The 72,089-nt window shown below is 41.5% G+C and overlaps 1 protein-coding gene across 1 annotated transcript; it reads left to right on the forward strand.

The window, feature by feature from the left end:
- The first annotated feature begins 20,907 nt into the window (after window positions 1-20,907).
- On the forward strand, window positions 20,908-57,600 carry LOC143295308 (uncharacterized). The gene is made up of 19 exons (XM_076606939.1): window positions 20,908-21,004; window positions 26,261-26,438; window positions 27,702-27,766; window positions 28,669-28,781; window positions 31,794-31,862; window positions 32,765-32,905; window positions 33,784-33,910; window positions 35,651-35,768; window positions 37,495-37,658; window positions 39,814-39,943; window positions 41,926-42,073; window positions 43,920-44,006; window positions 46,460-46,624; window positions 47,599-47,779; window positions 50,616-50,869; window positions 51,488-51,625; window positions 52,329-52,407; window positions 53,145-53,253; window positions 54,397-57,600. The coding sequence occupies exons 2-19, from the start codon at window positions 26,362-26,364 to the stop codon at window positions 54,482-54,484; spliced, it is 2,253 nt and encodes a 750-aa protein (XP_076463054.1). The 5' UTR covers window positions 20,908-21,004; window positions 26,261-26,361; the 3' UTR covers window positions 54,485-57,600.
- The last annotated feature ends 14,489 nt before the right edge of the window (window positions 57,601-72,089 follow it).

The raw sequence follows: 72,089 nt of genomic DNA on the forward strand, positions 1-72,089 counted from the left end.
AAAAATAAAATAAATAAATGAATAAATAAAAATTTAAAAAAATAAAATAATAAAACAAAATAAAATAAAATAAAATAACAAAACAAACAGACAAACAAACAACAGCAACAAATAATAATAATCTAAAATAAATAAATAAAAAATATAAAAAATGTAAAATTAACTCTTCCAGAGAGTTCATTCGAATTTTTTTTTTTACACAGGGAGGAGAGTGCATTTGGAACTGAGAGGAATCCTCAAACTGGAAAGATTACAAGATGATATAATCGTTGTTTGTCTGTTTTTATCACCGACGTCATAGTTTTCTTCTACTTCTTTCTGTCACATGACCAACATCGACTTGCCGATGACTCCGTCGTGGTTCATGCATGCTGGGTATTTTCGTGTCTCTATAACCCACCGAACACTGACATGGGTTACAGGATCTTTAACGTGCGTATTTGATCTCCTGCGTGCGTATACACACGAAGGGGGTTCAGGCACTAGCAGGTCTGCACATAAGTTGACCTGGGAGATCGGAAAAATCTCCACCCTTTACCCACCCACCAGGCGCCGTTACCGTGATTTGAACCTGGGACCCTCAGATTAAAAAGTCCAACGTTTAAACCACTCGACTATTGCGCCCGTCAATAATCGCTGTTTACGTTTTAATTTTTGGTGAATGATACCAGTGATGTTACTTTATATCCTCCATGCCTCATCAGCGGTCAACACTCTTGAGTCTTGTAGGTGTGCGTGGTATGTGTGTTCTTGATCGGCAGCTATGGAGAAAATCGTTATGCCTCTCAGTTGAGTTTTATGTGATCGTGTGTGTGTGTGTGTGTGTGTGTGTGTGTGTGTGTGTGTGTGTGTGTGTGTGTGTGTTCGTTCTTTAGTTAAGCGTCTTTTCACTATCAGTGATATTAGACGATTTTTTTTTTAAAAAGGGGGGTGGGGTGGGGGGGGGGGGGGCTGGGGCGGGAGAGGCGAGAGGGAAGAGGAAAACAGAAAGGGTAGAAAACTACCCCAAAATGCACAACTAACATGCAGTTACATTTAACAGTGTCAATTCAATAATGATAATGATAATCAGAAGCCATTTACACAATTCTGAAGTACATCAAAGGAATGTAGAAATAGGTCTATGAACTAATGCGTGTGTGTGTGTCCGTGTGTGTGTGTGTGTGTGTGTGTGTGTGTGTGTGTGTGGTGTGTGTGTGTGTGTGTGTGTGTGTGTGTGTGTGTGTGTGTGTGTTTCTCTTTCATTGCGTTCTTTTAAGTCAATTTTTTTGAGGGATGGATGTAAAATTAAACATTGATATTCAGCTGAGCATATCAAATCCGTGTAGTAATAACGAATTTTGTTCTCTCTCTCTCTCTCTCTCTCTCTCTCTCTCTCTCTCTCTCTCTCTCTCACACACACACACACACACACACACACACACTCTCTCCCTCTCTCTCTCTGTCTCTCTCTCATTGAGTGCTCCTTGAGTGTTAATACTACCATTTTCCGAGGACGAATCACTGTCGTATCATAGAACTCGTGGAGCGGCTGTTGAAGTCTCTGCTTCTGTTAGTGCCAGTCACCTCTTAGTGGTGCTAATCCACCAGAGCTACACCCCCTACCCTCTCCACGCCACTGTCTCCTACCTCCCAAATCCCCCGTCGACCCTCCACCCCCCTAACACCCTCCCCCCCCCACCCCCACCCCCCCACACACACACACTCCCAATCCACCTCCTTGCCAGCCCCTTGACCACAACTTAAAAAAAAAAAAAAAAAAAAAAAAACATGAGAGAGGATTAAGTCTCACGCGACTGTCCCCGTAGAACGTTGCAACCGTCACGGACCCAAGACCCCCGCTGTCAACAACTTGACTTTGAGGTGTTTTTTCTTCTTTTTTTTTTATCAACAAGTCATTAAACTTCCATTTCAAGGACGAAGTCTTTTGTTGACACACGTGTGTAAACGACCTTTGTCCATGTAATGACCATGATTCGTTTGTGTGTTCGTGTCTGTGTCTGTGTCTCTGTGTGTACGTGTCCATTCGTGAATTTTGACAAAATTCACGTACTTTGTCTGGGACTGCTTTGTCTGTCAACACCAAATTGGGCTTAAAACTGAAAAGAAAGAAAGTCCTTACATACCAGCAAAAGGAGTGTAATTCTCTATGGTTAAACCTGATTTCCAGATCATGATCTACTTTAATTTTCGTTTAGATTCATGATTTACCGTCAGTAAAACATTTGTCATAGTCATTGTTTTTGTAATTCCTCTCTCTCTCTCTCTCTCTCTCTCTCTCTCTCTCTCTCTCTCTCTCTCTCTCTCCACACACACACACACACACACACACACACACATATATATATATATATATATACAATAAGAATAATAATGATAATAATACTGTACATTTATACAGCACCCTTTCTCACTAAGACCTCAGGGCGCTTTACATGCAAGAAAAATATTACAAGTAACATAAAACATTCATGGCCACTCTTTCTCAAAAAACCCTCCCCCTACTCACACTCTCCCTTTTCCACTCTGCATACATCCAAAGTGAGCTGACATGGGTGGTGTTGGAGAAAAGGAAGCTGAGAGTACTTATAGATAAGTTTTTAAAAGATGAGTCTTTAGTGATGAGTGAAAAGCAGAAATAGAATCAGATGCACGGATATGATAAGGAAGGTTGTTCCAGATGTGAGGAGCAGCAAAGAAGAAAGAACGTTCACCATAGGTTCTTGTATTGACGCGAGGAAGTTTCAGAGGAAGAGCGGAGATTTCTTGTGGGAGTGTAAACACTGATAAGGTCAGAAAGATAAGTAGGTCCTGCGGAGTGGAAAGCAGAATAGCAGAGACATGCAACTTTCTATTTAATTCTCGCTTCAATGGGGAGCCACTGTAGAGTGCGGAGGTGAGGAGAAATGTGATCAGTACGTGGGACTCTAAGAGTCAGACGGGCGGCATCGTTTTGAAGTTTTTGAATTCGCTGAAGAATATTATGCGGACAGCCTATGAGAAGAGAATTACAGTAGTCAATTCGTGACAGCACAAAAGCAGAAATAAGAGTTTTAGTAGTTTCAACAGAAAAGTACTGACGGATAGAGCTGATGCGACGAAGTTCACAATTGACTATGCGTATCAGATTTACTACCTGAGCATGCATGCTGAGGTTTGAGTCAAGAATGACTCCAAGGTTCCTTGCTGATTTAGAAAACTGAACTGTGGCATCACCAACCACAATAGAGGCAGGAAAAGAAGTAGATTTGGACATTCTTGCAGAGGAAATAATCATAGCTTCAGTTTTGTCATCATTCAACTTTAGTTTGTTGAATGTCATTCAGGATTTAACATCGAGAATACAATCATGCATTGACAGAATCAGACTATGTACTTGATTTTGTTCTGCATACTTTTGTAGCTGAGTATCATCAGCAAAAGAGTGGTGAAGAACAGAATGGCCAGAAATAACATCAGAAAGAGGAGCAGTGTATAGAACGAACAGAACGGGGCCCAGGACAGAGCCTTGTGGGACACCATAGGAGATCAGGGCTGGATCAGACTTAAAGTTACTAACAGAGACAATCTGGAAGCGGTTGGATAGGTATGAAGAAAACCAACTCAGAACTGTTGAGTGAATCCCCAAAACATGTTCAAATCTGGAAAGGAGTATGCTGTGGTCTATTGTGTCAAACGCAGCCGACAGATCGAGCAAAGTTAACACAGATATTTTACCTTCATCAACAGACAGTAACAGGTCATTAACTACTTTCAACAAAGCAGTTTCAGTGCTATGGGCAGATCTATATGCTGACTGAAAAGAAGAGAACAGGTTGTTTAATGCTAAATGGTCTGAAAGTTGGGAGAGAACAATTTTTCAATAATTTTGGACACAAAAGCAAGGCTGGATACAGGGCGAAAACTTTTGAGGTCGTTGTGATCTAGAGAGGCTTTCTTTAGCAGGAGCTTAACAAGTGCAGTTTTGTATACATCTGGGAAGACACCAGAAATTAAAGAATCATTTATAATTTTTGTAAGTGCAGGCAAAACAACATCCAAACACTCATACAGTAGTGGTGTGGGAAGGGGGTCCAGGTCACATGTTTTTGGAGCAGACATTTTCAACACACTCAGTACACTGTCTCTGAAACAGGTGTGAAAACAACAAAAGGAACACCTTGAAATTCTTTTCCCAAGGGATGTGACACAAGTGACTGTGATCCAGTTCTTTCCTGAGGTTAACAATTTTTTAGCAGAAAAAATCTGAAAAGACACTGGGCAGTAATGAAAATGGACAGAAGGAAGCAAAGAAGATTTTGTTCTGCCACAAAGCTTATCTGTAATGTAATATAGTTTTTTGCTTGATTTAGCTTCAGAGATCTTGGTGTTGAAAAACAGTCTTCGCTTTGTGCACAAGAAAGGTAACAAAGTTCTTGGCTTTCTGGTAGATTTGTTTGTAGACAGTTAAACCAGATACCTTCCACTGTGCTTCCGCATGTCGTCTCTCTCTCTTCGCTGCTAGCAGTTCCTCACCAAGAAGCCCAAACCATGCACACGACACCTTCCTGGACGACACCCTGCAACGAGATGCAGGGGCGTGCTTGTCCAGTGTTGTACTGGTCAGCTGAACAGTCCACAAAGCACTCAAGTCCTGATTTCAGGTCGTCACGAAAAGCTGCCCTGTCTATAGTACAAATGTGCATGCTGCGACACACTGTCACAGAGGAGGGGATGTCATTGTCGAGAACACTAACTACACACAAATGGTCAGACTCTAATTCATGATTCACATCAGACAATCGATGAACTCCATCACTGGGCCTCTCAATCACCAAATCAAGAGTATGATCATGCTTGTGGGTAGGTCCACCCACAGTCTGAGAAAGGTTGTATATATTTAGAAGTTCCAAGAATTTTACAGCACTACGATCAGTGGAGCTGTCAACATCAAAGTTAAAATCCCCTAAAAGACACGGATTTCCATGAAGACAGTTACAGTAGTCCAAAAGATTAGGAAACTGTTCAAAGAACATAGTCTCCGTTAACTTATTAACAGAGGTGGGCCAGGGGCGATACACACACATGGAGTGCAGCACGCTATGCTGAGAAGTGAGGGACACTTGAAGCAATTCGAAGGATGAGTGGATGAAGGAAAATGTGGAGGTGAAGGTAAGGTGGGGAGTGAGAGTGTCTCAGTAAATGACTGCAATACCGCCGCTACGACCAGAGGCACGAGGGAGTGACTTGATGGCATAACCACTTGGGGCAAGATCAGCTCATACTGCTTCGTCTCCACGGGGCTGGAGCCACGTCTCCACAGTAGATCAATGTTGTTGTCAACAATAAAGGAAGAAATAGCGGTTTTTTTCTCTCTGCAGTTGGGACCAACGGACTGCGTTTTAACTCTTTCCATACAAACGGCGAAAGAGATGACGTTAACAGCGTTTCACCCCAGTTACCATCATCAAAATATTGCAAGCGGAAGGCTCTTATACTGAAGAGGTGAATGTTGACAAAGAATACCACAATTCTGACGACGGAAGCTAAAGGTTGGGTCATTCAGACACCCACTGGACATCCGAGGGGTCTGTGTAGAGGAGAAGAGAGGACTTGCCGTACTGAGTGAGTTAATACCAGAGAGCTTACGATTGTTGGACGAGTGGAGGGGAATGGAAATCAGGTCGCTGAAGTTCACAGAAGGAAGAAGTTTGATCGGCGATCGGTCTTCAGCTGGACAGGGGGAGCGGAGAACTCGATGACTTGTACGCACAAGCACTAGGATAGGCCGACTGTGTAGAAATCTCCGGCGCCCACCTCAAAACGGCCGTCGCTTTCTCTTCTTCGATGAGCATGAAGCCCACTGATCTGACTGCAGATTTGAGCATGGAACCGGACTGTGGATACCAAGATGACAAAGTTTGTCACACACGGACAGAGTAATGTTAGACTGCGTACACTGAAGCGACAGTAACTCAGTTCTACCGTAAAAGACTTGAGTGGTCGGCGACGACACTGGACAACTCTGCTCTGCAGTTTCTTCCGCACGTTCAGGTTGCTTGTTCAATGGCCGACAGCCGAGCAGCTCAGCGTAATGAATGAAGAAGAAGAAGAAAGTGAGGTTGACAAATCGAACAATAAGTCCCTTGTCCCTTGTCAAAAAGCGACAGAAAATACACCAAAATGACCAGCGTTCCATCAGTAGAAAGAATGTCACACTCACAATCACGAAAACACTGTAACTCACACTCAGACATATATTCAACACCAGAGCTATTCCCTCAAGCACATAAGGCAACAACAATATTTAGACTCGGTATAACTGATTTCGCTGTTCATTGTTTAATGTATAAAATATTTAAGGAATCTGATTTGTTGTGTCGATTATGCAAGAAACCACATGAAAATGAAGCATACCTACATTTTGCTCTTTGTTCTGAAGCACCGAGTTAGGTTTAAGGAAAGACTCATTCGACTTGAATATTATAAAAAGCCCTATGTGTTTGTGTTTATTATTGTCGAGTACTGATACTACTCTTGTTCGTAATTTATCTCTGTACTTGTGCAAGGCTTTTGAGTTCATAGAGATATTCCCTTCATAGATTATGTTACTTCCATCTAATGGTTCAATTTATTTTCGCTCTGATTATCATAATTGTGTTCTTCGCACTTTATGTTGCATATGTCACGAACTGTTCGCACACCCCTTCATTGGAAGCCTTGGTCTGTAGTGAACAAATCGTCCGTATCCATCTGTGTGTGTGTGTGTGTGTGTGTGTGTGTGTGTGTGTGTGTGTGTTTCTTGATCGTGTAATCCACAGTTATCGAAGCATATCACTGTCATGATGTGGTGACTGTTTCACTTTCAGTCTCAAAGGCAAAGGCAAAAAACAAAAAAAATGTATTTCTTGTTCCCCCTGGGGTCATTGAAACGTTACACACATACATCGTTTTACATATACCATACAAACAATAAGAGTGACGTCAAAAGAACAAAGTGGAAAAACAAAAAGCCAATTCGCGCAGGTAATTATACACATTAATAATTTATCTTCATCCATCAACAACAGACATAACTTTACCCAAAGGAACTACAAATAGAAAGAAACATGTGCTTTAAGTTTTAATGATATTCTTTTGGGGGGGGGGGGGTTTGTTTTTTTTCCCCTAGAAAACAGTAAGTGAAATTCTCTGTCTCAGTCTAAGTCTCAGTTAAGCTACCGTGTTTTGCCGGTCAGCTCTTACGAAAAGGTGATGTTCATCCAATCCATCAAAAGTGCCTCCGTCTCTTCCCCCTCCCCCTCCCCCTTTCCCACCCCCCTCTGTCCCCCTCAACTTCTCTCTCGTTTCCCCCACCCCCACTCAACCCCCCCAGCCTCCCACCACCGCCTCCTTATTCCCTCCCGACCAGGGGCTACAATTATGCGGGTCAATGCTCCTGACCCCACTCCCCTCCCGGCCACGACTCGGAGGGGCTGAAGTGGGGATTATGTCAGGGTGTTACATCGTGGTGTTTACGGCTGTCTTTTCTCTTGGTTGGCTTGTGCGTTGTTTTGTTGTTATTGTTGTTGCTGTAGAGATAATAATAATAATACTGCTGAGCCTACACACACACACATACACACACACACATACACACACACACACGCACACACACACACACACACACACACACACACACACACACACACACACACACACACACACACACACACGAACACGCACACTAACTAACTAACTAACTAACTAACTAATATCACTTGATATGGATAGACATTAAATGAAATTGAATACACACACACACACACACACACACACACACACACACACACACACAAACAAACTAACTAACTAAGTAACTGACTAACTATCACTTGATATGGATAGACATTAAATGAAATTGAATACACACACACACACACACACACACACACACACACACACACCAAAAAAAAAAAAAAAAAAAGATCGGTTGAGAATTACAAGTGTTTAGTTGATCAGAGTATTTCTACACAACATACTTATTTTTTACTCGTCTCCGAGTGTGGAGAGAGACAGACAGACAGACAGAGAGAAAGTGCGTGTATGTGTTTGAGGGAGATAGAGATAGAGATATAATCAGGGAAAGACGATGGGAGGGAGAAAGAGACAGACAGACAGAAAGTGTGTGTGTTTTTGAGAGAGAGAGAGACAGAGACAAACAGAGACAGACAGAGACAAACAGAGAGAGAGAGAGAATGTGTTAGAGAGAGAGAGAGAGAGAGAGAGAATGTGTCTGAGAGAGAGACAGAGAGAATAGGCGATTTGGGAATGGTGGGTACCGGGCGAAACGAGACAAAAGAACCGAACTGTCCAGAGGCTGTTGCGGGCTGTGGCGTGATCAAACAGTATACAAGCGAAACGGGGACAGGCGAATCGGACCTGCACCTACTGATCGGCACACTCCACGCCGCATCTATTTAATTAAAGAAATAATGTGAGGAGCTGTTGAGTCAGACCTCGAGAGCCTACCGAATGCTGCAGTGGGGGTAAATAAAAGAAGGGGAAAAAAAAAAAAAGAGTGCTCGCGAAAGAGTGGAAATGCACTCAAAGCGCCCAACAGAGGTTAAAAAAAAAAAAAAAAAAAATTATATATATATATATATATTTTTTTTTTTTTTTTTTTTTTTTTTACCCAGATCAGTGCAACCATGCAAGCCGTGACGCAGCAAAATGAACGGAATTGTAAAGCCCTTTTATACCTGGGGAGAACTGGGAACAGGATTTGAATTCCCCTTCACTGAAGGTGCTCCCTATTTCGCAATGCGTGACGAGATTTGATATGGCTGATTATACAGCGCCTATCTTCGGTCCGCGGAGACCCAGTAAACTCTAAGCGCTCTACAAACACGGGGCATTTGCATAACAGGCTGTCTACCTGGGTAGAGCCGACTGATGGCTGCCATTGGGCGCTCATCACTCGTTTCCTGTGTCATTCAATCATATTTCAGGCACGCACACATATACACTCAGGATTAGGATCAGGATAGATACGTCAATACGGCGGCCATCGTCGCAACGGACTTGGGAGAGCGCAAGCAACCCCCCCGCCTCCTCTCCCCCACGACCCCCACCAAAAAAACTGTTAATGATGGAAAACAGTAGCTGGCAGGGAACTATTGATGGCCCCCTTGAGTGCTGCGGTCGTCCCTGCACTCACAACTCCTTCCTCCAGCTGATTCCATTCTGCTATTGTTTTTACAACAACAACAGTAAAAGAGTTCTTTAGCTGGTCTGCCCTTCAGAATGGGATGATAAAGCTATTGCTGTTATTGAGAGTTCTTCTTCCTACAATATTGTCTGTGTCATTATCTATATATGATGTGGGCTTGGATCTTCGGTTGGTCTTGCTTGCTGCGGGTGTCAAGAACGTTCCTGGTGGTGAGGCTGGTATTTAATTGTCAACAATCCAAAACATTGTAGTGAGTCGGATGATTTTACGACGTTCCTCTAAAGGTGGTAATTTTTTTTAATTTTTTTTTATTATAGCATTTGCGTCACGCAGCCTGGATCCCTTGATCTATAATCCCTGGTAATGAATCTGATGGCCTGGCGTTGGACCCTCTCAAGCCTTTCGGTATCCTTTTTGAGGTGGGGGTCCCATACTGCTGCACCGTACTCCAGCACTGAGCGGACAAGTGAAATATATACCATTCGGCGGCTTTCTGGGGAGCAATTCCTCAGGTTTCGTCTGAGAAAGTTGAGTGAGCAGTTGGCCCTTTTGTATATGTTTGTTATGTGACCAGTCCATTTCAGGTTGTATGAGATCTGAACTCCCGAGTAGGGGTTTTACTGTATGTGTTTTAATACTACTCCATTCAGTCTAAAGAAATAGGCTTACTTACCTTTGCTGGATAGCATGTAGCATTTCTGCGTATCGGATCGCATTCCCCAGTCTTTCGCACATACTTCTAGACTACACAGGTCTTTCTGTAGAGTGAATTGGAAGGAGGCAGTCATCTGCAAAAAGGCATACTCTTGAGTTTGCGGATTGTGGCAGGTTGTTGATATAGCACAGGAAGCGTAAAGGACCTAGGAGTGTACCTTGGGGGACACCTGATGGCACCTGTTTCTTCAAATTGCTCTCCCTCCAGGATCACTCTCATTTTACGCTGGGTCAGGAAGTTCTTGATCCATTTGTGAACGGGTCCTCTGATCCAGTAGTGGTTCAGCTTATGTAGTAATTTCTCGTGTAGTACAGTGTCGAAGGCCTTACTGAAATCCAATATTACCAAGTCTGTTTGGATGGTCGCATCATGTGATTTGAAGAGGTCATGCATGGTGGTAAGCAACTGAGTTTTGCACAAGTAGTCTCTCCAAAACCCGTGGTTTCTGTCTGTCAGGATGTTGTATTTTTCGAGGTGTCTATGGAGGTGGCAGCAGATAATGTGTTTTAGCAGTTTGCAAGCTACCGAGGTTAAGAACTCTGGTCGGTAGTTTTCTGCCCTATTCCTGTCGCCTTTCTTGTACACACCTGAAATGTTTGCTGACAGACAAACAATTAGCATTTTACGTGTATGACCGTTTTGTTTACGTACCCCGCCATACTCCGTTTTCGGGGTGGTGCATGCTTGTGGGCATGTTCTTGGATTACAGGACCTTTAACGTACGTATTTGATCTTCTGCATACGTATACACACAAAGGGGTTCAGGCACCAGCAGATCTGCACATATATTTACCTGGGAGATGCGAACCCGGAACCCTCAGATTGAAAGTCCAATGCTTCAACCACTCGGCAATTGCGCCCGTCAAACGGACCTAATTTCAATTCGATAGTTTTGCATCTGTCTTTCGGGTGACTGACTTGCAACAGTCCTAAAGCCTGTATTTATTCACATGGCAAAAGCTCAAATGGATCGTGACTGGGCACTCTGTCCAGCCAACGTCATTGTGAACGTTTCAAGTGGGCGTGTGGACTGATCTACACACGCTACACTGCCTCTGCTATAAAAAGATTTGTTCTAAAAAGTGAGGAGCAAATGGCTGACATGCAGACCCAAAAATGCTGTTGAGTCAGACCTTGAGAGGCTGGCGAGTGCTGCAGTGTTAATAAAAAAAAATTTTAAAAAAATTTAAAAAGGAGTGTGGTAGAGTATATGATTATAGTATGTTTTGTTGTTGTTGCTGTTGTTTGTTTGTTTCGAAATTCATTTGCCTTCAGGCAAGTTATCTTTGACATGGTTGGGATCTGCGGGTACAGTTTACCTGAAGGATAAGTATCTTGTATTCAAGACACACGAGGTTTGCTCAGACAGCTGACCAAACATCTTTTTTTTTAAATTTTTAAATCCCAAACCCCCTGCCTGGGCATGCTCTCAGTTTCACTTCTCATTGCACCACAGCTGGAACATTGTCGAGAGAGTTCGCAAAACACGTGCTATCCATAAAGCACGCCTGTTTTCCCTTTAAAAAAGAAAGCATATTTACTTCTGCTTCGTGGGCAGTCACCCTATTCAGGTAGTGAGGGTAAATTGCCTTCCGGTTTGTAGACACGCGGGTGGACTCTTGTGTTCATGAATACTGGATATGCTTACCCTCGGGCAGTTTGCCTTGCTTCAGGCAGATTACCCGCAGGTACACATTTACCCTCAGGCACGATGTTCTCTTGACTACGGCCCGTCAGTACAACCTCGCAACCCGTGACGCAGCAAAATGAACTGAATCGATAAGGCCACGGATACCCAGCAGAACTGTAGGAACAGGATATGAACTTGAACCCGTTAACTGATCGATATGAAGGTGCTCACTGTTCACAATGCATGACGTGCGCTGGTCGCGCACCACAGTTCAATTCCGGGTCGATTTGCGTCTTTCTTTCGGGTGACTGACTTGTAACAGCCCTAGTACCTGTACTTATTCGTGTGGCAGGAGCTCAAACAGACCGTGACTCAGCAGTCTGTCCTTGTGAAGGTTTCAAGGAGGCGACAAAAAAGCGTGCAAAGTGAACTGGTCGCTACACCGCGTGGAGCGAAGTGTTGGCCGAGTGGGTTAACACGTCCGTCGGCCTAAGAAGCGAGAGAATCTGAGCGCACTGGTTTGAATCCCACAGTCGCTAGTATTTCCTCCCCCTCCACTATATAGACCTTGAGTGGTGGTCTGGACGCGATATTAGTCGTTCGGATTTGACAATATACCGAGGTTCCGTGTGCAGCATGCACTTGGCGGCGCACGTTAAGGAACCCACAGCAACAAAAGGGTTGTCCCTGGCAAAGTTATGTAAAAAAAAAAAATATATATATATATATAAATAAAAATCAACAACTCCACTTCGATAGGAAAACAAATAAAACTGCAGGCAGGAGAATTTTTTTTTTTAAAGATAAAAAAAAAAGAAAGAAAAAGGGTGGCGCCATCACTGTAGTATCAGTGTAGCGACGCGCTCTCCCTGGGGAGAGCAGCCTGAATTTCACACAAAGAAATATGTTGTGACAAAAGGAGTAATACAATACAGTACAATACAATACAATACAATACAATATGTCCACTAAAAAAAAAAAAAAAAATTAAAGAAAAAGTGAAAAGCAAATGCTTGACGCACAGACCGAAAACGTGCTGTTCAGTTGAGGTGCTGTACTGAATGCCACTGTTGTGGGAGGTTGGGAGTGGGGGAGGAGTGGAATTGGGGGGGCGGGGGGGGGGGGGCGGGGTGGAGCACATAAAGAGTTAGTGTGAAACTGAGTGTGCGTTTTCACCGGCAAAAAGCGCCGGCCAGCAGCAGCGGATCTATCACATGAGGTCAATAATTTATTGACAACATTGCAACCCCGGTGATGCAGCAATTAAGAGGAAGGGAATTTATCAATAAGCTCTAGTTCCGTATCCAGCGAGAACTGGAAACAGTATGTGAACCCCCTCCCCCTCATATCCCGCCCCACCCCCCAACTCTCTCTCTCTCTCTCTCTCTCTCTACTACAGTAAAATTTATTTATTTGTTCATACCCTTTCAAATGGGACTTTTGCCTTGAATAAACTAATCCATTCATTCTCTCTCTCTCTCTCTCTCTCTCTCTCTCTCTCTCTCTCTCTCTCTCTCTCTCTCTCTCTCTCTATTTTGCTTATGTATTACCCTCAGAAAATAAAATCTATTCAATTTGTTCAATTCTCTCTCTTTTCCCCTTCCCCTTTCTTTCTCTAAGTTACCCGGCGCGATGTCACAGTTGTTGTTTTTGTTGTTGTTGTTGTTGTTGTTGTTTGTTTTTGTTTTTCACAAGAAACAGGGCATAACGAGTGCTGACAAAGTGCACCCCCACAAACCTGGCACCATGAAAAAAAAAAATGAAAAAAAAAAACCGTGCAAAGACTTGCCGCAACAAACAAGGAAGGCAGTCAAGCCGTTCTCAGTGGCACGTGACGTGTGGACGTTCCGCCACCACGCGCTTTCTATTCACAGCCTACTGCGTTCAGTTTGCCCGGCCAGCCCCACTCACATGAATAGGTTCCTTCGTCAGTGGGCCAGCCCCCTTGCCTGTGGAATATTTTTTTCCCGGTAATTTTCCGTTGGCTTCTACACCTCTCTCTCTCTCTCTCTCTCTCTCTCTCTCTCTCTCTCCACAATCTCTCTCTCCCATCTCACCCATCTCTCTCTCTCACCCCATCTCTCTCTCTTTCTCCCCCATCTCTATATCTCTCTCCCATCTCTCTCTCACCCCATCTCTCTTTCTCCCCATCTCTCTCCCATCTCTGTATCTCTCTCCCATCTCTCACCCCCATATCTCTCTTACCCCATCCACTCTGTCTCTGTGTCTCTGTCTCTCCCCCCTCTCTGTCTCTCTCCTATCCCTCCCTCTCCCTCCCCCATCTCTCTCCCTCCCCCATACCTCTCTCTCTTCCATATCTCCCTCTCCCTCCCCCATTTCTCACTCTGTCTCTGTCTGCCTCTCTCAGTCTTTCTCTCTCTCTGTGTATTTGTAATCGGTTTTAAAGTCAGTCAGAGACTTACGGGTGGGGGAGGGGGGAGAGAGGGGGTGGGGGAGCTGAGGAAGCATTATACAATACGAAATCTAAAAGCCTCTTACGTTCGTAGTTCAGTCGAGAAACAGGCTATATATATAACTCTTTCACCATGGCTGAACCTGCAAGGGAAAACTTGCGAAGTGCTGACTCAGTGAGAGAACACAACAACTACACTAATGTTTTAGCTGACTATTGAATGGCCCGTGGAGAAAAGACCTGAAGACACAGAAACGAAGTAATTGTTCTGGACCAGTGACTCAAAGTTTCCCAGGCAGTCATTGAGTAGATAGCGTAAAGCTGATAATTATCAGGGCAACATTCGCAACACACACACACACACACACACACACATACACACGCACGAACGAACGAATGCACACAGCACTGACATCACTCACGCATGTAGGCACAAACACGCACTATTATTATTATACACCCGCATGCCATGCGCACGCTCGCACACACACACACACACACACACACACACACACACACACACACACACACACACGTGTATATAAGTGTACATATACATTTTTGTGTTTACATGGGATATATATAGATATTACCATGGAAACCAGCAAATAAAGACGACAATGCTGACGGCACGCCGCCGCCCGGGCACTGTGACACTCAATGTTCGACTCGATCTTTAATTATTGAGTCTGCGACCCCCACCTCTACCCACCTCCCACCACCACCACCCTCTCTCACCCTCTCTCCGCGCTCTTTCTTCTTTTCGCGTACAACTGCCGATCAAGTTAACATGACAAACTTGCTCCCACAATCCAAAAATCGAGGGAAGTAAGCAAGACTCGACTTGACTTCAGTTGCTGATTTGACTGGAGTGGAGTGATGGCCTAGAGGTAACGCGTCCGCTTTGGAAGTGAGAGAATCTGAGCGCGCTGGTTCGAATCACGGCTCAGCCACCGATATTTTCTCCCCCTCCACTGGACCTTGAGTGGTGGTCTGGACGCTAGTCATTTGGATCAGACGATAAACCGAGGTCCCGTATGCAGCATGCACTTTGCGCACGTAAAAGAACCCACGGCAACAAAAGGGTTGTTCCTAGCAAAATTCTGTAGAAAAATCCACTTCGACTGGAAAAAAAAAACTGCACGCAGCAAAAAAATACAAAAAAAAATGGGTGGCGCTATAGTATAGCGACGCGCTCTCCCTGGGGAGAGCAGCCTGAATTTCACACACAGAAATCTGTTGTGACAAAAAGAGAAATACAATAAAATACAATACATTACAATATGTGAATGAATTGTGCATTACAAGTGCTGGGAGAACTTAAAAAAGCATGTTGGTGACAGATCAGAAAGTCAGTTTTGACAAGATTCTCCAAAATACTGTCGTTTGCATCAGACCGTTGGCCCGGTATTTTGACGTGAGTGTACTTACGAAGAAAGCTGCACAGGGTATACTGTTTGCTCTCAAAAGGGTGTGTTGTGTGTGTGTGTGTGTGTGTGTGTGTGTCTGTGTGATCAATATCAACAATACAACAGTCTGGTGCGACTGATGTTCCAATACTGAATATGTCATGTCAAACAAAGGAGTTCAAGACCTGCCTGTTTTAATTGTACACACTGATGTACCCAAACCCATTGTTCGCAATTAGACTTGCCCATTCAGTTCGCATTCACCCTCAGACATTACTGCTATTTCAACCGTAAAAAAAAAAAAAAAAAAAAAAAACTTGAAATAAAGGAGCACGTGTCCATGTGAGTGCGTGCACAGGTGCTGCGTACCCGCGCGTGTGCTGAGTAGTGTGTGTTTTCCCGCTGTTTCGACCAGTCCTGACCCAAGGGGTACCAGTATGGTGCCAGCCAGCAACTGATACATCTGGATTGTCTCCTCTTGAAGATGACGCGAAAAGTCAAGCTCCAGCAGACACGTGCCCTGTGCGTGATCTCGAGATTGAACAGTCATTCACCCCGCCTCTCCTAGTTTTCAACCAGTAAGTTGTTGATCATCATACGGTATGGTGGTTGGGTTAGCTCAGGCGCGCGGCCTTTAGACACCAGTATTCGTTTGTGTGTGTGTGTGTGTGTGTGTGTGTGTGTGTGTGTGTGTGTGTGTGTGTGTGTGTGTGTGTGTGTTGTTGTTGTTGTTGTTGTTACTGCTGTTGTTGTTGCTGTTGTTGTTGTTGTTGTTTCAATCTTGTTGTTGACGTTCATAATGACTGATAAGATCGAGCTTCTTCAGTTTAAGTAGATGTCAGGTTCTTCTTTGTTTCTTTCTTCTTCTTGACCCTCAACTTCTTGTTCCATCATCGTTATCTTCTTCTTCTTCCTCCTCCTCCTTCACCGTTGCCTTCCTTTCCTTTCTTTTTTCTTTTTTTTTTTTCAGTCTTCTCCTTCGTATTTCCTTCGATCGTCCCATGGAATTAGTGAAAACTGAAAGAAAACTAATGGATTTCTAACGGCGGAAAACTTCTTCTTCTTCACGGCAAATCCGTTAAATTCTTCTCCTCCTGGTAATCATCATCACCATCATCATTATTACTGTTGTTATTATTATTGAACGACATGTTGTGTACAAGTCAAACGGATGGTATATTAAAGGATTTGAAACTCCCTTTTGAGGGAAGTTGAACTCAGGTTTTCAGTGTTTTCCCCGTTTCTTTTGTTTGCCTGTATGCGAGCTACAGGGAACCACTCATTAAACTGAAAACGTATCGATCACTGAGTGGAAGCGCTGGCTATCAATGGATGGCTGGAACTCGTGTTATTTTGTTTTACTTAGTTGTACAAACGTGACGTTTCCCACCAACCACTGGAAGTCATATTAATTTTGTATCAATGATATCGGGCACACTCGCTTGTCGACATTAGCGCGTGTGTTTTTGCAGCGCCTCTTTGCTTTCTCGATTTCCAGATACATATAATTCCCCCATCATGGGGATGGTGGGGGCTCTTTTTATTTTTGTCTACATTGTACCCCCATTTTTTTTAAATTCTGTGCTAGAAATTTCCTTTATTCTGTTGCTCTTTTTTCTTTTTCTTTTTAACCCCATATGTCTATGAATTCTGTCGCCTCTTAATTCCTTTCTTATTTGCTAATTTGCTGGTCCATTCATCTAGATTTATTTTCTACTTGTTTTTTTTGTTTTTTTTGTTTTTTTGTTTTTTTTGTCAAAAACAAATTTCTCTGTGTGAAATTCGGGCTGCTCTCCCCAGGGAGAGCACGTCGCTACACTGAGAACGCCACCCTTTTTTTTTTTTCTTTTTTTTTCCTGCGTACAGTTTTATTTGTTTTTCCTATCGAAGCGGATTTTTCTACAGAATTCTGCCAGGATCAACCCTTTTATTGCCGTGGGTTCTTTTACGTGCGCTAAGTGCATGCTGCACATGGGACCTCGGTTTATCGTCTCATCCGAATATCCGAATGAGTGCAATGACTTACATTTATGGTTGTATCGGTGTGTGGTGTTACATTTATGGTTGTGTATCGGTGTGTGGTGTTACATTTATGGCTGTGTATCGGTGTGTGGTGTTACATTTATGGCTGTGTATAGGTGTGTGGTGTTACATTTATGGCTGTGTATAGGTGTGTGGTGTTACATTTATGGCTGTGTATCGGTGTGTGGTGTTACATTTATGGTTGTGTATCGGTGTGTGGTGTTACATTTATGGCTGTGTATCGGTGTGTGGTGTTACATTTATGGCTGTGTATAGGTGTGTGGTGTTACATTTATGGCTGTGTATCGGTGTGTGGTGTTACATTTATGGCTGTGTATAGGTGTGTGGTGTTACATTTATGGCTGTGTATAGGTGTGTGGTGTTACATTTATGGCTTATGGCTGTGTATAGGTGTGTGGTGTTACATTTAAGGCTGTGTATAGGTGTGTGGTGTTACATTTATGGCTGTGTATCGGTGTGTGGTGTTACATTTATGGTTGTGTATCGGTGTGTGGTGTTACATTTATGGCTGTGTATCGGTGTGTGGTGTTACATGTATGGCTGTGTATCGGTGTGTGGTGTTACATTTATGACTGTGTATAGGTGTGTGGTGTTACATTTATGGCTGTGTATCGGTGTGTGGTGTTACATTTATGACTGTGTATCGGTGTGTGGTGTTACATTTATGGCTGTGTATCGGTGTGTGGTGTTACATTTATGGCTGTGTATCGGTGTGTGGTGTTACATTTATGGCTGTGTATCGGTGTGTGGTGTTACATTTATGGCTGTGTATAGGTGTGTGGTGCAGAAATTTCAGCAGCCCGGCAAATCGAGCGGTTTGGAAGGAACTGATGAAGGTAAACAACTTACCGTGTGGAACGGCATGGACACGATTACCCGGTGAGGACATACTTATCAGCCCGAATTTCACACATAGAACGATAATTCAGCACGGCCAGTGCAGTACAATACAACATGGTACAATACTCTATACAACAGCGCAATAAAACACAACTTGATACTATGCAATACAATACACACCACACTACACTACAATATATACAATAGAATATATAGTATTTTGTTGTTGCTGTTGTTGTTTTTCAGTCAGTTTATCTCAATACCGAAGTACTCCTGCGTGAGTGGTTTGTCATTAAATTTTATGGCCGGAAAGTGTGAAACAGGTGTCGGTTATATTACTGAACTGCGTGTCTGCGGAGTCAAACTTCAGGTTCAGTTTTGCCCGCAGCTGACATCAAACAATATGTCATGACAAGAGGCAGCATACCTATAATGAAGCTGCTGTTCATTTTCGAATGCCGCACTGAACAATAATCGACGAGAAATAGTAACTGCATGGTGAACCTGAAGTTATGTGCTCTTGAAATTGTGTAGCGTCCTCCTACTTTAATCAACCCGACTGAACTGAAAAAGCTCGGCTGGCCTTTGCACTGTTGGCTACAGGTGGTTGGTTTTGAACATTAACACTAAAAACTGATACTATAGTGTCCACTGCATGATTTGAAATGGTCGGATGTTGTTGTACGTTGTTGCTCAGTGTTTTGTGTGTTTTAAGCGCGTCAGGTTACGCTGTTGGTCAGGCATCTGCTTCGCTTATGTGGTGTCGCGTATAAGGATTTGTCCTAACGCAGTGACGCCTCCTTGTGTAACAGAACTGAACTGTTTGTTTCGGTTTTTTGTGTGGGAAGGGGGTTGGGAGGGGGGGGGGGGGGGTCAGTTTATTTGACTGAACCGAAATACGAAGCGGGTGCAACGTCTATCACTTTGACGAAGCGACCATGGTTACAGTGACGTACCTACAATGAGTAATATCCGGCCGAAAGTCTTAAAATTGAACAGTCTGTGTGTCGCGTATTCTGCTTATAAAGCCTGTATACAGGAGACTGTACCTTGGAAAAAAAAAAGGAAAAAAAAGAAGAGGGGGGGGGGGGGGGGGGGGCGGGGGGGGGGTGTGTGTGTGTGTGTGTGTGTGTGTGAAAAATTTAGGCCTATATCAGGGAAACTAAAATATGGAATGATGAAAATGATTTATCATTTGTGTTTTGGACTTGATTAACAACTTACATTTAATTAACTAGCATCACGGATCCGTCTCAGTTATTAGTTACACAGGTATGATAATAATGTCAGCGACGACGACAACAACAATACTGAGTAGTACTAATACTAATAATGATAATGATAAACAAATTGTAAAGAGTGGGAACTCTCTCCATATCCATTATCAATGATAATAATAATGATGATGATGATATGGGTTTATATAGCGCGGTACCTCACACACACACACACACACACACACACACATATATATATATATAGTGTACACGTACTCCGTCAGCGCTGCACTGACAACAACCGACAGCAACACATGTCACCAAATTGTTACTAACTGGGCCTGCATATCATCTCCGCCAGTCAACTGCCCCTCCGCTCAGTGCGTCCCACAATGCCTCGATCGGATGCACACCGTAACAACTTGACTCCGAGTTACTAAAACACAGGCACAATTACACGCACGCGCCGCGCGCATCGTCTACGCCCGCTTCTTCAGTGCCCAAAGGACAAAGGCAAAACAAAGTAGGCTCGTCAGTATCTCCATCGTCGCTTCTGTCCTTTCTCCTCAGTGGAAGGTGTGTGTGTGTGTGTGTGTGTGTGTGTGTGTGTGTGTGTGTGTGTGTGTGTGTGTGCCAATGCGTGTGTGTGTGTGTGTGTGTGTGTGCCAATGCGTGTGTGTGTGTGTGTGTGTGTGTATGTGACTCGAGTGTGCCACTGGTGTGCGTGCAGTGCGTGAGTGTGTGTATGTGTGTATGCCCGCGTCGCGTGCGCGTGTGTATGTGTGTGTATTTAAATGCACAGGTTTGTGTAATAGTTATATACCCATTTGTTGAGGAAGGGAAAAACATTACTGAATAATCAACGCTCGTTTCTCGTGTTTCAACGTGACCGGGTCAGCTGATAGACGGTCAGTGCCAGAACGCTAACACTGAAAAGGCTCGATCTGATATCAGTTGCATTTTCAAGGAGGCGTCAGGGGGTTCAGACTGACCCGTACACGCAACAGCACATGTGTTTGAAAAATAGAATAATTGTTTAAATATATAAAATTGAAAGCCGGAGCCGACTGAGACGTCCGACATGTGCATACACCCAGCCGCGGCTCAGGCATTCGCTCATGACTGCAGTGGGCACAAGATCAGAATACTTCGCCAAAACAGAACAAGACCACTGGCTGCGAGAATGACCACTGACTGACAAACTTGTAAATAATGGAAGTCCGTGGTGTGTGTCGGTTACCATGCACGAAGAAGTTACGTTGCTACGCGACACTCAAATCGACTGAACACACACACTCACACACGCGACAAGAGGCTCACCACACGGACATGACGAAAGCCAGACAAAGTGGGCGGAGATTCGATAACCAATCAACACGCGGCACTTTCGGACTCCAACCAATCAAAGGCCGCGATAGTTTGCACACCTCCCATTGTGGTCGCTGTCCACAAACTAAGAAAAAGCACCGGCGAAGCACCTTCATCATCATTCGTCGAGGAACCGTACCGGAAAGTTGACTGTTGGTGCTTACTCGTTGATTGTGGAGGTAAGTTGCTTTTGGGTGTTTGATTTTCCATGTATGTTCGAATCGAAGACTGACAAGAAAAGAGAAACATCCGTGATATATATTCTTGCTGCATCATAGTGATGGTCGAAAGATGTGAGCACCGGCAGCCATGCGTAGAGTCATCAGCGAGGAGTCGTTTGTGTATGACAGCGCGAATTTGATTGGGTACTTGACGAGACATCTAATGTGACAGAAAAAAAAAAGGAAAAGGACAGGGACAGAAATTTAGAAGTCATGTGTGTGTGTGTGTGTGTGTGAAAGAGATGGAGGTATGTGAAAGAGAGGAGATAGGTGAGGGGGGGTGGGGGGGGGGGGGGAGAAACAGAGGACATAGAACTTGATACCAACCACGACATGGGAGATATTTTACTCAGCTTATCTTATTATTTGGAAGACAAGCTTTTTTTTCTTTCTATTTTTTCCCCTCTCATCTAGCCCATATCCATGATTGCGGTTTTAGTTTCTGCATGATTGCGGTTTTAGTTTCTGAAGGAGTTGTCAGTGCATTCGGACAGATTCATAAGCTGTACCTTGTACATCTGCTAGGCAGATGTCCAGATACCTGACAAGCAGCATAACTCAACACCCTTAGTCAGGCCTTGAATGCATGTGTATTATTTGTGTACATATCAGAGTGGACATACAGAATTGTGCCACAGGACAACCCTTTTGATGGCGTGGGTTCTTTTTCAGTTTGCCAATTGTGTGCTGCAGTTTGTCACCTCAATCAAATGACTAGATGCTCAGTTTGATTTTCCAGTGAAATTTGGAAGAAAGGGTGAGAGCAGGAATAAAAACCCAGACACTCGTAGACACACACACCTGTCTGTGCATAAATTGCTCTCTCTCTGTCTCTCCTGTACATAGACACACACACATGGTATGCACACACATATATACACACAAAGACATGTGCACACATGCATGTACTACTTACACCCCCTGCACTAACTACCCACATACAGAGCAACAAATGTATATTGCATGCACTCACATGTACATACATAATACACATGCTTATGTGCACATGCACAGACACACACACGCACACACACACACACACACACACACACACACACACACAGATATACACACATTATGAGCATGTTTTTTTTCAAAACTCGGCAGAGATGAAGCTGACATATGTACACACCAAGTGACATTTGCAAACATTCAAGCCCACAGTTGTGAGACAGAAAGTGTGTGTGTTTTTGTGTGTGTTTTTTCATTGTTTTCTCTCAAAAGGCAGGCACTCAAAATGTGCCTGTTTTACACATAAGAAAAGCAGCTACTGAGAATACACCTGTGTCACTCATTAGCTCCTATTTTACTGACACTCCAAATATACCCATTTTACATATAAGAAAAGCAGGCACTAGAATTAATGTACCTATTTTACACATAAAGAAAACATCCACTCAGATTAGTGTACCTTTTTTTTTTTATTACACATCAGAAAAGCAGGCATTCAAATTTTTTATGTACCTATTTTACACACATCAGAATATCATACACTCAAATTAATGTACCTGTACCTATTTTACACATCAGAAAAGCAGGCACTCAAATTAGTGTTCCTATTTTACACAGTATTCGAGAAGCAGTCACTCAAAATGCACATTCTTAGCATTCCCTTACATCATGGAAGATAAGGAAGGGTGGGGTTTTTTTTTTCCAAACAGTAATTTTGCATTGAAGTTGGAACGTTTTTCATTTGTTTTCTTTTAAATGGATTGACTGGGAGATTGCCAAAAAGAAAGTGCTTACATGGCAGTTAACTGCCCCCCAAATACAACAGGGCAGCTGCACTGCATAGTTTGATTGCCATACCATATTGTGACAGTGTCACAGTTTGACAGGTTGATATCACATTATTTACAGCCATTGGAATTTACTTGTTAAGGCCTGGAAAGCCCTGGTAAAGTCACTGTGATATTTTTAATTAATCTTTTTTCTTTCTTTTTTTATAAACCTGCGGGAACCCTGTATTGATATTTTGCAACACATCAGACATGAAAGTCTTTGATCTGTAACTTTTTTTTCTCTTTTTCACAGTACATCAGAAAAGCATTCACTCAGAATGTACTCTCTCTTGCTGTATATTATATATGTGTGTGTATATATATATATATATTGATATATATGTATATATATGTTCATTATTTTTTCTTGTTCTTAAATTGATCATTCGTAAAAACAAGACCTTAATGGGTTAGCATGTGCCAGGAGCGATACTTTTGTGTTGACCCTTGTCAGTCATTATTCAGTGCCAGTGGGAGCAATTGTACCAGCGCTGTTCAGGTCATGAAGAAGTCAAGGACAAAAAAGGGGTGTGTCAGCAGCTATTTTGACCCTGATCTTTTGGGGGTGTGCCCATTTGTGAAATGACCTTCCAGTTTCAATATTTGGAGAGGGAGACACGATTTCTTTATACGATCATGAAGCCCACATGCATATACACAAATCATACGTGTGCATATATATATATATATATATATATATATATATATTGCATAATATTGTATTGCGTTACTCTTTTGTCACAACAGATTTCTCTGTGTGAAATTGGGCTGTTCTCCCCAGGGCGAGTGTCACAATACTGAGACAGCTACTCATTTTTATTATATATATGATATGAAATATACTCTGACGCATGCACACACGCACATACACACAAACACACACTTGTTTATGTGTGCGCGCACACATGTGCATGATAAAAGACATACACATATTCATGCATGCACATGCATATACACAATGCTCATGCACATACATGAATATTCACACACAAGCACACACACACACACACACACACAAAAGTAATCTGGCACTGACACCTACATTTTTTTTGTACGCCAATTACTTACACCCAAAATTTAATTAAACCCAGAGATTTAAATATTGCAAAGTATGACTAACTGCATTTGTCTGCTGTTTGCATTCTTTTGCTTGTGTTTGTTGTAAGCAATAAGCAACATTTTTTTCCGAACTTGAATGACTGTGTCAAGGCATAGTTTATGCAAACCACACCCACTTTGCAAACTGCAAATCCATTACAAGTCCGCGATCAGATCCAGTTTTTGTCCATAACAGAATCAAAAACGAAAGGACACGCCGTTTTACGTAAACTCGAAGATACGTAACCCGGGTTTTATCCATCTTGTTTATCTTCTTCACAGACAGGCTCGTTCAAGCTCACATTATTGTTCACCCACGACCACCACCCACCCACACTACAGGCAAACCGTAAAGCACACGTGATAGGTTTTTGCCTAAATTGCAACGCATTACATCATAATAATTGACAGGCATTTGACGAATCGTTCAAACCATCAAGTCTACCCTCCTGCTTCGAAGACTCGTTAATTGCATCACGAACCCCCATCCCACCCCGACCCCTTCCTGCTTTGTCACACAAAATCCTTTCTCTCGGTCATCGCGATTAAGGCGACGCTGCTTGGTCCAAGCAGACAGCCCAGTAAGACATTAGGTCGGATATACTCTATCTATGGTCAGCCATGACCGAAGGAGGCCAACTGTGCGGACAACTGAGCTATAATCATCGAACCCAGTGGCGCGGACGTTGTTATTGTCGCTGGGTGACTTGTAGGTCAGTCTCGTTTCTGACCTCGTTTGGATTCGGCTCCAGGCCAAGGTTAAGGTCACACCGCCACTCTCGGTACACGAGAACTTGCCGGCCGGGTTTTGGCCGACGCTGTCAGTTAGGAGGAAGGTGGCAGAATGGTTAAGACGCTCAGCTGCCAATACAGAGAGTCCGTGAGGGTGTGGGTTCGAATCCCGCTCTCGCCCTTTCTCCTAAGTTTGACTGGAAAATCAAACTGAGCGTCTAGTCTTTCGGATGAGACGATAAACTGAGGTCCCGTGTGCAGCACGCACTTGGCGCACTGAAAAAGAACCCATGGCAACGAGAGTGTTGTCCTCTGGCGAAATTACGTAAAATGAAATCCACTTTCATAGGTACACAAATATGTAAGCATGCACTCAAGGCCTGACTAAGCGCGTTGGGTTATGCTGCTGGTCAGGCATCTGCTCAACAGATGTGGTGTAGCGTATATGGATTTGTCCGAATGCAGTGACGCCTCCTTGAGAAAGTGAAACTGAAAACTGTCAGTCAGCGAAACGCGAATCGCTCTCACGTGTATGAGTCGAATCAATGACCCGTGCTCGCGCCGTGTAGTGTCAAACGCGAGAATGTTGAACAACCGGCCGGTTCTTCGCCCGAGAGCACTCGCTCGCGCACACCTGTAGATGGAGGTAATGAGAGGGCGAAGGATGGAGCTGGTGGGGGAGAGGAGGTATGGAGGAGCTGGTGGGGAGGGAGGGGGGTGGAGAGTGTCGAAGTGGATTGAAGGTCAGTTAAGCCGGTACTGAAGCAGTCAAGACTCGGCTGACGGCGGAGCCAAGGGAAAGAGCCAAGAACCATCCCGGAATGGAACAACTTGCCCACTTAAGCCGCCACTGCGCCATCTCTGGCAGCCTTCCAGGCCAGGGTGGCAAACCTCTGACCAGCTCCAAACAACAGCAAACTACGCCCCCCCCCCCCCCCCCCCCCCCCCCCCCCCCCACACACACACACACACAAAATCCTCCAAATTCTCTTAAACCTAGAACTAAACAGCCCACTCGGAACCACCCTCCGGAAAATAATTCATGTAGCAGATTCATCGACAAGTCGATGTTGGCTACCCATCCAAAACAAGAAGAAGAAGTGTCTGAGACAACGGTGTGTGAGCACACATCCATGATAAATTATGAAATACTCAGTCGCACTTCAGCATCCCAAATTCCTGGAGCTGAATTTAGGATTCTAAAGTGGGACGGAATGAGCAGTAATATACATCGCACTTAAACATCCTAAATTCCTGGAGCTGAATTTAGGATGCTAATGTGTGATTATACCCACTTGCACACACGCACATTGCACAGCATGTTACGATTTAAGTGTATGTGAAAAGTGACAGTGTCCTGTGATCGAAACAGACAATACAACCGTCACTCTACCTATAGGCAATGAAAGCGACCAATTCCATGGCTTCAGCCCCTGCCCCCCCCCCTCCACCTCAGTAGACAAAAACTAGACTTATAGATTGGTAAGAATTTGTGACAAATGTACGGTGTCATATTTCTTTGTGTGTAACAACTTGACAAATATTTGGTGTGGTATGTGTAAATGCAACTACATTATTTTATATACCATTGTTGCTGTTTCAGTCCTTGCTGATTGCACTGTTGGTGATTGGTGGCTCAGCGTTGCGGTGAACATTCTGACACGTTGATATTTCTCTTCTTCTTCCTTCACTGTCATCATCAGCATGTCGCTGAAATTTCTGACGGGGAAGTTGACCTTCAACTCCCTGCGCCCTCTTGACCTGTCTATCTGCTCCAAAGAGTGAGTATATAGCTTAAAAATTGTTTTATGCATAAAGCTACAGGATGTATATTAAAAGATGTGTATATGCATGTTCTGATATATTGATATATATTGTATGCTATTGTAAATACATAACAAAACAAAGAAAAGGAAATCCTCTGCGGAATTAGTACCAGAAACTTTCACCAACTTTTAGAAGGTCTGTAAAATAGAGGAACACACACTGTTGTTTTCTTCTTTTTGGGGGGGTGGGGGTGGCAGGGGGTTGCTATTAGCGCAAAATCCTGGTTGCTGACTGTTCAGAATTGAGGTTCCCAGCTCATGTGAAAAGTAACTCCACTGAAAAAGGCAACAACCAGCCATGAAAAGAATATTCTGCCTGAGCACTAGTGGAGAGGTGGAAAAAATTGAAATGAAAAAATATAAAATATAACTTTTCTTCTCTTTTTTTCTTGTTTAACAAAAAGCAAACAAACACTCCATTCATGTACAAATCGTGTGTTTTTCGTAAACATGGACATTGTTGCTTTCTTTTGTTGTAAATGGATATGAAATGAAACTTTATTGTGAAATGCATACTTGTAAGAAAAGACTGAGCAGCAAAAATTCAACTGAAAAAAATGTGAAATTCATTTGGAAAAGGAAACCTTTTTGCACTCATGTGTTCATTGTTTCAGATGACAGAAAAGACGGAGTTAAAAAGAGTTAGTTGATAGTCGGTATGGGTGCTGGTAATTTCTGGAACAGATTCTTTTGGAAGATAGTTGTGTTGTTGTTTTTCATGTGCTTGGCAGTCAGGAAACATTATTCTTTTTTTCTGTCTTTTTTATTTCTTGATTCGGTTGACAGACTGATGGCCAAAATATTAGAATGCTCGAGTCTCACCTGAGTATCGTGGATTCAGATCTCAATTTTAGCACACATGGTGGGTGAGGGTGGAGATTTTTTCAGGTGGAGATTTTTTCCAGTCTTCCAGATCTGCATATGTGCAGACCAGCTAGGGCCTGAACCCCCTTTGTATGCTTTCACCAAAAGACGAAGTACCGGTACATATGTTAAAGATCCTGTAATTGGAGTACAGAAACATGAAAATATGCAGCATGCACCAGTCACAACAGATACATCATGACAGTGATGTTCATGGTGTAATGGGAGAACAATTATAACATGGACTTTATGTCATAAGGATGTTTTAACCTAATTAACATCCTTCACGAAGACAGAATTTTTACACAACATGAGACTAAAATTGAGCAAAAGTTGGGTATGTGTGTGTTTCAGTGAGATCCGTGCTTACTTTGAAAACAGCTATGATCTGAACGAGAGCTTGTTTACTGCTCTGAAAGGTCAGTATCAACATTCAGATGATGAAAGTCTTTCTCGAAATACCTGTACAAAAAAGACATTATACTTATAATACGGACAGTGATGGCAGTAGTAGTTATATATATTCATTGCTTCTCATAACATGTACAACAGTTACATTGCTAATTGGATGTTTACTATTTCTAAAGACTATTTCTAAGTGCCTTTTTCTCTTTTTTATTCTTTTTTTTTTACAAACAACCATGTTATTTTGATTATCCTTCCTGTAAATCTTTTTTATTTTCTTCTGAAAATGGAAGTATAAAAATTATTAGAACCATGGAATAATGTTGTTTTATACATGTATCTGATATGCCAATTGTTGTTGAGCAGAGTAACAAATGTGACAATCTTCCATATTTTCATTTGTTTTTGTTTTTTTGTTGTTGTTGTTTTTTATTACTAAAGTGGATGGAGGTAGATTTTGTTCCAAATTAGTCTTTTAGTTCTGGTGATTTTTTTGTTTGTTTCGTTTTAATGGAGAGCTTTTCAGGTTGTTTTTTTGTTTTTTGTACATGTTTTCATCCCCAGAATGTCAATGGCCTCATTTTTCAGCTGTGTTGTCACTAACATGAATTCAGCATTTCAATGTTTATAATAAAAAAAATTTAAAAGGAAGAAAAACAGAAACTGAAATTAAAAGAGAGAGAGAAAAGAACCTCTCTTAATGTAGTTATTGTTCTCAGTAATACCTGTGCTGTTGTTGGTTTTTTTTGTTTTTTTCTCTAAAGCAGTTTAAAAAAAATCTTGTTCCTGCATTGAGGCATTGATTTTACCTTATTTCCTTTCTTCCTCTGAGCTGACAGGTGTGTTCTGTGGTGGAAAACTGAATGTTAGATGTGTAGTGTGTAAATGTGACATGGATGCCTATACTTGATTTCAGATCCAAACAGCCTGTACAAATGTCCCGATCGCCTGAGGCTCCCCCTGGTGTTTTACTATGCCCACACTGCTGTGGTCTACGTGAACAAGCTGCTATTGGCCGGTCTCCTGAAGGTCAGATATATATACTTCAGACTTCAGACTCTTATTATGTCCTCATTTCAAAAAAGGAAAAAATTCCTTGCAAGCAGGTAAAAACACAAAATCCAAGTGTGAATACATACCTATACATGCCCTCCCCACCTTTCTCCCATCCCTGTATGTAATCATACAGCACATTTGCTAGCACACACACATGCACATGTACTTGTGATCCCTCCCCCCTGATCCTTCCCTTTCACCACATTCTTGTGCACAGTGCAATCACGCTGAGTCACCGCTTGAATAAAACACTGAAAAACACTGACTGCTTTCAATTCTGTGAAGTTATAAAAGAAAACACACCAACAGAAGCACTAAATTGTACACCGTACATTGCATGTGCATCTGTATAAATCATCCATCAAACATTGATGTCCCTCTTTGAATTTCACCTCTCCTCATGTGTGCTTGATTCTGTTTTCTGTGCATGCTTTGAGGTGTTGTGTGGAAGGGAGGAGTGGTGAAATCGATTCCAAGCATTGTGGATTGAGAGTTGCATTGTTTGGAAACTGTGATGTGTTTGACTGGTTTTTAGGAACTGGGATTAGTTTTAAGTATTGTGATACAGATTCAAGTATTGTAATGTGATATGTGCATCATTTAGTTATTGTGATGTGTGTTATGTACGTTCAGTGTTATGTTGTGTGGGATGTTTTTTGCATGTGCATACAGGTAAATTATTGTTAGAGTGTTTGGTTGGATGTCTGTACATGGTTACGCATGTAAATAGTCATTTTGATGTTAAAATACATGTTTTAGACATTGGTTTTTACATTTTACAGCCCAATTAAGCATAAACTGTTATGTTACCTAATGGCCTTCCTGTTCTGTACTGATGAGGAAAGGTGGGAGGGTTAAGGGGTATGCTTTGCTGGTTAACAGATACTGCAGAGCGACAGGTGTTATACGTTTGTTGTTCATGTTTTTGCATGTAGATGTTTGTGCATGGATTCACGTGTGTGCATGCGTGAGTGTACTGGCTGGAACAATGCAAGGTGGCCATGTTTTGATTGCATGATTGGGGTGGAGAATGAGGTCAGCACGTCTTCATGCCGTGATCAGGGTTGATCCTGTGGGTCGCCGGTGTCTGACCGATTAAGACAGCTCAAAATGTAACTGCTATCAGAACATGCTATTTTTTTTCATGCATCTTATCAAGACATTGTGAAAGACACACAGGTGTTTTTGACTGCTACCGCCGATGGCAGACAAACTGATGTCTTATCACATAATCTAAACAGGAATCAAAAGAAAACAACAGAAGAAATGAGAGGTTTTGGAGACCATGATTTCTGCACCAAAATGTTACCAGGAAAGCGTCAATTCCCTCTGTTTGATGCTGATTCTTATAAACCCCAAACAAGTCCTTTACATCACATGTCTGCCCATTGCAGGCTGACCAGAAAGCAGGCACATGTTTTTGACCTCCAGTCGTATCTGGGGACATAATTTGTTCTGTTTTTCTCCCATGTGAATATGTAGGACGTGCTGTTACTTTCTTAAAACCAAAATAAGTCATCAGCATGACATGTCTGACCTTTGCAGGCTGTATTGAAAGTAGGTTGGTGCCTTGGGTCTCCTGCCATATCTGCGGACATGATTTGTTCTGTTTTGTAACCCTGTTTTGGACACATTATCTTAGACATTTTGTGTGTTCCTTGTGAATGAAGAAGGCATTGTTTTTTTAAAAATTTTTGTAAGGGTGTATGTGTCCAGTTGTTACAATCGTAGAAGCTTATCTGGTTGTCCATCACTTCATTGTTTTGTTTTGATTTTGTATATGTTTTAAACAGACTTAATTCATTCACAGAAACATCAAAGCAGTTGTATAACAAATTAGTTGAAGCACAACAAGCAAAGCTTATAACCATGCTCTAAACGAGTTTCTATGATTTTGTATATCTTTCACTTATGTTCTTTAATGTACGTCACTGCATGTGTTGACAGACATGTTTGCATGTGCTAAAGAGAGGCAAGGTGAGAGAGAGAGTTTAAATGTTTAACAATGTAAACAACCCCCTCCCTCTCCCCCTCTCCCCCCCGCCCCCCCCCCCCCCCCCCCACCACCCCCCCACACCTCCACCCCCCGCACAACAAAGAAGGCAAGAGAGAGACTGGAATTATTTAAAGATGACAACTGTTTTTGTTAACAGCATTAATATGCGACTTCAGTTGACTCATTCATATTCAGACACATTTGTGAGAAGGTGAATATGCACATATTCACAAACACATGCACATGCATGTTGTTTTTCAGGAGATATGTACAGGGAGATACAAATCACATTTACAAATATGGAAACACATGCACAAAAATGTACCAGTGCGCATTCAAGTGCACTTGGTTATTCATGCTTATGTTTGCACCAGCGTGAGTACACAACTCCCCTCCTCCACACACACACACACACACACACACACACACACACACACACACACACTTACTTTAGATATACTTGCGTGCTGATGCACATACTCGATCATGCATGCACACACTCTCTCTCTCTCTCTCATTCTTGATATACTCCGTTTTCAAGGGTGTGCATGCTGGGTATGTTCTTGTTTTCATAACCCACTGAATGCTGACATGGATTACAGGATCTTTAATATGCGTATTTGATCTTCTGTATGCGTATACACATGAAGGGGGTTCAGGCACAAGCAGGTCTGCATATATGTTGACCTGGGAGATCGGAAAAATCTCCACCCTTTATATACTAGGCGCTGTTTCCAAGATTTGAACCTGGGACCCTCAGATTGAAAGTTCAATGCTTTAACCATTCGGCTGTTGCACCCATCAGTTACATGTGTTTATACAGTTTTCTTTCATACCTGTGAATCAGTTGTGCATGTGTTTGATATGCATGCATGTTAATGATTGGTGTGAAAATGCTTTGCTTTGTCTCTACGCAAGGTTCAGCACTATTTAGATACCTTTATCTAATTTTTAACGAACATTTTTTTCTTCTTCTTTCTGTTTTTCAGGAGAGAGTCAACACCACCTTTGAGACCATGTTTGAAACAGGTGTGGATGAAATGTCCTGGGACGACACGGTGAGAATTTAATTGCACTGCCTTGTGGAAAAAAAGAACTGATTGATAATGTGTATGCCAAGTAGCCAAGTCATGTCCACAAGGGGGCAAGTTCTGTTCCCTAACTCCAAAAGTTTATGCGGCATGGACTGGACTCCAAACTGACATGTACTCTTTGCCAGGCAAACTTTTTTTTTTCTTTGTTTTAAAAGTTTCATTGTAGGAATAATTTCCAGATCGGAAAAATTAACTTTGATTAATCAGGCTCCTCTTCAGTGCTGATCCTTGCAATAAAGCTCGCACAGAGGTTGACTACTACATTCTGGCATTATATTCTCATGCAACGAGGGGTGAAGCCTTGAGGAAAATTGTTGTTTACATTCATCATCAACGGGCATAGCCAGGCACAAATGCCAATATGTTAAAAACGAAAACACACGCAATACCGGCAAACATCATAGCTGTTCTTCTCCTTCCCTCAATACCTACAGGCATACATGTGGGTATACACATGTACACACAGAATCACACATATGCACCCCACCCCCCACCCCCCCTGCCCAACCCCGACCCCCCCACACACACACACATATACACACACACACGCATGTGCACATATTTGTGCTTTCATATACAGACATATTCAGACATGAACACACTTGTGCAGATACACACAGGAGCATGCACTGAACATGTAAGCTAACCCTATCATAATATATTTTCTAGAAACAAACACATAAGTAGTACTTCTTGATGTTTTAACAACCTGTTTTCAGTTTGGATATTTCTCTGTTGACAGAGTATAAAAGTGAAAGTTGCTTTTGGAGAAACTGGAATTTAAGAAATAAAAGGTAAAGAAACATTTTTTAATGTTAGAATTAAGGAAATGAAACAAAACTTCATTTTTTTTATCTTGCTGACAGGAGAACTACCGCATGGGTGGGAGCTACAAATGGCCAAGTGTGGAGGACGTTGTTGAGTATCGTCGCAACGTGCGCAACATCATCCTGAAGCTGATTGCTGACACCCCTCTGCAGCTGCCTATCACCATGGATAGTCCCTGGGTGAGTGGTGCTCCAGTCTGACTGGTTCAGCAGCTGAGCCATATTCTGATTAGATCAACATCATAGCCTGAATCAGATTGGTTCAACAGATAAGCTTCAATCTGATTGGTTCAAAAGCATAACCTAAATCTGATTGGTTCAGCATGGTAGCCTAACTCTAATTGGTTCAACAGTTTAACCTAAATCTGATTAGTTCAACAGCTTAATCTAAATCCACAACAGCTAAGCCTAAATGTGACTGGTTCAACAGCTTGGTCTAAATCTGACTGGTTCATCGCCTTAGCCTAAATCTGATTGGTTCAACAGTGTAGCCTAACTCTGTTTGGATCAACAGCATGGACCAAATCTGACTGTTTCAACATCTTAGCCTTATCTGACTGGTTCAACAGCTTAGCCTACATCTGATTAGATCACCATCATAGCCTAAATTTGATTGGTTCAACAGCTTAGCCTAAATCTGATTGGTTCAACAGCTGAGCCAGCATGTGTTTGGATCAACCTCATAGCCTAAATCTCTTTGGAGATTGGTTAAATGGCTAAACCCAAGTCTGACTGGTTAAATGGCTAAACCCAAGTCTGACTGGTTAAATGGCTAAACCCAGGTCTGATTGGTTAAATGGCTACTGACTGGTTAAATGGCTAAACCCAGGTCTGACTGGTTAAATGGCTAAACCCTGGTCTGACTAGTTAAATGGCTAAACCCAAGTCTGACTGGTTAGTCACTTATTCTAAATTGATTGGGTTGATGTTGTGCAAATGGATCCATGTTTTTAAAGCGCTCAGAGTATGATCTCTGACTGAAGACATGTGCTATTCGAGTATGAATAATAATGAGGAGGATGATGATAATAAAACCCAACATGTGTACCTGTGTGTAGTGGGGTTTGGTGATGGGAATGGAACACGAGCGCATCCACCTGGAGACATCCTCTGTGCTGCTGCGGCAATTACCTGTCCACCTGGTGCGGAAACCGCAGGGCTGGCAATACGCCCCTCTTACCTGGGGTCAGTTCTACCTGTCTTTCTGTCTGTCTGTCAGCCTCTGGTGTGTCTGTGTGTGTGGTGGTGGTGGTGTTTTTTTTTTCTTTTTTCTTTTTTTTGTTTTTTTGTTTTTTTGCTGTCCCATCTTCTGTACCATCTCAGTGGCATTACCTCCATGCCAGTAGCCCACATACCAGAGGAGCCCATGCACTGCTGCTGAGTTACTTCAGTGGTGTTCAGGTGTGCCTGTTCTGATTAAACGTACTTAGGACATCATCTACTGAGCCCTCCTACAGACAAAAATAATTGCTTAGGCTGCCAGACTGAGTGAATGTACCCCCAGAGTGGAGACTGCCATGTCCCTCCATTAACAGGTCTCCCATGAATCTGCAAACTCCAAAGACCTTGAAAAGGGAAAGGAAAGTGTAGGGGGACTGAAACTGAGGCCACCATGAGAGCATTGCATTAAAGGCCACAGATTTTGGGACTTTATTTTTTTTATTTTTGATGAAGGTGGATGATGATGATGATTATGTTGCTATAGGGGTCCATTTTATAATTTTAATGATATCCTAGCACTAACCAGGCATGAAAGATAGACACTTGCAGTGTTGTGTAGGGAATTTGAGCAATACATCCAAAGACACATCCGAGAAGTGGATGTTACCGGACTCTGTGGTCCCAGTCTTCCCATTTAACTCACTCCAGACGATGGAGCGCTATAGCGTTCCTGGTGTAGGTAGCGTTCCAGACGACAGAACGCTATAGCAGTTTTGACAATTAAAATATTTTCCCCATTTTTCTCATGGGGTAGCATAACAATCGCAGCTACACCGGGCATAATGAACGTGTCAAGGGTCAAATAGAAAGTTTCTTTATGAGATTTCATAGCAACACACTCCACAGCGAGCCAGTGAGTTCAGGACCCCACACGACAAGCTAATCTGTATATGTATCAAAAATGGCGTCGCAAGGGATACAAATGGAAATTTTTTGAGTAAACTAGATTACGACAGACTGCTGCTGAAGTGATTGAAATGCTTCAAACTGAAGGTTTCGACATCGACGAGTATGATAAAAACGTTGAATAAAGTGTCTGCAGTGAAGAAAGCTACCAGCAAGAAGGTACTGATAGTGACTCAGCTTCTGAGAGCAGTGAAGAGGGAGGGTGGTGGGCATTCACATGATGTGAGGAGAGGGGTAAGTGGGTCAAGTACAGTGAGTTTCACTCAGTTACTTTATGTTTTGTATTTTTTGTGATTTTTTCCTAACCCTAACAAATGGGTCTTCTGTAGGGAAAAGCAAGGGAGAGAACTATTCATCCAGAGTGAGTTAAGTCCACATAACACTGGCTGCAGGCTGAAAAAAACATGTGGTGGGAATTGAGGCTGCATTATTCCAGCCATCAGTCCATGACGCTAACCACTTCATGATAACCATGACAGCTGGTGTTGTTGTTTTCTCTGTCTTTGTCAGTATTTCTCTCTCTCTCTCTCTCTCTCTCTCTCTCTTTCTCTCTCTCTCTCACTTTCTCTCACTCTTTCTCTCAGTATTTATCTGTCATTCTCTCTTTCTCTTTCTGTCTGTCTGTCTGTCTGTCTCTCTCAGTATTTCTCTGTCATTCTCTCTCTCCATCTCTCTCTCTCCCTCTCTCTCTCTCTCCCTCTCCCTCTCCCTCTCCCTCCCTCTCTCTCTGTCTCTCCTCTTGCTGTGTGGTGAAATGCAGAAACTATTCCCCTGCTTCATGTCTCTGTCCTTTCACAGAATCTGGCTGCGGGGAAAACCAGATGGTGCGTGTCGCTGGAGGGGAGGTCACTATGGGCAAGCCGAAGGACTTCCCGTCGTTCGGTTGGGACAACGAGTATGGAGAAGTGAATTGCAGGTTAGTGCAGCTGTGTCAGGGATACATTATGGGTGATGGGGAGAGTGAAGGTCTAACATTGAAGGGTGCAAGTTCTGTAACTCTTACGGTGAATTTCTGGAAATGCTCACGCTTAAGCCCCCTCATTACAGATAATGTCACAAAAGCTCAAATCTTGTACCATGACATCTTTATTTTGTTGTGGGTTGTTTGTTTTGTTTTTGGTTTGTTTTTTTTGTTTCTTTCTTTCTTTCTTTCTTTTGTCAAGCCTATGATCAAAATATAATTCAATAGGTACTCTTACCCATATGTTCAGCTTGTGTTTTGCGGGATGTTAGGTGTGTGAGCCAAAGTACGCATGGGCATATATTAATGCCTTTGAAAGAGTGTGTGTGTGTGTGTTTGTATGCATAAGACTTTGTATGAGTTTGTGTGTGTGTGTGTGTATGTGTGTGCATGCATGTTGAAATTAGTTTTAATTGTGTGTGTGTGTGCTCTTGCACAAAAAGTGATGTGAATTGGTGAAAAATAGGCAGAGATTGATAGAGAATTGAAAGACAAAGTTTTACTTTAAAAAAAGAAAATAAAATATTTACCTTAAACAAATATATATATATATATATATATATATATGATCATGTGGTAAGAGGTGATAGATTGATTTAGAGGAATGTGAATAAATAAAAGAATAGGATTAAAGGATTAAAAGGATCCTCACACAGGTCAGGGACATATAGAGGTCAGTCAAAAAGGTTTTCTGTTCTATTTAAAATAGTTACATGAAGAAGACAAGAAGAAAATGCAGTAGCAAGCTTAATGCTGATGTGTGGTATGTGTCGCACATGCTGGTTGGGCTACACATGCCAGCAACATTACCTGAATTTTCACTTTGTCAACTTGGCGCTGCGAGCAGTATTCTTTTACTTCTTTTATCCTAATATTCCTTTTTTTTTTATCCACATTCCTCCAAATCAGTCCATCACAACTTATAATCCCTTGCCGCTCACTTATCTTCTATGCATATTTTTTTTTTTTTTTTTTTTTTTTTTTAATTAATGATATCCAAAAGGAAAAAAATTCTGCCTTCTGACTGAACTGAAGACTGACAAATATCTCTACCTCTCTACCTATGTAAATGTGTGTGTGTGTGTGTGTTCATTCGTTGTTTGATTTTAAGTCTATCAACAATTGTGATTTTAGACAAAAATTCATCACCTTCTCCACCATGCCTTAAATCATCACTACTTTCTCTATTCCTCTCTTCTCAGTTAGCACGAAAAGAATCTAAATAAAAAATTTTTTAAAAAATTAAAAAAAAAACAACTTACTAGTCAACCAGTGAAATTGTTTACAAAATAGAGCCATTGGGGCTCCTAATTAAACTCTGAACTGTTTCAAACGCAAGTTGATTGTCATATTTCTAAGGCAAGCAGATGGATGCACATCTTGTAAATGAAAGAGGTAAATATGTTTTTCACTGTTCACATCCGTGTGTGCATGTGTGTGTGTGTTTGTCTCCTTTTCTACTCCCTTCCTTATTTTCATTAAATGATTGGAAAAACAAATCCTCACTTGCCATGAATATGACATCTCAGTATTTTTTTGTTAAATATGTTATGAAAGTTGTTGTGATAAAAAAAAAATGCTGATAATTGTTGGGGAAAACGTTGTCAATTGAATTTTTTTAGATAAATATTTGTATATTAAAAAAAAAAGGCTGACAAATATGGGGCGAAATCGCTGTCAGTGTTCCAGAGTTTGAGGCGAGCCAGTACCTGGTCACCAATGGTGAGTTCCTGCGGTTCATGCAGGACGGGGGTTACCAGCGGGAAGAGCTGTGGAGCAAGGAGGGATGGCAGTGGCTGCAGTTCCGACAGGCCCGGCACCCCACCTTCTGGGTCTGTGAGCAGGGTGAGTAATGATAATAATGATGATAATGATAGTATTTATATAGCGCTGAATCTTGTGCAGAGGCAAATCAAAGCGCTTCCTTGGTGTCGTGTGTGTTTGTGTGTGTGTTTGTGTGTGTGTGTGTGTGTGTGCATGTGCATGTGCGTGTGTTTGAATGTACATGTTCGCGGAATGAGAATAAATAAACATCTTGTCAGTCATTTGAAAGATTTATTATGTGTTTGCTAGCCTCCTGGCTGTAACACACAGCTGTGGGGGGATAATAAAGACAAATGGACACAGGGAAAAGAAACAAGAAAAAAAACCCAATCATCTTCTCTTCTTTCTTTCTTGCGAAAAAAAAAACACCCACAATAATCTTCATTCCTTTCTTTCTTGCTTGCCCAGTGCAGCAGCCTCAACTAACCCTCTTGCTAGGCTTAAGCCAGGGATCATTTGTAATGAATCAGATGATAGTCTGAAAATTGAACTTGAAACTGGTATGGGAATCAGACCATAGTCTGAGAGAGTTTAATGATGTTGAGGTTTTATTGTTGAATTTGAGCACTTATAAAAGTCTCTAGTATAATATTCAATTCCTTATATGACAACGGGCAGTATACCTTTAAACAGAAATCCTGTATGGGGTGGTATTCAACAAAGATTAACATTTGCACCCTTCACAAATAGTGAGAGTGATAAATAGTTGATTTCAAACAGGTTTTTTTTTCTCTGATTATTCTCATAATGGAGCAAACCATTCAAGACTGAGAATCAGCACAAGAAAGGACATTAATTATTGTCATTGGTATTTGAACAAGGTACTTCAAAGCCATAAGGATGGCCACCAACTCAGCTGTAAAAATTGAGTGACCCTTCCCTGATTATTATGATTTTTCAGCTGGGAATCACAAAAGCAAATCTGGCACTGCTATCATCCAGAACCGAACCATCAGTGTAAACTTTTAAATGATTATCTTTTTTTTTCTTCTAATTTTGTTCTGACTGATGCTGCTATTATATACTTTGTGGAAAAACTGGAAAAAACATAGATTCAGTTGTAAGTAAAGCTGTTAAAAGATTAAATTGCTTGAAAACTGTAAGTCACTTACATTTAGTGACCTCTCTTGTAAAGTCAAGATTGACTTACAATCAAGAAATCTTCTTTTCTGCTCTGGTAACCTATCTGAAGAAGCTCCCAATCATTGATAGTAAAGCTGTGAAATTGGCCGTAGGAGCACCTGTGCATGCTAAGACCACTGAAGCCTATAGATAAGCTTGTGGGTATTAAATCGCTCAATGAAATCAGAAAATCAGGTTCTGCTGAATACATTGTGAGATGTACAGCCGTGGAAGATTTTGAAGAATTAAGTACCGGGTATTCTGAAAAGTGCACAAAATCATTCAAATTTACAAACCATTTGCACATATGTATCAGTGCTCCAAATTCTTCAAACATAAACTTACATGATATGCCACCTCTTATACTGCTACCACCTGTCCCTCCTTGGGAGTTAATAAGAGCAAAAAGTCAACATAAATGGTCCTGACACAACTAAAGGAGAATACCTACATATGATAGCAGCTTCTGGATTGAAGATGACGGGCGCAATAGCCGAGTGGTTAAAGCGTTGGACTTTCAATCTGAGGGTCCCAGGTTCAAATCACGGTGATGGCGCCTGGTGGGTAAAGGGTGGAGATTTTTATGCTCTCCCAGGTCAACATATGTGCAGACCTGCTAGTGCCTGAACCCCCTTCATGTGTAAACGCATGCAGAAGGTCAAATGCGCTCGTTAAAGATCCTGTAATCCATGTCAGCGTTCGGTGGGTTATGTAAGCAAGAACATACCCAGCATGCACACCCCCGAAAGTGGAGTATGGCTGCCTACATGGCGGGGTAAAAACGGTCATGCACGTAAAAGCCCACTCGTATACATGCAAGTGAACGTGGGAGTTGCAGCCCACGAACACAGAAGAAGAAGAAGGATTGAAGATAGTCATAATATAAGAATCAATAACAGCAATAGGATTGAAGATAAGCACAATATAAATGTCAATGATAGCAATAGCAAAGATAATAGAATGAATAATTATAATGATAGTAATAATGATGATAGTAATGATGATAAATGAATAAATACATCATTGAGAATGATACATTTCAATGAACTCGCAGGATGCAAAGGGGGCTGTGGTGCCGATCTTGCAGCCTGTTCTCCCTGCACACCCAGTGAGAACAACAACGCCCCACAGAACAGCTTTGGGCACAGCAATGGATTCGTTGACAACCAGCCTGTGGCTTACAGGTGAGTGAGCCTCTATAGCTGGTTACCAACCACACCAGTACTACTACTACTGTGTGTGTGTGTGTGTGTGTGTGTGTGTGTGTGTGTGTGCTTGATTTTGTGTGTGTGTATACATGTGTGTGTGTCTGTTTTCCCATTTTTTGTAAAGCGGTTAGAGTCCTATTAGGAGAATAGGTGCTATATTAATTTGCATTATTATCATTATCATTATTACTACCGCTCAAACTTTCACCTGAAATGTGTGATTGTTTCACACAGACAAAAACGGGAAAAAAATCTTTTCCTATTTTAGGTGCAGTTGAATCATTTCTTCTGTATCTTAAGCAAATTATTATGAAGTGTCATTGAAATGTGTTTTTTTGTTGTTGTAAGCTTAATGTGATGTTTAAAATTTAGTTCTTGTTTTCCTATTCTTCTGTGTTACACCCTTCTCCTAGTCTTACTGCCTTCCTCTGGAAATCAATCTCAGACACTAGACTGACACTGATGTCATTGATCTCATAGACTGACACTGATGTCATTGATCTCAGACGCTAGACTGACACTGATGTCATTGATCTCAGACACTAGACTGACACTGATGTCATTGATCTCGGACACTAGACTGACACTGATGTCATTGATCTCAGACGCTAGACTGACACTTATGTCATTGACCTCAGACGCTAGACTGACACTGATGTCATTGACCTCAGGCACTAGACTGACACTGATGTCATTGATCTCAGACGCTAGACTGACACTGATGTCATTGACCTCAGGCACTAGACTGACACTGATGTCATTGATCTCAGACACTAGACTGACACTGATGTCATTGAAGCACCATGAGAAAAAAAAAAGACTTAGAAAATGATTTGGTTTTATCAGCTTCTTTGATTGCAGTTGAGCATGTGTGTTTGTTTTTTTCTTTTTCATCTAAACATAAAGAAGGAGGCGATGAATACCTTGAATTCATACACCTGTGCATTCTTTTTCATCTAAACATAAAGAAGAAAGGGGTGTATGTATGCCTTGATCTCATACCTGTGCACTCCTTTTCACTAAAAGATAAGGAAGAAAGTGGTATATACCTTGATCTCAAACCTGAGCATAATTTTTTTTTCTTATCACAAAGAGGAATGTGGTATATATATACACCGATGTCATGATCCAGGTATACTTTTTTCATCAAAACGAAATGAAGGAATCAAAGCATACCTTCACTCCACCTTTGTTTTCTTCACACAGCTTTTTCTTCTTCTTTTTTTCTACATATTTTTTTATGTCTAGATTCCTTTTTCTGTCATCCACCCATATGACAGTTCTTACACAATGTGCGTTTCTTTTGTGGTCGTTATACAGAGTTACCTGCAAATGGACAAATGAGAAAAGTGTCATGGAAACATTTTGATGAAATAAACAGTATGGGCAGTGACATTTTTTCCTGCAGTGATATCACGGAAATCTAATATCAGTTCATTAAACTTTCCAAAGTATAGGGTTCGTGTATATGTATGTGTGTATAGTCATGTATATGAATGTGTGAGTACATACGTTTTGTTTTGTATTTTTCATTTTTTGTACTCTTGCCAACATTTTCTTTTGTAATTTTTATTTGGTACATGTCATTTGTTTTTGTTTTTTTTAGAATCATCATTTAATGATAATTTAGATGTACCCTGGTTTAGCGTTTCTTCTTTACTCTATGTTTATTCTGCTTTAGGCTATTATTGATATATGTATGTATGTGTGCTGTAAAATCACTAGAAATGAAAATTTAGAATTTTTTTTTTTTTTCAGAATTATCTTTTAATGATAATTTAAATCTACCCTGGTTTACCTTTTCTTCTGTAATGTATGTTCATTCTACTTAAAGTTATTATTGATATGTGTGCGTGTACCTGTTGTAATGTAAAAATCAGAATTTTGATTGAAACAAAAAATGTAGAAGATTTTTTTTTGTTTTTTGTTTCAACCGTGCACGCTGATTGTGAGTTCAGGTACCGGGCAATGTTTGACGTGATTGACATGCCGTGGGACTGGCCAGTGGACGTCAACTACCATGAGGCCAAAGCCTTTTGCTCCTGGAAGGGCCCTGAGTTCCGCCTGCCTGCCGAGGCCGAGCACCACCTGATGAGAAGGCCCCAGGTAGGAATGATGTGATGGGTGGAACGGTGATTGAGGAATGATGTGATGGGTGATGGGTGGATGGTGATTGAGGAATGATGTGATGGGTGGACGGTGATTGAGGAATGATGTGATGGGTGCACAGTGATTGAGGCCGAGCACCACCTGATGAGAGGGCCCCAGGTAGGAATGATGTGATGGGTGGATGGTGATTGAGGAATGATGTGAAGGGTGGACGGTGATTGAGGAATGATGTGAAGGGTGATGGGTGGATGGTGATTGAGGAATGGTGTGATGGGTGGACGGTGATTGAGGAATGATGTGATGGGTGGATGGTGATTGAGGAATGATGTGATGGGTGGATGGTGATTGAGGAATGATGTGATGGGTGGACAGACAGTGATTGAGGAATGATGTGATGGGTGGATGGTGATTGAGGAATGATGTGATGGGTGGATGGTGATTGAGGAATGATGTGATGGGTGGACAGTGATTGAGGAATGATGTGATAGTTGGACGGTGATTGAGGAATGATGTGATGGGTGCACGGTGATTGAGGAATGATGTGATAGTTGGACGGTGATTGAGGAATGATGTGAGGAATGATGTGATGGGTGCACGGTGATTGAGGAATGATGTGATGGGTGGACGGTGATTGAGGAATGATGTGATGGGTGGACGGTGATTGAGGAATGATGTGATGGGTGCACGGTGATTGAGGAATGATGTGATGGGTGCACAGTGACTGAGGAATGATGTGAAGGGTGGACGGTGACTGAGGAATGATGTGATGGGTGCACGGTGATTGAAAAGAAAGAAGTGCTGCAGTCTGTGACATTTCCCTCAGTCTATGCTTTTGATGTTCATTGTTTTTGATTTCACAGTTTCTCTCTCTCTCTCTCTATCTATATATATATATATATATATAGAGAGAGAGAGAGAGAGAGAGAGAGAGACATAGATATACGGATGTAAGCATGTTTTATCTTTCCTTTGGGTGGAAGGTGACAGAACGGTTAAGACGCTCATCTGCCAAAACAGAGTGTCTGTGAGGGTCTGGGTTCGAATCCTGCTCTCACCCTTTATCCCAAATTTGACTGGAAAATGAAAGTGAGTGTCTAGTCGTTTGGATGGGACGATAAACCGAGGTACCGTGTGCAGCATGCACTTGGTGCCCCGAAAGCGATCTCATAGTAAAGAGAGTCTTGTCTTCTGGCAAACTTCAGTAGAAGAAATCCACTCTGATAGGTACACAAATACATATGCATGCACTCAGAGCCTGACTAAGCGAGTTGGGGTGTTCTGCTAGTCAGGCATCTGCCTTGCAGATGTGGTGTACTGCATATGCAGGGACGCCTCCTTTAGGAACTAAAACTGAAAACTGCTTTATTAACAGCGTTTTGTTATCATTAGAAATAGTACCTAGCTGTGCTAGTTTTCACTATCATTTTTAGTGTCTTTACGATAGGCAGTTGTTAACTGTCTATTATGAATGAGAGTGTAAGTATTTTTATGTGGAAGATCTCTTCAAATGGCTTTGATTGGTTTCTGGTGTTTTATCAGGGAAATTTCTGGGTTTATTTTAATGTACTTCTTATTTACCGGAAAGCAAGCAGAAAGGAGGTGTGAAATAGAAATAAGCTTTAAGTTGTGGGCCTTTGTCTGAGCACAAGTTACCGTACCTTATTTGTTGTTTAGTAAAAAAAATTCATTTGGATTTTCAGTAAATGATAAGTCATCACAGCAGAGGACGCAATGGAGATAATAACTCTTGCAACCTTTCATGCAAAGAGCCCATGAATAATGAGCCTTGCAATGAATACAGCATATATCTCTTATTTACACTGATTTGTCATTATCTCTTCAGCTGCCTGTGTCCATGGGAACGAAGAGTGACATCATCTACCAAGAGAAGAGCGAGACCAACTTCAACCTTCGATACGGTTCCTCAACGGTATGTTACATTGCATTGCCTGTTCTTCCTTTCTTTCTTTCTTTATTCATTAAGATTGTTCTTTAGGCATTGGGACTTCTGACATTGTGTTCACCAGTGATCAAGAGTTAAAGGCCACATTTCAGCATAGTGTCGTTGTGTCCTTAAGACAGGCACTTTGCTCCTGTTTTCCTCACACTGCCCTGGTTTGAAGTGGAGTGATGGCCTAGAGGTAATGCGTCCGCCTAGGAAGTGAGAGAATCTGAGCACGCTGGTTTGAATCACAGCTCAGCCACCAATATTTTCTCCCCCTCCACTAGACCTTCAGTGGTGGTCTGGATGCTAGTCATTCGAATGAGACGATAAAACAAGGTCCCGTGTGCAGCATGCACTTAGCGCACGTAAAAGAACCCATGGCAACAAAAGGGTTGTACCTGGCAAAATTCTGTGGAAAAATCCACTTCGATAGGAAAAACAAATAAAACTGCACGCAGGAAAAAATTTCTTTAAATGGGTGCGCTGTAGTGTAACGACGCGCTCTCCCTGGGGAGAGCAGCCCAAATTTCACACAGAGCAATCTGTTGTGATGAAAAGAAATACAAATACAAATACCTGACTTCAGTTTGGGACGTTAAAGCGGTGGAAAGAGAGAACTGGGCTCCACCTTCATATGCCAAGCCCCAGACACAATGAATATTAATTCACTGCCCCTATGGCTATGGGGCCTTTAACTTTTTACCTTTAATCTGTATGAAATGCAGTTTGTTTTGTTTTTTGTTCGGTTTTTTTTTTTTTAGACTCAGCACTTTTGTATTATATTGCATTTGACAACTGGACTGGACTCTTATGATATGGCAGGCATCCTCTTGTGTGGTTTCACACTCCATTGTATTGTATTACATTGTGTTGTATGATATTTTAGCCTATTACTTTTTTTTCCACTCTACTGTACTTTCCATTCGCCTGACCAGGTTGCTGTTTTAGTCTGGCGGGTCAGGTAGTGACGTTGTTAACACTGGGATGGGAAGTAGCTGAACATTCTGCAGCGTTATTTGGCTACTTGATATTTGTGTGTGTGTGTGGGTTTGAAGTATTTTCTGATCCTTATTATGATTTTTTTTGTAATCTGGGATGATAACTTAAGTGGAAGGGCAGACATCCATGGTACAGCCTAGTCTTATTTACCATAAACTTTTTGTGGTCAAGGTAATGCGTTATGTATTTGTGTTGTTTTGTAGAAATTGTTGTCCAGATGTGACATAGTTTTTAGGGTTGAATTTTTATTTTGTGAGGCAGTACTGGTATGGGGCTGTACGGCCGGCTGGACCATAAGCAAGGCTGTTAAATGTTCACATTGTGTGCCTTCAGGCAACTTGAGTGTGCTACCTCTGTGCTGATAGATTATAAACATTGACACGAATATATTTTTAAAAGATCAGAATGTAACAGTGTCACACATACACATGCTTGCACAGACATGCACACACACACACACACACACACACACACACACACACACACACACACACACACACATGTGCACATTTACTCACACAGTCACACACATATAGACACTCACACTCGCACAATGACTTGGTTCTTTCTGCGTTAGACATCTTTATTTCTAATCACTGAGCGCTAGCAGTAGAAGGATCAAGAACTGACCTACCCAATGAATCAAATGATTTGAATAAACAACTACATCCTGCCAAAAGTGTGCTTAAGAAATAGAAACCTCAGTGATGAGTTTGCCAGAAATTAAAAGAAGTGAACAAAACACTGTAAAGAATCAAGAATCAAAGATTCACAACTGTCATGTGGTCCATACAAAGGAACAGAAATTGACTGTTTGACATGTTGATGTGCAAACTTTAGAATACAAGAGAGGCAAGGCCTGCAAGACTCACTTGTGATAAATTAAGTCCCCTAGCATTAATTACAGAGTAATTTCCCTTTTTTACTATCTACCCCAAAACGTTTGCAAAATAAATAAAAATTCCATGCTTAGCAAAAGAAGTTCCTGTTTGAACAAAAAATGATAATAATGACTCCTCTTGTTGTTGTGTCAGAATAAAAGGTCAAAGTGCCAAGTTTAGAGAATACAAAAAATATAAATATAACAGTAAATGCAGTTTGCATATAATTAGGCTTCTTTTTTAATTTTTTTGTGCCCATCCCAGAGGTGCAATATTGTTTTAAGCAAGATGATTGGAAAGAACTGAATTTTTCCTATTTTTATGCCAAATTTGGTGTCAACTGACAAAGTATTTGCAGAGAAAATGTCAATGTTAAAGTTTACCACGGACACACAGACACATGGACGCACACACACACACACACACACACACAGACAACCGAACACCGGCTTAAAACATAGACTCACTTTGTTTACATAAGTGAGTCAAAAATGTAAAGAAGATAAAGCTGAATAAGTAATGCCATTCATTGTGTGGATCTCACATTGTCGTGTGCAGCCGGTGAATATGTTCGCCCCAACGGAAGCTGGCTTCAGCGATGTGTTTGGAAACGTCTGGCAGTGGACGGAGGACCACTTCAATGGCCTGGACAACTTTGATACCCACTTCCTCTACGATGACTTCTCCTCGCCTTGCTTTGATGGCAAGCACAATATCATCCTGGTGGGTCAAGTTGTGTGTATTCTTCCTCTTCTTCTTCTTCTTCTTCTTTGTCGTCCTCTTCTCTTATTTCTTTTTCTGCATTCATGGCTGCAACTCCCTGGTTAGACTCGTTCACATGTATGATTTGGCCGTTTCATGTATGACCATTTTTACCACACCATGTAGGCAGCCATTCTCCATTATCAGGGGTGTGCATGCTGGGTATGTTCTTGTTTCCTTAACCCACTGAATGCTGACATGGATTATGGGATCTTTAACGCATGTATTTGTTTCATTATCAGTTTTAGATGATCAGAGTATAGTTTGCTGTCCAATAAACTGCTCTGTAATCATGATTATTGTGGATTGATTTTCCCCGAAAGTGATGTGTGGCTGTCTGCATAGTGAAGTAAAAACGGTCATACACGTAAAATCCCACTCATGTACATACAAGTGAACATGGGAGTTGCAGCCCAAGAACGCTGAAGAAGAAGATTATGGATTGAATAAAAGGCAATTTCTTTCCTCGTCAGTGGATTGATATTCAGTTATTTCTTTAATTGTTAAAGAATTGAATATATATAGTAGTTTTGTTTTCTCACTGATAATTATTATGGGCTGAATGTAAAGTGATTTCTTTCCTTATCAGTCAATTGATGCTGAGTGATTTCTTTAATAATTTATTATTAAAGGATTGAATATATATATATATATATATATATATATATATATATATATATATGTGTGTGTGTGTGTGTGTGTGTGTGTGTGTATGTATGTATGTAGTTGGATCGATAGTAAGTGATTTCTTACATTGTTACAGGATTGAAAATGTATATATAGTTGTTTTTTTCCTTATCAGTGGATTGACACTTGGTGATTTGTTTCCTTATCAGTGGATTGACACTTGGTGATTTGTTTCATTATCAGTGGATTGACACTTGGTGATCTGTTTCATTATCAGTGGATTGATGGAAGGCATTCTCCGTCAACAGGGAGGGTCCTGGATATCGACTGGTGACGAAGCGTCCCGCTTTGCCAGGTTTGCTTTCCGCCGTCACTTCTTCCAGCATGCGGGATTCCGCGTGGCGCGCAGTGTGGCGCAGGGAGGGGAGGCCAAGTTGCCCATACGCCTCGTGAACACGGAGGTGTTTGTGCTGGGATCAGGGCCACTTGGTGAGTGACGGGAGTAAACTTCATGAGACATGTGTAACGATGACCTTGTTCGTAAACAGAAACATTGATTGATAAACTTCCTGTGTGTTTTGATTATGGAGTTTTTCCCCTTTATGTTTCTGTGTGACAACTTTGGGGTTAACAACGGTGGATTAAAATTATGGTAACTCGTTACATGGCCTGAGCGTTGTCATCCACAGCATGTACAACTGATTGATCTTTAAGGCAAGTGTACAACGTGAAAACAGTCAAAAACATGGTCACCATAAAAACCTGTCAGAAGCGTTCTTTTAATCAATTTCATACACTTTACCATGACCCACTGGTGCAGAATCCAGCAGGGTTATGATTCTTATGCAGTGCAAAATATTACTCAGCCCAAGGCTAGAAATCAAAAAGTAGCTGCAGCTAGTGGCCTCCCTTAGTGTATTACCTCCCATTTGCTTACATAAGCAGCTTCCTCTTGGGCCGAGTAGTATTTTGCACTGGACAGGAATCAGACCCCTGCCAGAATCTGCACTTGTGGGTCATGGTCAGGGTGTTCAATTAAGCATGATCTTGTGGGGGTGGGGGAGGGGAATTCCTTTCCACATTAACACCACATACATGAACAGATAACTGGGAAATTCTTGTATATTTTGATGATTTTTTGGGGAGTGGGGTAGGGGGCGCGGTATGATCTCTCTGTATGTTTTGTATATTTTGCTGTATTCTGTTTCTGATGTGTATAATAGTTATTAATACTTTATTAATATCTGCCATCTGTTATGCTCTGATCATAGCGTACTACTCACAAGCATGAGAATGCTACAAATGAAGCAAAGATTCAAAACCATAGAATAAATGATTGAAATATATAAAATCAGTACTGTGAGCAAATTTGCTTAAAAGGGGGATAATTGGCTTGAGGGAAAACTTTGAAACGCTGATATAACTGAAATTTAGATACTGAAACACTGACAGGCTGATTGATACTCAAGGCTGCCTTAAGAGTAAAGTCAAAATGTTCACATTTCAGCTCACATTGTTTGATTTGACCAAAACTTGCTATAATTATGTGTATATTTTGTCTAAACACTGCTGATTTTTTTTTTAAAGAGGTTGATGAATAGTCTGTATGTATGTTTGTCCATATCTATATAGATCTCTCTCTGTTTATCTATATCTAACTATCTATTTATCTATATCTATCTCTCCATCTATCTATCTGTGTAAAATAAGGAATAATGAAATAAAGTGGTGTCATTTGATTGTCAATTACTGATCAGGATCATGTGGATGTTTGCGTTAATAATGTGTAGTCAATAAAAATACAAAAATGTTAGCAGCAGGCTTTCTTATCAGACTTTCTTGTAAAATGCAGACATAGCATTATGTTAAATCGTTGCAAAAGTTGTTTTCTAAAATGTTTTTTTTTTATAAAGAAAAAAAAGGTATCAAAAAATAAGTTCAGAATGTATAATAAGAAAAAAATGATACATCATTCTCACTGCTGTGCCTTTGTTGTACACCTCAGTGTTAGCAACATGTATGTCTTTCTCATGACCCAAAAACCAAACTGATGAATTTGTATAATTTGTTTCGCCGGCTTACAGTTATGATTTGACGAAAGTCAGTTTGGAAAAAGAAAAGTATGGCATCAAATTAAAGCCCAGTCACAGCCTATTTGTTTGCTTTTATCACAGATGACCATGAGGTGTCATGGCAGAATTGGTCAGGTACTGGACTAAGGACCCAGTAACCATGAGGTGTCATGGCAGAATTGGTCAGGTACTGGACTAAGGACCCAGTAACCATGAGGTGTCATGGCAGAATTGGACTAAGGACCCAGTAACCATGAGGTGTCATGGCAGAATTGGTCAGACACTGGACTAACGACCCAGTAACCATGAGGTGTCATGGCAGAATTGGACTAAGGACCCAGTAACCATGAGGTGTCATGGCAGAATTGGTCAGGCACTGGACTAACAACCCAGTAACCATGACGTGTCATGGCAGAATTGGACTAACAACCCAGTAACCATGAGGTGTCGTGGCAGAATTGGACTAAGGACCCAGTAACCATGACATGTCATGGCAGAATTGGACTAAGGACCCAGTAACCATGACGTGTCATGGCAGAATTGGACTAAGGACCCAGTAACCATGAGGTGTCGTGGCAGAATTGGACTAAGGACCCAGTAACCATGACATGTCATGGCAGAATTGGACTAAGGACCCAGTAACCATGACGTGTCATGGCAGAATTGGACTAAGGACCCAGTAACCATGAGGTGTCGTGGCAGAATTGGACTAAGGACCCAGTAACCATGACATGTCATGGCAGAATTGGACTAAGGACCCAGTAACCATAACGTGTCATGGCAGAATTGGACTAAGGACCCAGTAACCATGACGTGTCATGGCAGAATTGGTCAGACACTGGACTAATGACCCAGCGTTCATCAGTGGTCATGGTTCAAGTCCCTGTTTTTGCAGGACGTGTCCTTGGAAAGGGTCCTTTCACTACACATACTTTACCGTGACCCACTAGTGCAGACTCTGGCAGAGAGTGTAAGTATGTTAGATAAACATAATTTTGGGGAAAAAATTTCCTTTTACTCTGATTTTCCTCACTCCACCCAGGTTTGAATGGGTACCAGACTTTGGTAGGAGAAGGTCAAAACGGCGGAAGGAGAGGATTTGGGCCCTGCCTTCCTATGCCAAGCCCAAGACACAGTGAACATGAATTTCTCTTCCCCAGTTGGCCATATAGAGAGTATGGGACCTTTAACCATTAAACGTCGTCAAACTAAATCAAACCCGGTCACAGCCTAACCATTCACTGTTTCCATAGAAAACCCACCAGTGCTGGATACTGACAAAGTCAGCATGGTCAGCACCACGAACTTGCAGTACTGCATTGATGCTACCCTGCCGCTGAACGGGATTCTGGAACTGGAGTTTGGGTTCCGGGATAGCCTGCCAGCTGTTGCCGCAACGCTGGCTGCCAACGTGGCCCGAAGCTTCAAAATCCCCATGACCTCTGCCATGTTTGTGGGTTCAGCCACTGGGCGTGGGGCTTTTGAGCTCAGCAAGTACTTTGATCAGGTAAAGCAGTCAAGGGCTAAAAGCACAAAGAGACTGAGATTGGAAGAACAAAAATGTATGGTAATAGTACAAAGCGGTCATGTGCTAATAAGAGCACTAAGAAAGTGAAATTGGAAACAATATATATTATATGGTAATAGTACTGTTGTTTTGTGTTAACAGTTATGTTAAAGCAGTTCAGTGCAAATAGCAAAAAGAAAAAGATATTAATATCATGATATTTTTGTTAGTGATACTTTCGTTAGTTATCTTTTGACAAGGTTAAGTTGCAAGTGCACATAGCACAAAGAGACTGAAATTGGAAAAAAAATTATTGTATATGGTAAAAGTACTCTTCTTTTGTTGTTTCGTTTTGACAAGTGAAAGCACTTGAATGCAAATAGCAAAAAAGAAAAATAGATTGATATTGGAAAAATGTATGGTAATACTTTTGTTAGTTATCTTTTTTTTTGTTTTGGACAAGGTAAAGCAATCAAGTGCACATAGCACAAAGAGACATATATTGGAAAACATTATATGGCAATAGTTCTGTTGTTTTGTATAGAGATTTGTCTGAACACAGTGATGCCTGCTTGAGAAACTGAAACTTCAGATGACACATTTACATGCCATTGACAGGTGCTGGGCGTGGAGTGTTGCGGGAGATTGACCAATGCTGCTCTGCAGCTGCAGACAGGCAGTGCTCTGGCCTTTGGAGAAGGGCAGGAAGCAGTCTTGAATGCGGACATGAAACCAGAAAGAGTCGTCTTCAAACAGGTGAGCTGCTGGGCAAGACAGTGGTCAGATCAGTTTCCTATCTAGGGCAACACAGCCGAATGGTTTGTGTTAGTATAATAGATCAGATTTTCATCTAGGGCAAAATGGCCAGTTGGTTTGTAGATAAGATATCCTTTCTAGGGTAAGACAGCTGAATGCTTAGTACATCAGATTTTATCAAGTTCCATTGTGTTGTTTTCACATGATAGGTGCAATAGCCGAATGGTTAAAGCATTGGACTTTCAGTCTGAGGGTCCGGGGTTCAAATCTCAGTAATGGCGCCTTGTGTGAAAAGGGTGGAGATTTTTCTGATCTCCCAGGTCAACATATGTGCAGACCTGCTTGTGCCTGAACCCCCTTCATGTGTATACACAAGCAGAAGATCAAACATGCACATTAAAGATCCTGTAATCCATGTCAGCGTTCAGGGGGGTATGGAAACAAGAATATACCCAGCATGCACCCCCTGAAAACAGAGTATGGCTGCCTACAAGGTGGCGTAAAAACGGACTTACACGTAAAAGCCCTATATACATACAAGTAAACGTGGCAGTTGCAGCCCACGAACAAAGAAGAAGTTAACACATGAGCTGAAGGCTGTGACAGAGCATTGAGTCCAGAATATTTGGCACTGGGTAGAGTTTTTCACACATAACACTTGGCGACGAAGGAGTCAAGAAACTGTTTTCCTATGTTTTCACAGCTCACCTGGCTGCCCAATGAAGTGAATCACCACAACCTGGTGATCTTCTCTCATCTGGAACGGGTCCAGAACCCCAAAGGTGAGTTCAGCAGCTGATGATGCAGCAGTTGGTGACATATGATCCCCCACCATTTATTGGTGGACAATTTCTTATCATTTCCTTCTTTAATTTTCTTTTTTTTTCTCTTTTTTTTTTTTTTTTTTGGTTCAAATTTTTTTTCTCTCTCTCTCTTTGTTTTTATACTTAATTTACGTTTCTTTTAAGTGCTTTTGATGCTTTTTATAATGGTGAAAACCATTTTGAAATGAGATATACAATGACAGAGATATGAAGGTACCCCCTCCATAAACTATGTGGTGAAAAATGTGATGAGACATATGTGGTGTAAAGATTTCGTATGTCCTTACAGACAACTTAAAAAGCAGAAAAGTGTTGGGCTTTTTTGTTTTTTCACAAATGATGTTTCCAGCTTGTGCATTTCCCGATGGCTGTGTTACTTAGAAAACTGAGAGAATAGAATCAGATTCTTCCGCAATTATCCAGAGCCTGAGTTTCTGCCTAACACAAAAAAAAATTAATAAATTGATTTTGTGCAGAGTCTGATCCAGTGAGAATTAATTGGAACCCACTCCCCAGCAGGTCACTTCAAGATAAAGAAGAAGAGTATTTTCCTTGCAAAAAAAGATAGTTAAGCAAGACGTCACAGACGAGACGCACCCTGATGAAGCCCTATGGGCGAAAATTTTGAGAGGAGAGAAAAGGAGGGCAGTTATATTTCCTCTAAGAATTATGAATGAATTTTTGTGTGTCAACAGCCTGGCTGGTGCGACTGCACGAGGTGACCTCCAACAATGGGGTCGCCATCATCGTCAGCGCTGAGGGAGTGTGGAACAAGGACGTTTTGCATTCACATCTGGGCCATAGGTCAGACATTAACAGTTGATAATCCTGATGATAATAACCATAATGGTTCATTTGTGTAGTGTTTCAAAATGCTTTGCAATAACCCATCACTTAGACACAAAGAACATGCATATACGCACTTACACCCACTCACACACGCACAGGCACACACAAACAAGCATGGAGGAAATAGATGTAGATTGTTAGAATACAGATATGAAATTGAGTGTTTTGATTATGTAAAGACTGCTTGAAAAAGGACTGTTTTCGTTTTGTTGGGTTTTTTAAGATATTTTTTATCTGTTTCTTTGTTGTAGATTTGTAACTGTTGGCTTTTTTTGTTGTTGTTGTTGGTTTGTTTGTGTGCATGTATAATCTTTAGAAATTTATTGAAAAAAAATTTTAGGGTGGAGAAGGGGGGTGGGGTGGAATGTGTGCAAAAAAATGATGTTATGAATGTGTGAAGAAGGTTTATATGAGGTATAATGGGTTTTCAAATTAGTTATCAAATTATTAGCCATTGTAGCAGTTACCTTTGGAGCATATGTGTTCCTGTTACACAGATGTGTCATTCACAGACACTTGCAGGCAGGCAAAAAAAAGGGGGAGGGGGGTGGAGGGTGGCACTGCGCTAGCAGCAGCAATGCATACTCCCGGTAGGAAAGCAGCTTTGATTTCACACTCAGAAATATGTTGTGATTAAGAGTAACAAAAAACACAAAGCCAAAAAGTAAAACAAAAAACTCAGGTTGTTATTCTGTGACAGGTTGCATTAGGAGGCGTCACTGCATTCAGGCAAATCCATATATGCTGGACCACATCTGCTGGGCAGATGCCTGACCAGCAGCATAACCCAACGCGCCTAGTCAGGCCTTGAGTGCATGCATATATATCTGTGTACCTATCAGAGTGGATTTCTCCAACTGTATTTTCCAGAGGACAACACTATGGTTGCCATGGGTTCTTTTTCAGTGTGTCAAGTGCGTGCTGCACACAGGACTTTGGTTTATCGTCTCATCCAAATGACCAGACTCTCAGTTTGATTTTCCAGTCAAACTTGGGAGAAAGGGCGAGAGCGGGATTCGAACCCAGACCCTCACAGACTGTCTGTATTGGCAGTTGAGCATCTTAACCATTATGCCACCTTCCTCGTTTGCATTGCAGGCTACATTGTGCCGACGCCCAGCAGCTGTCCTACACGTCTCCAAGCGGCGAGAGCACTGCCACCGTTACCGTGTGGAGACACAAGTAATTGCTGTCTGTACACAACTTGAAGCAGCAGCCATCCCTTTGGTGGTGGGACAGAAACCTGTGTTTTGTCATGAGAAAGCTTTTTGTTGTTGTTGTTGTGTGTTGAAATGCAGTGTCTGTGGACTTTGCCAGAAAGTTAACCATTGTTAGATTGTGACGCAGCTGTTTGTGTTTTAAAGAAAAATAACTGGGCTAAATTGTTAACTTGTTCAATGGTGTTAGGTATAGTTTGTTTAACTGATTTTGTGTGACAGACCAATTTGTGTTAAAAAAAAAAAAAAAAAAAAAAAAAAAAAAAAACGTAGCAAATTCTTGAATTGGCAGTTGGTGATAGGTATTGACTGTTTGATAGATTTTGTGTGATCAACCTGTTGGTGTTTAAATTGCTAAAAATGTGTTAGAGCTGTTGTTTTGTTTGGGTTTTTTTGTTTGTTTTTGTTTGTTTTTTATTGAAATAGATTTTGTGTGATCAACCTGTTGGTTTACATTGCTAAATTGTGTAGGTATAGTTTTGTTGGTTAGTTTTTATTAACATAGATTTGTGCGATATACATACATATATATATATATATATATATATATATTTGACATATTATATAACTGATCTGGAGCAAATTGTTACATGGTGTTACAGGTATCGATGGATTTCTTCTTCTGGTTATTTTCTTGACTTGTAAGGCCTGATTTAGCGTGTTGGGTTATGCTGCTTGTCAGGCATCCGAGTAGCGGATGTGGTGTAGCGTATATGGATTTGTCCAAACACAGTGATGCCTCCTTGAGTAACTGAACTGATTGACTTGCGTAGTGATAGCAGGGTCTCTTTTTCTCTTCATGAGATTTTGTTATTCTTTTGTTTTACCGTGTGTTTTTTTTTTTTTCTCCATTAATTGGGAGGACTGGTTTCAAACTTATTTTGAGATTTGATTGGTGTTGGTGTAACAGTGTGTTATGTTCACACATGCAAAGAGCACTGCACACACTCATGCACGTAAAGTGAGAAATAGAAGTAGTCTTATTTTGAAACAGTTTGACCAAAATGAAAATCTTCCATGTGTTAATGGAATAAACAATACAAAGCATTCTGTGTTCTTGTGATAAGTTGGACACCTTGATTTATGCATTCCAGTTACAGAAGAAACAAGACTGCTAAAATAATAAACAGGTGTTCAGGGTTGTTGTTTTTTGGTTTTTTTTCTTATTTATTTCTGCTTCTCCTGTTTCCTAGACCCTGATGCGGATTTCAAAGGGAATTTTTTCATCTTCTGAGAGTTTATTTTCTGCAGTTTTTAACACTTTTGCAGTTGCTGCAATGTGATCAAGTTACATTTTCTTGATTGGTTTTGTCGCAGTTTTGGTCACCACCTGTGATGGTTTGTTCAGATCATAGTTCTCCTGTTTTCCTTGATCTCCAGTGATATTTCTATCATGCTATTGTTCTTTCTGTTCTTTTTGTGTGTTTGAATTTGATTTTTTCCCTTTTTTGGGGTGGGTGGTGGGGTGAGTGGGGAGGGGGGGGGCGTGTCCAGTTTTAACTCTCATGGCTTATGACAATCAAGCCAACTTGAGAAAGTTATTTGTTTTTAATACTTGAATCTCAGCAATCATGACTGGTATAATATTATGATGCTGCTTTATGGCATGTTAAAATGCATCATTTGTTTGTTTCTTAATCCATTTTTAAAAGTCTTAAGGCATATATTTTTTTTTTTTCACACTTGTGATTTGTAATGTGACTGGAAATGATATGATGATTGTTTCTTTTTTTTCTTTTCTTTTTTTTCTTTTTTTTTTGTTATTGTTTTTTATGGGGACTGTAAATTTCAAATGGGAATAACACCAATCTACTCTAGAGACAGGATCAGTTTCAATGTTGTGATAGATGTGTAGACAAATACTTTGCTGTGACTGAGAAACTGCATTTTACTACTATATCTTTGCACGTGATGAGGCTTAACACAAAAATGCCAAACTAAACAGCTATTACCAGTATTCAAGAACTTTAAGATTTTCAAAGTCATTAATATTCAAGACTTTCATAACTTGGATTCAGAAGAATTTTATAATCAGAAGCATATTGTTTCTGGTTGATTAAAGCCAGTGTTTTGTAATTCAAGATTACCAGAACTGGTGAAAGATATTTTATGAAGAGTGTGAAGTATTAATGCAGTTGTTAATAATAAAGGCATATTGTTTTGAAATGACAGTGGTGCATATTGAATAAGCCAGGGTGTCTTTGGGGGTAGAGGGGTTCTTTCTTTCATTTTTTTCTTTTCACTGATTTTGAAATGGCAGAGACTTGCCACTTCTGTCAGCAAGATATCATTGACGTCTTTGAAAAAATCTGGCTTTTTTTATGGTTGCCTCTTTCTTACACATGTATGATTGTAATATTATCAAGTGGCAATAAGTGGACTTTCTTTTTTAAGTCAGGTTCCAGAATCATGAGGCGATTTGTATGAAAACATTTTAAGTCATTACATTTTGTCATATTGAACTAATATGCATATAATGTACATTTATTGCAACAAGCAGACCTTTTCCCATTATTTCAGAGTGGAGAAAAATGAGGAGAGGCAGAGTGAAAAAAACATTGAAACTCAGTACATTGTGCTTTGGTGTGCTGCAGTATACATTCATGGCAATAAAACCTTTGATGTTGTTTTCACATCAGGTCACATGCTAATTACTAACGGTGATGGGGGAAAATACTGAAGCTTATTGAATTTCATTTCTTTGATCATGCTGAATTTCCATGCAACTCACAAGCAGAAGCCTGTCATTCATGTTGTTAAAATGAATTACCATTCACTTTATTCACTTTGGTTGATCTGATTTTGCCTGCAACACACAGGCAGACATTTGTGATTAACGTTTCTACATAATAAGACAATTTGTTTCTTTGTCAGTGTTGTAAAAATATTATTTGTATATGTGTATGATGTTTTTTTCTGGAATGGTTTGGTAATGGTTTCCCTGTTATAGTTTTGGGAATTCTATGGAACATTGATGGCACAACTTTTGACAGGATATGGTTTTTTTATATCCTGTGACAGGCTACAATTGTCCTGATCTGTTATACAACTTCTGTGGGTCAAAATAAATGGTATTTTGATTCTGCTTAGTGTGTGTGAGTGCATGAAAGTAATGTCAGCACATATGAAATCAAAATTTAACTGGAATGTCAGTGACATAATTCCAAACATAAAATACACAAATACATGCGTGCACACACACACACACACACACATGCGCACACACAAAAACACAAAAACGCTCAAAAGCTCACACATATACACACACACTCAAAAGCATGCATGCACACGTACAGTTACACCCTCACGCCTCTCCACCTAGTTATTGCCACCCATGTACACATCACACACACACACACACACACACACACACACATATGCAGTTACATATTCAGCATTAATTTTTAACTTTTATAGTAAAACAACAACAAAAAACATGTAAAAAGTATTAACTTTTATATGCATTCAGTTTGACTGAAGATCTTACCCAAATGATTTTCTCTATTCTGGCAGGACTCGGATTCAATACAAACTACAGAATGATATATTTGAAGTGATTCTTTAAGATCATCACATGTAAATCTTTTAAACCCACCCACAACCAAGGACTGTTGTATAAGTCTTTTTTTTTCTTTTCCTTTTTTTTTTTTTTAGATATGATTTAATGAATCTTAACTGATTTTCTGCATGTGTGTGCACACAAATGGGGTTAAGGCACTATCAGCACACACTGTTAACAGGAATTAACCCGAGGTCCAGCACTCTCTCTGTCAGACAGTTCTGGGTTTGATCCAGGTGCCCGGTGGGTTAAGGATGCATACCCTGAGTCGACATAATGTGTAATGAACTAATGTGTTGTTGCCTTTATCCACTTCATGTGTATACACATGCAGGAGATCAAATTTGCTTGTTAAAGAACCTATAATCCATGCGAGCACTCAGTGAGTTAATGGAAACACAAACATTACCAGCATGCACACTTCTGAAGAAGTCTGAGTATGGCTGCCTATACCACAAGGAAACCTGTCATATACTTAAAAAAAACAACCTTTTTTCCAGCATGGGGCATACAGCTAATGTACACATGTATACATAATGGTCTAAGCAGAATATGTTAATGCTGCCGCAAAAGGGTTCAAATCACACTTATTTTTTCTTCTTTTATTTACAACACAAAATGTGGTGGGCAAATACATAAGGACACCAATACGCATGCACACAAAAACAGCACATACGTTCTAGACAGCGTGTGCAGACACAGGCTCAGACACAAACATGCACACACAGGACACATGCACACAAAAGTAAACACACATATCCACAGGTGCATACTCACGTATGTGCAAAAACATGGGCACAATCATGCCCCCTGACTCGCACGCACAATCATGTGTGGACATGCATCCATGTTTGTGTGCTCACATTCACAAACACATTTGAACTCACAGATGAGTACAGATATACATGTATCCACAGAAATACTGTCATGCATACACATACGCATGCACACATGTCACTGAAACATGTACGCGCACACACACACATACACACACACACACAAACATACTGGAGTGCACATGCACACTTGTGAGCACACACAGGACACAAGTGTGTGCTTGCACTCTTGCACATATACACATATGAACTTTTTTTTATTATGAACACAGACACATGATCGTGCACATGATCATTCTCTCACAAACACTATCAAACACATGCAAACATGCAAGTACAGCACACTCACATGGCTATACACTATATAATGTATACACTAACATGCATGCACACTGTAACACATGCATTCACAAATGTATGCATAGATACGCATGTACACACTGTGCGCGCGCGCGCACACACACACACACACACACACACACACACACACACACATGAACATACACAAACTAGGCATAAAAATGCACTCAAACATGCACATGCATACAAATTACATGCACACACACACACACACACACACACACACACACACACAAGCTGTAGCAGACACCTTTTTTGCATCTAACCCACCAGTCTTCAATGACTCACTCATAATGCATGACGCCATCCAAATTGGGAATGCAATGCCCATTCTAAACAAATGCTCCAAACATTTATCAAACCAAATCTACGTAACAATCACTGCCAGATGATGTCTGTTGTGCTCACACACACACACACACACACACACACACACACACTTAAATCAGTTTGAAGATTATTTGATTTTAGTTTGATTGTTCGTCAGTGTAGGGATGTCAACTGACACTAAGTTTCACTGCAATGACGGTGATCAACCATTGACCTGTTTATGTAATCCATGTAGCGTGACACGATTCAAATTTTGAATCAAAACCTGTTGGGCTTCTGGCCAGTCAGTCTTCACATGGCATTGCTTTCGAACACATGATCAGCGTGTCGCACACACAGTTCCTTGCCTAACATTCTACTGTAAGTACTTTATCTTAAATGCACTGATGATTTGTAAATTGTGAGTTTTGACACAATGCTTGTGTTCATATTATAAACATGTTGATGATAGTATCGTAGATCAGTAAACGATGTGAGAAGAATTGCAGTCGGTCAGTCACACCTCTTATTATTGCTTGACGTAAGTTATCATCATGTCCTATATGTTGAAGGTCAAAGTGAGTGATGTCTCTTCTCACTGAGAGTTTATTTGACTATTCACATTAATGAAGGTTGGGCTTTGCTTGTTCTGCACTGAGTGGAGAATATTTAATTGTTGAACACAGGCTGTGCTTGGCTGTGTCAATGTTTGGCACACCCAGATGACTCGTTACTAGTTAAGCCTTGACAGTTCTTCCAATCATTGTATTGAGCACTGACTACTAATTGGTTTCTCAGTTTGCCAGTATTTGTTATCAAAGTATTAACTTTTATATCAAAGCTACTGACTCTATTATCTTTTCTATTATTCACATATTAGTTACAGTGTGCTTAGTCTTTTATATTGTAAGTGTAGTATTCTGCTATGATGATTACAAGATAGTGTTGGATTGATACCAGTTACTGGTTAAAACCACCTGATATGTATCACAGTCTGTTAATTGCAATTTAGCTATCCTGCTCTCTCCTATACGGCTTACTCCAGTATTGTGCTACAAAATAAATAACTGATTCATTTGAGTCACTGACACAGAAAAGCTTTGCATAATCTATACTGTCAGTGCATTTTCACTAAATCATCTTAGCTTCAACCACTTAACTACACTATTTAAATGTATTAGACATGTCATATGCTGTTAGTGTTTGGTCTTCACGCATATGCATTATTTATGTTATGTTGCTGCCTACTAAAAACCAAGTGATAGTCTTTCCATTGTAATATATGCTGTGCTTACTATCCACCAGCATTCCTGACATTTTGTACTTATGACATTTGTTGTTCGTGTCTTCTCAGGCACTTTCTTCTTATCTTCTCATCTTCTCTCTTTTTCTCTTCTTTTCATCGTATTGTAATAAAACAATAGAGGAAAACCCTTTGTGACTGGCCTCTATAAGTTTATGGCCTGTGCATAAATCTGTTCTATCCTTTCACCTTCATATTCTTTAATTCAGTAAATTATCAATTCTTTTGTGACCCCTTGATAATAGACCACTTGGTTCACAGTTACATGTATAAATACACACACACACACACACACACACCTACCTATCTATCTATCTACACACACACACACACACACACACACACACACACACACACACACACACACACACACACACACACACACACTCAGCGTAGCACCACTGTCACCAGTGCAATCCAATGGTTTTCACATCATTTTGAACGATTTGATAGTGTGATCTGGGAGCGTGTCGATACTCCCCCGCCGTGTCGATACTCCCCCGTACACACACGTGTGTGTGTGTGTGTGTGTGTGTGTGTGTGTGTGTGTTGTTGTTGTTGTTGTTGTTGTTGTCTTCTTCTTCAGTTTTGCGTCTTTTAGCCATAAGTGTTATTTGACAAAGATACGGGGAAAAGACGGCTACTGGTGAGGGAAAAGTAAATGTTCATGTGTGTGTGTGTGTGTGTGTCTGTTGGATAATTATAATTGGTGAAATTTTGCTTAAAAATTGAGATTACAATAAAACATCCTTAGAACGAAATGCTAATGATAATAGTAAGCGAACTTGACTAATCAACAAAGATTTGAATCGGTATGATTAAGAATTAATAACCAATATAATGTAATTCGATTAGCAACATATAAACAGGTAAAAAAAAGATTTTAATTAATTGTATGATTTATTTACGGGATATGGTTTTGAGGGGTGGGGTTATGCGTCAGTGTTTGCATGGATTGTTCATGTTTTCGATTCTTTTTATTGATTGTTTTCACGCACATACACACACACACACACACAGAGACACACACACACACACAGCGTTTTGCCGCTGTAAGATTTAGCACGGATAATTCATGTTACATAATTTGTAATACATAAAATAAAGAAGGCAATTAATCAGTTGTGTGTAGCAATTACCGCTCGTTGCATTTAAAAAAACCCATATATTTTCGTTTCGTTTTTATTGATTATTTTCACACACACACACACACACACACACGGCGCGTGTGCATACACTGACATCAGTTGTTGGACCTCGATATATTATCACCAACCAGTAAAGTTTAACCCCCCCCCCCCCACCACCCCCCCCCCCCCCCCACCCCCCACCCCACACACACACCCCTCCCCCTCGGCCCCCCATACAGTGGCCAAGCTTCCGCACTATGCTTTGATCCCGCTGCCTGAAACAAACTTCCAACCTTTTATGGGCCACTTTTATGGCCTTTTTATGGCCCCATCAGTCTTGGCGCTCCCCACCCCAGATGCAGATGTGAAGGGGCCGACGAGGAGACGTCACACATTTAAGAACACACACTTACACTTACACGCACACCACACACACGCACACACACATACACACATGCAAACACGCACACGCACACATGAACGCACACACAAACGCACACACACGGACCATCTGACGCCTCCCCTCCCACCCTCATACATTCCCATCACCCACTTACACACCCACCACCCACATACACACATACATATTCACATACATAATTCAAATGCACGCGCTAGCATACACAGGCACACTTTCACACACACTTTCACACACACACACACACACACACACACACATCGACACAGTGAGCACAACAGACACAAAAGTTGTAAGTTTCATGACCCAGCCAAGTGTTGGAGACAACACGATGGCAAAGATATAAGCGCCAGATAATACAGGGTGCGATCGCCGCCGTGCGCGCACGCACGCAAGCACCTACTTACACACACACACACACACACACACGCGCGCGAACTCGAGGCTTACATATGTTGCGGCACATATTGTCGCCATGCACATAATTATTGTCGCCGGCAATGTATGCCAGGAGAGACACACCAAAAGATCAACTGCACCGGCGACACTGCATGCGAGCTATAACATATTGCGGCATATAATACACACATTTTCAAAATTCATACGAGGCTTAGTAATGATGCAAAGAGCATATATTACGTAATTTTGAAAGTGCACTCTCTAACTTAATGATACCATATTAAATACACATAATTAAAATACCTGTCTGAATATCTGTTGGACTGTATCATAGACTAATGCCTACACATGTGTACACTTTAGAAGCTTGATCATTGGGTGTTTGAAGTGATTTATGAATATTTTTAATCTGAAAGTGCTGTGTCAGGAATATAGTAAATTAAACACAATAAAATGGAAATACAATCAGTGTACATTATATACAGTTGCACTATTCATTGGAAACTCTATACCAGCATCACCATCTGTCTGCCTGTTTATCCATCCATCTCTCTCTCTCTCTCTCTCTCTCTCTGGCTCTTTCTTTCTTTCTCTCTCTGTCTCTCCCTCCCCCCCCTCTCTCTGTCCTTTTTGCCAGGATGAACTGAAACTGAATACCATTTATTGTTTGTTATAATTATGTACATTGATTTGCGGATGAATTTCTTCAAGACTCTTTAAATATGTTTCCAAGGACACTTCTCTGATCAAACAACAAGCAGATGAATTGTCAAGTATCAAAATTTATTTTCCACGTGATCAAAAGGAGAAACAATCTACTCAGACATAATTGAGTAAAATGTCACGTCCATGAACAGAATAAAATTATGTGATGCTGTTCAAGTATCATAATACCCCTTCCCGTGCCACCCTCCAGTCCCCTAGTTTTGAACTGTGGTCCATAGCCAAAGTTTATTAAAACATTTTCGTTCGCTCGTTAGTTCTTTCTTTCAACTCACCGCACTCTTTCTTCTCTAAAATCCACATCAGTCCAATGATTTATTCAACTCTGTCTCTGTCTTTGTCTGTCTCTGTCTTTGTCTGTCTCTGTATCTCTCTTTGTCTCTGTGTGTCTGTCTCTCTCCCTCCCTTCCTCCCATATTGATTTACATATTTAACTACACAATTCATTTGAAACTCCACACCCCTCTCTCTCACTCTTTCTCTCTCTCTCTCTCACTGTATCTCTAGCTGATCAGCTTCTTATCTGGGCAGTTAGCTTAGCGGACCAGCCGTAGCTGGCCAGTTAAAGATTTGCGTTGCACAAGCAAATTTAACTGGGCAGATAGCTACCTGTCCAGCTAAGGCTGTTTCATTGGGAAATCCCGTTCCGAAAATAAATTTGCCCCGTTTCCTGGAAGTGTCTCCTTTCTTTTTTCCAAGAAGCACGTAGGCCTGCTTTCAGTTGCCGAGAATTTCACACTGTTGGATTCAACAAGATGGAGGCAACACCAGCAGCTAAAAAACCTAGGAAGGCCAATTTCTCAGCAAGCGAGACGTTGACTTTGATCGAAGAATTCAAAAACAAAAAGGAGATACTTCAAAGCAAGCTGCGTGCTTCTCTTTCAAACAAAAACAAACAAACTGCATGGCAGCAGATCACGGATGCAGTGAATGCAGTAAGCACAGTGAAAAGAACTGTCAGTGAAATAAAAGAGGAATGGTCGAAAACTGTCTACTGAGGCCAAATCACAACTGAGAGCCCGGAAAAACCCTCCTACCGGCTCTGGAAAGTCAGAGGAGATGCCTAACTTAGACATTATGGCTGATATATTTGAGGGGTCAGCACTGATTGAAGGAACCAAGGAAGGCAGCATTGACTCCGGAGAAGGTGAAATTAAAGGTATGTGATGACTTATCCATTTGGAGATTTGGGCAGGGGAAAACACACTTAAGCAAAGAATGTTCATTTCGCTGTCATGCATCTGTGTGTGTGTTGGGGTGGGGGGTGGGGTGTTGGATTACATATTATGTAACACAACGTCTGTAGGTGTCACACTACATACAATTTGGAAAAAAAGGCCTATTACTGGGATAAAGGTTGGAGATGTGCTAGTGTGTGTGTGTGTGTGTGTGTGTGTGTGTGTGTGTGTGTGTGTGTGACAATAACACAACAACAATAAAAATAACAAATAATTTTATTCAGTCTTTCCAGGCCATATGGCCCATAGTAACAAGGAGACATACAGTAGTTAACACAATGAGTAAGGTAAACCACAACTCCAAACCCCTACACCCACCCCATCCCCACTCTGTAATTTATTTTTTTTAACATTAGTTTCATATTTTCCACAATGTGTACATCAGTTCTAACAGCAAGTTTACCATGTACAGTTTGAGATTCATGTGAATCTTTGAGAAGTGTGTGTGTGTGTGTGTGTGTGTGTGTGTGTGTGTGTGTGATTTGATTTCTACTTTGTTAAAATTTTCTGACTAAGTAATATAAAAAAAAGTAACCTATTATATGAAGATGCTCTTGCTGAAACAAATTTAGTCCTATATCCAGTTATCCAATGCCACAAGTAAAATGAATGAACATTAAACAACAACAACAATAACAACAACAAAATAAGGAACATTAAAAAAGGCAGCTTATACCAGTGAAATATAATAATAAAGAAATATTAATCATTTATGTGAGATGACATGGCAGAGTGTTTAAATTGTTGAACTTGGAAACAAAAGGCTCCAGGTTTGATTCTGCCTAACGTCATGCTGTTGTTATCATAAGTAAAAGGTGCTTCAACTACCATTTCTTCTCTGGACCTGAGTGTTTGAGTATCAGGTTTGCTGCCAAGGAATAAAACCAATAGAACCCTGTCAGAGGGCTGACGTGATCACTCATTTGTTAAACACCTCATTATTCATAACTGCCTCTAAAACCTAATGGCCTTAGGAAGATATTCACTTCTCTTTTTAAATTAGTCTTATTTGTTGAACAAATAATAGAAATAAAATAGGTCTTCAATTAGCTTTGAATTTGTATTTCTCCTTGCTTTGAATTTGTATTTCTCTTTCAGGGTGTTCCATCAGTCTTCCACCAAATCCTGACACAACACTGGAAGAAATGCCCATTCTGACTGTTTCGGATGATACAGGGCACATTGTCTGGAATACAGTTGCTGTTCCTGCCACATCCCTGCCATCTGCCACTGCCACATCCCTGCCATCTACCACTGCCACATCCCTGCCATCTGCCACTGCCACATCCCTGCCATCTACCACTGCCACACCCTGGCCCTTTGCCACATCCCCACCATCTTCCACTGCCACATCCCTGCCATATACTACTGCCACATCCCTGCCATCTGCCCCATCCCTGCCATCTGCCACTGTCACATCCCTGCCATCTGCCAAATCCCTGTCATCTGCCACATCCCTGCCATCTGCCACTGTCACATCCCTGCCATCTGCCAAATCCCTGTCATCTGCCCCATCCCTGCCATCTGCCACAGTGAGATCCCTGCCATCTGCCACATCCCTGCCATCTGCCACATCCCTGCCATCTGCCACTGTCACATCCCTGCCATCTGCCAAATCCCTGTCATCTGCCACATCCCTGCCATCTGCCACAGTGACATCGCAGCCTCCAACAAATCTGCCTTTCCCATCAGCACATGCTTCAGCTTCTTCACCTGCTAGTTTATCATCAGGCCGTCGTCGCTTTACCAGAGTGCCCCCTGCAGAGAGTGAGACAGAACAACTGTACACAAAGTATTTGACTGTGTCAACAAAGTTAAAGGAGATCATCAAGACCCAACTGCAGAGTACTGCCAGTGCAGACAATGAGCTGAAGGAACTTCAAAAACAACAACTGAAGGCAGAGATTGAGCATGCTGCTGAAGTCCACAAACTACAAAAAGAGAAACTCTTATTAGAAATTAGGCTTTTGGAGAAACAACTTGGCCAAGAATAACAAGTGACACATCTCATGATCCCCCCCCACACCCCCAACAGTCCCCATCCAGCACTCGCTCTCCCTCAACACACACACACACACACACACACACACACACACACACACACACACACACACACACACACACAAAATCAAAGGACAACCAAAAGCTTGTACATTTTCTGTTAATGTTCATGATTGTATTACTGGAGTACTAGATTTCTTTAATTATTAGTCAATAAATGGTGGCTTTAAATTTATAATATTAATTATTATTTTGATTACTGTGAAAATGTTTCCCATTGACCATATGTAACTCAATTAGGATACTCACATTTAATTGAAAGGTTTAGTGGAAAATATGTCTCTTTGCTGAATGCCTTTTCTTGGTTTTGCATCACCCAAAATTTGTTGGTTCCATTTTTAATTCACATTCTGAGCACATAAACTTGTATCATGAGTAATTCAGTTATGCACAAGTAGTGCATTCAACCAGTGCTTAAATTGCATTTAAGTTTACAGTCAGTTTTTTTTTTTTTAAACAAGAGTGAGGTACCAGTAAGGTGTGAATTGACAGTTTTCTTGGTCAGAATGTTGTGGTGAATCTGAATCAAGCTGAAGTATTTCCATTAAAACATTTAACTGTTGAAATGTGTTGCTTTAGCTGCTTGCATTTTGCCAAATTTGACCTCTCTCTCTCTCTCTCTCTCTCTCTCTCTCTCTCTCTCTCTCTCTCTCTTCTGTTTTTTTAATGCAGATTACTCACCTTATTAAGGGTGGCATCTAAAACCATGCAACAATGGTCTGTCGAGCAGCTCTGCCAGTACGTGCTGGTTGCATCTCGTACTCATTGTCATTGTCACCATCATCATTGTCATTGTCTTCCTCATACTCCATTGGAGCTCCCAAGTCTACTGCCATGTTATGGAGGACTAAACAGGCAGTGATGATCCTGCATGCTCGATTTGGTGTGTATCGCAGCTCAGAATGCAGACAGTGGAAGCGACGTTTCAACACCCCGGTGCATCTTTCCACAGTGCTTCTAGTTGATACAAAGGCAGCATTATAATGTCTCTCTTGACGAGTTTGGGGGTTCAGAAAAGGGGTCATTAACCATTGACGCAGGGGATAGGCACTGTCACCCAATATCAGTCCATCTAAAAGAGGTGGTTGTCTTTCAAAATCTCTCCAAACAGAGCTCTCTCTGAGCATCCTTGCATCATGAACAGAGCCTGGGTTTCTGACGACACACTTTATGATTCTCAGATCACTATCACAAACAATTTGTACATTTATACTATGTTTACCACGCCTGTTCACAAATTCATGTTCGTTTTCTGTTGGCGCCTGGATTTTTATCTGAGTTCCATCTATACATCCTATGACATTTGGAAAATTATTCTTTACAAGAAATTGTCCCTTTTGTCTGTTGGCATCAGCTTGATTGGGGAAATAAATGAACTCCCTGGCATGTCGGCACAAGGCTGCAGATACACGGTGAACTATTCTTGACACTGTACTCTTATGCACATTCACAGTGTCACCTACCACATTCTGAAAGCTTCCAGACGCATAGAAACGCAATGCTACAAGTACCTGCATTTCTGCTGATAATGTATCTCGTCTTCGGATGTCAAATTCCAAGTCATTTCTCAACAAATCAACAATCCTGAGGATGTCTGGCCTTCGAAAACGGTAGCGTGAATACAGTTCTGCATCATCAAGTTGTTGAAGAGGGTTAAATCGTTCTCTGAAGACTCGATTTCTTCTTTGTATTCTCTCCCAAAAATATTGATGAATAAATCCAGCCATGTTGACACACATTTAGCTGATCAGCTAAGAGATTTAGAGCTGCTGCGAGCACCTCTAAAGTTGGGGGGCTAAATTAGCTGGGGAGCTAGAGATAACTGGACCTGTGCAACCCAGTTAGCGTCGCTTGCAGGGAATTCCCGATTTTAGCTGTACAGCTAAGCGATTTAGTAAAGTCACTCAATTGCTCTCAGCGTGTATACTGATCAGCAAACAATGTTTTTGCATTGTGTTAAACTGCCCGTGAAGCGGAGAAATCAAAGGATTATGTCGTCATGGAAAAAAAAAACACAACCAAAAACAAACAAACAACAACTAAATATTTGGTGGAAATTACTGCCCTTTGCCTAACGGAGGGAACATCTTCACTCCCCTTACTGCCAATATTCGACAACTGACTGAGTAATATCCGTCCCTACCACACCACCCTCCTGTCTCTGTCTAATTCTTCATCATGATCAAAGTGTAATGTGTTCAGTCTTAAGGATAAAGTCCTGTCATGCACGGGATTGAATGATAAGTGACTTCTACACACACACACACACACACACACACACACACACACACACCAAGAGAGGGGTGAGAGAGGCTTGGAGATAGATTTATATTTGTTTATTTATGTGTGTGCGGTTTTTTTAAGCCACTGATGATAAGACAATATCCCAAAGACTGAGCAGATTATATTTTGATCTTGATGATGAATAAGACAGAGAAAGACAGGAAGGTGGGATGGTGAGTACGGTTATGACTCAGTCGATTGTTGAATATTGGCACAAAAGGAAGTGAAAGTGGATGTTCCCTCTGTTAATCAAAGGGCAGTAATTTCCAACTAAACCCATTGGCTTTTTTACCCAAGCAACATAATCATTTGATTTCTCCACTTCACATACGGTTTGACACGATGGTAAAGCACTGTTTGCTAATGAGTATACACGCTGAGAGCAGCTGAGTAACTTTAGTGATGTATCACACCTTATCTTTTTGTCATGTAACGTCTTATGTTAATAAGATAATTATGTAAGATTTGTTTTTGTAAAAGGGTGAAAAACCAAGAAAATATGGTAATCATGCCCTATCAAATTATTCAAGAACATTGTATGAAATGAATATAGGGCTTTAGTATCATTGATAATGCAGTAAAAGTTCGGGAAACGAAAATAATTGAAAGAAGGAAATACGCTAAAATTTGCTAAAAGTGGACACACCAGGTCATTATGAATATTTTAGTTTGGTTGGGTGGCATTGTAGGAAAAAATGTTGGCAAAAACTAGCTGTGAGTTAGGGAGATCTCTGTGGGGATCACACCCAATAACTCTACTCCTCTGTTCTTTGGAGGAAAATGTGTGGTCTTTCTTCTTTTTTTTTTTGTTTTGTGCCCTGTGTGACAGGTCAGAAGGAAGAGGTTAGGAAGAGAGAGAGTGTAGGATAGGGAGTGGGGAAGTGAGTGGTGGATAGGGGGGAAGGTTTTTTTTTTGGGGGGGGGTAGCATGGGAGGAAAATAGGGGGAGTGGGTGGGGTTAGCAACCAGGAACATTAGGGAAGATTTGGGGGGGGGAACAGGAGGAAAATAGGGGAGTGGGGAAGAGTGGGTGGGGGTTAGCAACCAATACTTTGGAGGACAGTAGCTCATCCTTTTTACGGTTGCGAAGTGTCTGCGGCTGATTGTGTCAGAACAACCCCCTACCCTCTGCAGTAACAATCACCTGCAGACGCTTCACAAAAAAACAAAAAGAAAAAAAGAGCACACATTTTCATCCAAAGAATGGGGGAGTGAAATTATTGGGTGTCATCCCCTCCCACCCATCTCCCCCACCCACCCTCTGTCCTACTGTCCTTTCTCCGTCTTCCTCCCATCCTACTCTCCCTGCCACCCCCATCTCTTCCTCAGCCTACTCTCCCCCCAGGGAGGGGGGTCGCAAGACTGAGGGTAACGGGAGTAGAAGCGTGTAAGAAGGGGATAGTAGGAAGCGGGAGGGGGGAGTAGGCGGAAAGGAGAGTAGGACTGGGCTGGGAAATGGGGGGATGGGAGAGTAGGACGGGGGTAGATGGACATGGGGGAGAGTAGGACAGGGGGAAGATATGGGGTGGGAGAGTAGGACAGGGGTGAGATGGGGGATAGGAGAGTAGGACAGGGGGGAGATGAGGGAAGGGAGGGCAGGGGAGGGGGAGTGGGGTGGGGGAGATGGGAGAGTAGGATAAGTGGGAGATTGTTTGATGGGAGAGTTGGACAGGGGGTGGGTTGGTGAGTAGGATGGGCGTGAAAGAGAGATGGGATGAGATGGAGGTGGGAGAATAGGACTGGGGAGATGATGGGAGTGAGAGTAGGACAGGGGGGAGAGTAGGACAGGGGGAGATGTGGAGGAGAGTAGGACAGGGGGGAGATGGTGGGATGGAGAGTAGGACAGGGGGGAGATAGTGGGAGTGAGAGTAGGACAGGGGGAGATGGTGGGATGGAGAGTAAGACAGGGGGGAGATGGTGGGAGTGAGAGTAGGACAGGGGGAGATGGTGGGAGGGAGAGTAGGACAGGGGGGAGATGGTGGGAGTGAGAGTAGGACAGGGGGGAGATGATGGGAGTGAGAGTAGGACAGGGGGGAGATGGTGGGAGTGAGAGTAGGACAGTGGGGAGATGGTCGGAGGGAGAGTAGGACAGGGGGGAGATGGTGGGAGGGAGAGTAGGACATGGGGGAGATGGTGGGAGTGAGAGTAGAACAGGGGGGAGATGGTGGGAGTAAGAGTAGGACAAGGGGGAGATGGTGGGAGTGAGAGTAGGACAGGTAGGACACACACACCTATAGAGTGGTGAGGAGTGATGTAGATAGATTTATTTTTATTTGCTCATGTGTGCATGTCTTTTTAACCTACTGTTTATTAGATATATCATATTTCGTGCATGATAAGACGATATCCAAAAGACTGAACAGAGATTTTGATCTTGATGAATAATTAGACAGACCCACACAGGGAAGGGGAGATAAAAGGATCCCTAATCAAAGCCTGCCTCACCTAGTACCTAGTAAGAAACCGCACCTACTTGGACATCCAACACTAGCGGTCGAAAACAACAGAAGAAAAGAACCAGGAGTTATGCCCTGACTCTGGGTGCCTGGAATGTTCGCACCCTTTGGGACAGAGACGACAGACCAGAAAGGCGCACAGCGCTCATTGCTTGAATGCTAGATCGCTACCAGGTGGACATAGCAGCCCTGAGCGAAACCAGGTTTGCCGGTGAAACCCAGCTGGAGGAAGTTGGAGGGAGCTACACCTTCTACTGCAATGGGAAGCCAGAAGGCACCCCAAGAACCTCAGGCGTGGGTTTTGCCATACAAACCAAACTTGCACGACAGCTTGACAGCCTTCCACGTGGGATAAACGATGGGCTGATGACCCTGTGTCTGAAGCTGTCCGAGGATCGCTTCGCCAGAGTTATCAGCTGCTATGTCCTGACGATGACCAACCCTGATGACATCAAAGAAGCCTTCTACGAGGAGCTCAGCCGCACCATTTCAGCGGTAG

Source organism: Babylonia areolata, chromosome 20, assembly GCF_041734735.1.
Source record: "Babylonia areolata isolate BAREFJ2019XMU chromosome 20, ASM4173473v1, whole genome shotgun sequence".
NCBI classification, from domain to species: Eukaryota; Metazoa; Mollusca; class Gastropoda; order Neogastropoda; family Buccinidae; genus Babylonia; species Babylonia areolata.

Coding starts and splice junctions, on each gene's coding strand:
- LOC143295308 (XM_076606939.1), top strand. CDS start 26,362: ATGTCGCTGAAATTTCTGACGGGGAAGTTGACCTTCAACTCCCTGCGC. Junction 32,906..33,783: donor TCACCATGGATAGTCCCTGG/GTGAGTGGTGCT, acceptor ACCTGTGTGTAG/TGGGGTTTGGTGATGGGAAT. Junction 33,911..35,650: donor ATACGCCCCTCTTACCTGGG/GTCAGTTCTACC, acceptor GTCCTTTCACAG/AATCTGGCTGCGGGGAAAAC.